Source organism: Mixophyes fleayi, chromosome 1 (genome assembly GCF_038048845.1).
Source record: "Mixophyes fleayi isolate aMixFle1 chromosome 1, aMixFle1.hap1, whole genome shotgun sequence".
NCBI classification, from domain to species: Eukaryota; Metazoa; Chordata; class Amphibia; order Anura; family Limnodynastidae; genus Mixophyes; species Mixophyes fleayi.
The window spans coordinates 279,452,642-279,524,730 of NC_134402.1; the positions used below are offsets into that span (position 1 = coordinate 279,452,642).

Sequence of the window (72,089 nt, forward strand, 5' to 3'; positions counted from 1 at the left end):
AACTTATAAGAACAGTTTTTTATTGTATTGTATTGTTTATTTAAGATGTTTATTTTAGTTAGAGTTGTAAAGAGAAATATAGTTTATTTGTTATAATTTGTTTCATAGTTTTATTTCAATAACCAATTAATTTTTTTTACACAGCTAGCATGCGATAGCTACATTGAAAGTGCTGTGATTCTATGAATGCTCATTACATAAATATCCCTGCAAAGCCAGAATGTGAAGAATGGGGAGGGGGTTTCAGTGCTGTCTGGTAAAGCGCTAGCCACACCCCACAGGAGGTTAAACACACCCACTCAGAAAATGACACTCCCACTTAGATGGGGGGCGCCGGTGCCCTGTCTCGCCCAGGGCACTAAAATGTCTAGTTACGGCACTGGCTCTGCCTATACGGCACTTTGCATATGGAGACAGACACAACTCATATGTCCCACAGGAACGAACAGAAAAAAATCTTACATACATTAACACTTGTTAATAATATAATTATTAATAAAAATAAATGTTTGGGTTTTTGTTTTTTTTACATGAAATACACATTTATCAGGATGCTATTAATGCCTACTGTACATAAATTTCTTAATGTGTTTGGGGAGGTATCATATGTCTGGGGGGGGTGTCGTGATGTGTCGGGGGTGGTGTTATGTGGCTGGGGGATGGAGTGATGTGGCTTGGAGATGGCATGTTGTTGCTGGGGGGGTGATGTGGCAGGGGAGGGCGTGATAAATGTAATGTTTTATTTTAATGTATGTATTATATACTGCATGATCTGTATTATGTACTATGTTCACTTATTGCTCAGTTATAAAGATTTCATGTACCTATACATTGAAAGCTTCAATAACAGGTAGGTGAGAGCAATACCATTTTAATACATAATATGTCATGTCTACACACCCTCAACACTATGTTGCTACACCCCTTCAGTGGCACCGTCGCTGTGCAGCAACATAGAACCCTTTTCCTGCTCATTTGTGGAGAGGGACCCACAAAATTGTTGTACCGATGCCCACAATTCCTCTTGGCCGCCCTGTCAGAGATAAAGGATAAACCTTAAACTCCCTCTAACAGAGTCTAGCCTTCATATCAACAGAGACATTAAAAAATGCAAGGTATACATCTGACCAGTAGTACTAACTACTATAAGCTCAGAGCACCTTTCAAAACAGAGACAATTTCACCCAAAACCTCCCTTGCAAGTGATCTTTTTCATTGAGGAGGATATTCTGTATCTGAAGACAGTAACCTGGAGTGGTTTTGCATCATTTGCTCTGGCAAAGGCACAGTGCATATAAGAGGTATACATTTCAGAAGCAGTGTCACGAGACTGTGCAAAGTGTCCAATGTTATATCATTTGAATAGGGCATATTGCATAAATGAAGTTAATAAATTATTGGCCAATACTGAGGCTGTTACAGAGTGCATAAGCTAGTTTGCTCAGTGTCTGTTGCGTAAAAACGCTGTGTGCAAGCACAGGGAATGGGCGCATGCACGTATGCAGAATTGCGCAATTCTGGCATTTATGCCCACCTGCATCTGGTGAGAAAGAATGGGTGAGGAAAGGGGAATTCTAATCCAGGCCAAGAACAGTAAGGGCATGTTTGCAGAATTGTGAGCCAATTCAGACCTGAACACAGATGCAGATATGCCTTTTACAGACATATTATTTGAACCAGACTGCCAGACTAGGGGATGGTGAAAATATATGCTGATGATGATTGCCAACACTAGCTAATTGATTCTGATTGGCTCATTACAGTTTCACCTCAGAAGACAATTCACACAAGACAACAAAGCTCTGGCCACCGAACAACGTTGCTGTGTGACTGAATCATATAGCATACAAATCACTTTTTACCTTTGCACTTTGGCTGGACTGAAATGGAATATGTAAACTTAACTTTGTGTATCCAACTCCCATTGTTCCATAGTGTCACGGGCACTAGGAGTCTTTGCCCAGGATATCACCAGATGTAGTCTTACCAGAGTAGTGTATGCACACAGTGGTCTTCTGGTAGCAGGGTGACTAGCGGAACAGGAGAATCAGCAGATGGTGAGAGGATGCTCGCGGAAAGTCTATGACTAGCAGTAACAGGTTATGAGTTAAACAATATGAACACGAGGATCTTGATGGACGTGAAGACGTGAGGAAAGTCAGTGGTCTGCGTACAGCAAGTTGTACCACTGCTATAGTGAGAGGAATGTCCAGGGATAGATAGGAGGTAGTGAAGTCAGTGGTCTGCATACAGCAAGTTGTACCACTGCTTGTAGTGATGGGACAGGTTCCAGGTGCAAGTAGGTAACGGGGAAGTCAGTGGTCTGCGTATAGCAAGTTGTACCACTGCTTATAGTGAGGAAACTTGTAACTGGTGCCAACAGGAAACAGGGAGTCAGTGGTCTGCGTTCAGCAAGTTGTACCACTGCATATATAGGTGAGGATAAGCACTAGGGTAGATGAATGGAGCATCAAAGGTAACACGGAGAGCTCAAGGAACTTGATTCCAATGGTATATATAATACAATAGCAAATGACTAGCGCTGCTTGGAGATACAAAGTCACTACTGAGATCCAGGACATATGAGACAAAGTCAATAGCATCTATAACTTCGTGAGATAGAGGACTCCGTAGATGAGCAGAACACAGTCCAAGCGGATATGCAATAAGCTGGTAAAGTCAATAAAAGATAAGCATACCGCGGTTCAGTTGAGCAGGCTGTCACGAGAGAAACACAGGGATAGCTGAGCGGCTGAACGCCGACACGAGTAGAGACCACAGGAGAGTGGTAGCGGTAATCCGTGTCTGTGAAGCACACAGACAGAGAACATCACACGAGAGGAGCAATGATGATTCTTGCGGAGGTCAGCAGGAATAGTAGACACGATGAAACACAGGAGAGTTGAAGCGGTCAGGCAACCGGCAATGCAGTAATCAGGAATCAGCTAGGACTGAAGACACGATGAACACAGGAGAGTTGAAGCGGTCTGGAAACCGGTAATGCAGTAGCGAGGAATCAACTGGGACTGAAGACACGATGAAACACAGGAGAGTTGAAGCGGTCTGGAAACCAGTAATGCCGTAGCGAGGAATCAGCTGGAACTGAAGACACGATGAAACACAGGAACACCTTCAGAGACTCACAGGGAATGAGACTCCAAGATCAGGCAACGAGGTATTGACCACAGGTGCTTTAAATAGGGAGTGTTGCCTGATCAGCCAATTAACTAAAAGCAACAGGTCTGAAGAGTTCATAGAGGCTGCGCATGCGCAGACCGTCAGGATGGCGAGCGGCCACGGTTCCTAACAACGGGAGAAGAGGCACTCACAGTCTGGTGACAGTACCCCCTCTTTTAAAGGTGGGCACAGAACACATGGAACCGGGTTTGCCCGGAAATTTGGAATAGAACTTTTTTAGAAGAGCTGGGGCATTGAGATCCTCAGCCCTAATCCATGAACGCTCTTCAGGGCCAAAGCCCTTCCAATGAACGAGGAAACGAAGAACACCTCCCGAAATTTTTGCATCCAATATATGTGTGATTTCAAAGTCCTCCTCTTGAAGAGCTTGAACTGGCCGAGGTGCTGAAGGAGGAGCAGAGAAACGGTTGATAATGAGAGGTTTGAGCAATGACACATGGAAGGCATTGGAAATACGAAGGTTCTTAGGAAGTAAAAGTTTGAAACAAACTGGGTTTATCACTTGAATGATCCTATATGGACCAATAAAACGAGGAGCGAACTTCATAGATGGGACCTTCAAACGAATATTTTTGGTTGATAACCATACACGATCTCCAATTTTAAGTGGTGGAATAGCCCGTCTCTTTTTATCTGCAAAGGACTTATATCTGGCAGATGTCTTCTTTAAACAGGTTTTGACCTGAGACCAAATATTTTTGAAGGTCTGACAAACAGTCTCTACAGCAGGAACTTGGGTGGGCGGGAGGGCAGGAAATTCCGGAAAAGACGGATGGTGACTGTAAACCACAAAAAACTGAGTTTTAGAAGATGACTCATGATACATGTTGCTATGGGCGAATTCAGCCCATGGAAGCAAATCGACCCAGTTATCTTGGTTGGCTGAAGAGAACATCCTTATGAAAGACTCAAGATCTTGATTGACCCTCTCGGTCTGTCCGTTTGATTGAGGGTGGTAGGAGGATGAGAGTGATAATCGAATACCCAAGGTCTTACAAAGGGCTCGCCAGAATCTGGAAACGAACTGCACCCCTCTATCTGAAACGATCTCTGAAGGACATCCATGAATACGGAAAATCCCTTTAATGAAATGATCAGCCAGGGTAGATGAAGAAGGTAAACCGGTCAAAGGAACAAAATGTGCCATCTTCGAAAATCTATCTACCACTACCCAAATTGTATTACACTTTTTACTAGGAGGAAGATCAGTAACAAAGTCCATACTAATATGGGTCCAAGGCTTGGAAGGAATGGGTAGTGGTTGAAGTAGACCCGCCGGTGTTCTGCGGGAGGTCTTGAACTGGGAACACAATTCGCAGGCAGCCACAAAATCTTTGACATCTTTCCTCATGGAAGGCCACCAGTAACTACGAGAAAGAATTTCGAAAGTCTTGCGTTCACCAGCATGTCCAGAAAAACGTGAAGAATGAAATCACGACAGGATTCTTTTCCTAAGGGATGGAGGCACGAGAGTTCTCCCAAATGGTAGCACCTTAGTGGATGAAGCGGCCAGAGAAACACATTTGGGATCTAATATTGAGTGGTTAGGACCATCTTCAACGTCTGAGGACGTCACGAATGCCCGAGATAGGGCGTCTGCTTTTTTATTTTTAGCAGCTGGTTTGAAGGTTATAATAAGTTCAAAACGAGAAAAGAAAAGAGACCATCTTGCTTGACGAGGATTCAAACATTGAGCAGACTGTAAATATGACAAATTTTTATGATCTGTAAAAATTGTCACAGGATGGCGAGCTCCCTCCAGCAAATATCTCCACTCCTCTAATGCTGCTTTTATAGCCAGCAACTCCTTGTCCCCAATGGTATAATTTTTCTCTGCAGGTAGAAGACCCCGAGAATAAAAGGCACAAGGATGGAATTTTTGTTGCTCCGATCTTTGGGATAGAATGGCTCCTAAGCCAACATTAGAGGCGTCTACCTCTAGGAAGAAGGGAAGCGTCACATCAGTCTGTCGAAGAACAGGAGCGGAGAAGGACTCTTTGAGAACGGGAAAGCTTGAAGGGCCTCGGAGGACCATTGTTTCGTATTAGCCCCTTTACGGGTTAGGGCCACAATAGGAGATACAATCGAGGAAAAATCTTGGATGAAGCGTCTGTAATAATTAGCAAAACCTAAAAAACGCTGAATTGCACGAAGAGTAGTTGGCTGAGGCCAACATAATACAGCATTCACCTTGTCTGGATCCATCTGAAGACCGACTCCGGAGACAATATATCCCAGAAATGGAATCTGGGGCAACTTAAATGAACATTTTTCTAACTTTCAGAATAACAAATTTTTTCGGAGTCTGGAAAGGACTTTTGCCATGTGTTGATGATGAGAAGGCAGGTCCTGGGAAAAGATTAATATGTCGTCCAGATAGACGACGACACAAACATATAACAAGTCCCGGAAGATCTCATTAACGAAACCCTGGAAAACAGCGGGGGCGTTACACAACCCGAAGGGCATAACTAAATACTCATAGTGCCCATCTCTGGTGTTGAAAGCTGTCTTCCATTCGTCACCGGACCTGATTCGAATTAAATTATAAGCACCACGGAGATCCAACTTGGTAAAGATCCGGGCTCCCTTGATGCGATCAAAAAGCTCAGTAATTAATGGAATGGGATACCGATTTTTGATGGTAATGGCGTTGAGCCCACGATAATCTATACAAGGACGTAATGACCCATCCTTCTTTTTCACGAAGAATCCTGCTCCAGCGGGAGAGAAAGAAGGTCGAATAAATCCTCGCTGGAGATTCTCTTCGATATACTCAGATGTAGCTTGAGTCTCCGGTAAAGAAAGTGGATACACAGGACCCCTAGGAGGAGTCTTGCCAGGTTGAAGATCAATCGGACAGTCCCAAGAACGGTGAGGAGGAAGACGTTCAGACTGAAGCTTATCAAATATATCGGCAAAGGAAGCATACTGAGGAGGAAGACTCGGTGGACACGGTGAAATAGAGGATTGCTGTATCTTGAGTGGAACAACTTGAGTAAGGCAATGATGATGACATTCAGGGCCCCAAGACGTAACTTGAGGAGTGTTCCAGTCAATCTGAGGAGAATGCAGTTGAAGCCATGGAAGGCCTAGAACAATAGGACTGGTAGTAACAGGAAGAATTAGAAATGAAATTTTCTCTTGGTGTAAGGCTCCAATTTGAAGAGTTACTGGAGACGTACTCTGAGTAATGAGACCATTAATAATACGTGATCCATCGATTGCAGTAACGGTAATAGGTACCTTTAAACAAACCACTGGTAGGGACCATTGATTCACGAGGGATTTAGAAATAAAGTTTCCTGCAGCTCCAGAATCAATAAGTGCTTGGGACACAAAGGATTTGGTAGCTAAGGAAATGGTAACATCAAAAGCACAAACTTTTAATTTCGTGGAACTTGGAGAGGACTCCAAAGACCCTAACTTCACCTCTCCAGAACTAGTTAGGGTCTGGCATTTCCTGACTTTTTAGGACATGAGTTGAGCATGTGAGTAGAATCAGCACAATAGATACAGAGTCTATTTTTTACTCTTCGGTCTCTTTCCTCTGAAGTTAAGTTGGAGCGACCTATCTCCATAGGTATTACTGGAGATGGAGCTTGACGAACTTGAGGTCCTGAGCGAAGAGGTGCCTTATGGGAAGTTGTTTTCTCTGAATCTCTCTCACGAAATCTCATGTCCACACGATGGCAAAGAGAAATCAAATCCTCCAAGGAAGAGGGTAATTCTTGTGAGGTCAGTGCATCTTTAATCTTATCAGAAAGCCCCTGCCAGAAGGCGGCAATCAAAGCCTCAGTGTTCCCCTGAAGTTCAGAGGCTAGTATCCGAAATTGGATGATGTACTGAGCTACAGTGCGAGATCCTTGGCGTAGACGGAGGATGCTAGATGCAGCAGATATAACACGACCAGGTTCATCAAATACACTTCGAAATGTGGAAATAAATTTGGCACTATCTTGTAGCAAAGGATCATTTCTTTCCCATAGAGGGGAAGCCCATGCAAGAGCTTGTCCGGAAAATAAGGAGATGAGATAGGCCACTCTGGAACGATGAGTAGGGAAATTGTGAGGTTGAAGCTCAAAATGGACAGAGCATTGATTCAAAAAACTCCTACATGTTTTGGGGTCTCCATCATATTTTGAAGGAGTAGGCAGGTGTATCGTGGAAGCAGTAGACACCTGGGATGGCACCGGGGAAACAGGTGATGACACAGGAGTATCAACAGTGGCTGCGGTATTTTGCACAGAAGTTCCTTGGGAGGCTAAAGTCTGATAACATTGCAGCAACTGTTGTTGGCGACCATCCTGTTGTTCAATACAGGTAACCAGATACTGCAGCATCTCTTTAGCTGAGGGTTCCGATCCTGGGTCTGTCATGGCCTGATCTTACTGTCACGGGCACTAGGAGTCTTTGCCCAGGATATCACCAGATGTTTTCTTACCAGAGTAGTGTATGCACACAGTGGTCTTCTGGTAGCAGGGTGACTAGCGGAACCGGAGAATCAGCAGATGGGGAGAGGATGCTCGAGGAAAGTCTATGACTAGCAGTAACAGGTTATGAGTTAAACAATATGAACACGAGGATCTTGATGGACGTGAAGACGTGAGGAAACTCAGTGGTCTGCGTACAGCAAGTTGTACCACTGCTATAGTGAGAGGAATGTCCAGAGATAGATAGGAGGTAGTGAAGTCAGTGGTCTGCGTACAGCAAGTTGTACCACTGCTTGTAGTGATGGGACAGGTTCCAGGTGCAAGTAGGTAATGGGGAAGTCAGTGGTCTGCGTATAGCAAGTTGTACCACTGCTTATAGTGAGGAAACTTGTAACTGGTGCCAACAGGAAACAGGGAGTCAGTGGTCTGCGTTCAGCAAGTTGTACCACTGCATATATAGGTGAGGATAGGCACTAGGGTAGATGAATAGAGCATCAAAGGTAACACGGAGAGCACAAGGAACTTGATTCCAATGGTATATATAATACAATAGCAAATGACTAGCGCTGCTTGGAGATACAAAGTCACTACTGAGATCCAGGACATATGAGACAAAGTCAATAGCATCTATAAATTCATGAGATAGAGGACTCCGTAGATGAGCAGAACACAGTCCAAGTGGATATGCAATAAGCTGGTAAAGTCAATAAAAGATAAGCATACCGCGGTTCAGTTGAGCAGGCTGTCACGAGAGAAACACAGGGATAGCTGAGCGGCTGAACGCCGACACGAGTAGAGACCACAGGAGAGTGGTAGCGGTAATCCGTGTCTGTGAAGCACACAGACAGAGAACATCACACGAGAGGAGCAATGATGATTCTTGCGGAGGTCAGCAGGAATAGTAGACACAATGAAACACGGGAGAGTTGAAGCGGTCAGGCAACCGGCAATGCAGTAATCAGGAATCAGCTAGGACTGAAGACACGATGAACACAGGAGAGTTGAAGCGGTCTGGAAACCGGTAATGCAGTAGCGAGGAATCAGCTGGGACTGAAGACACGATGAAACAGAGGAGAGTTGAAGCGGTCTGGAAACCAGTAATGCCGTAGCGAGGAATCAGCTGGGACTGAAGACACGATGAAACACAGGAGAGTTGAAGCGGTCTGGAAACCAGTAATGCCGTAGCGAGGAATCAGCTGGAACTGAAGACACGATGAAACACAGGAGAGTTGAAGCGGTCTGGAAACCGGTAATGCCGTAGCGAGGAATCAGCTGGAACTGAAGACACGATGAAACACAGGAACACCTTCAGAGACTCACAGGGAATGAGACTCCAAGATCAGGCAACGAGGTATTGACCACAGGTGCTTTAAATAGGGAGTGTTGCCTGATCAGCCAATTAACTAAAAGCAACAGGTCTGAAGAGTTCATAGAGGCTGCGCATGCGCAGACCGTCAGGATGGCGAGCGGCCACGGTTCCTAACAACGGGAGAAGAGGCACTCACAGTCCGGTGAGTGACACATAGATTGTAAGCTTGACAGCAGCACCTTCTTAACTCTCTGTCTGTCTGTATTACCCACTATTGTTTTATTACTGTGCTTGTCCCTAACTGTTAAGGGGCACGAAATTTGCTGGCGCTATATAAATAAATGTTGATGATGATATCAGATGCTGTGAAGGAGCTCCAACATTGCCGCTGCTGTGCCTGTGATGATGCAATCATGGTAGGTGGAGCCCCACATAATGGCCAATAGTGTTTCACTGCTGCCTGCACGTGTCGAACTCATGCACTGATTAAGATATGAACTGGCTGAAAGCACAGATTAGTGATTCATTACAGGCTGTATCCAATTGTGGGTGTGTGGTAAAGGTCCCTGCCAACCTTCTGAAGCAGTGTATTCTGGGTAAAGGTTTAAAGCTCTAACACAACCTGAAATAGCCCTCCTTGACCACACAAACATACACAACTGGTAGCTTGGGCACTGAACATCACACTGCAATAAAAGGTATTCACTCTATATTCCTGCAATTTCTGTCTGCATAACCTTACCTTATATGTATTCTGCCTGCAATTTATAATATACATTAATTGCATGTATAGGTAATGTTTCTATTCCTATTAACTTTCTTACAAAGGCTAACTCCTTATCTGCACTACAATGGACTCTTAAAGGCATGCTTCTCGCGCATGCTGGTCCCCTGCCCCCTCTTCCTTGCTCAGACATGTTGTTCTCTATTTACTTCTCTTATTTCTCATTTATCTTCCTATTTACTCATAGTTTCATCTCTCTCTCTCGCTCTCTCTCAATTAATCTTTCTTTATCTCCCACTCAAACACACTCTTTGCACACATGCATCCTATTTAAACACATACATGTGCTTTCTATCTATCTCTCTCTCTCATTTAATCTTTATCTCCCACTTAAACAGATTCTCTTCATAAATGCTTCATACTTCAATACACACACCTTTCTCTTTTTACATGCATTATTACAGAGCAAATGTTGATAATACACTCACTCATATACATTCTGTATTACAACATACAAACTCGTACATACATATATTTATATATATACATACACCCACACAAAGGAATCCCTGAATTTAAATAGGATATTATAAACTCTCTTCTGAAGTAATCTAGTAAAATCTATATTAACATCATGTCTATTGAAACTACAATGTATTATCTGTATTGTATGTAAGCATTTTATGTACTGTATATTTGATCTCAAAGTTATCTTTGTAAAGTAAAAGATTTGTACCTTGTGTCTGTTTGTAGGTGTAGATAACTGAGGGAAAGGACGAATGTACGATATGTTCATATAGATAATGCAGTATAGTGAAGTAAATAATAGATTGGTATTTTTTTTGCGATTAACGCATAATGGTTGGCTATCTGATGTGGAGGTCAAAAGATGTGTAATATTTAAGCGGTATAAAGCCTGGTCAAACAAAGGAATCGCGCAAGTCTCTCTTACGGATTTCTAGTTGGAATGCGTTGGGATGTGTAAGCATAACAACTGGGATTCATTGTTTACTGTTGGTGTTGTACAAGGTGAATGTTTAAAAGAGTTGTGTAAAATAATGCCTCTAAAGTACATCTGAGATGCTACGGGTGTGTGTTATTTGACGTGACTAAAATAGCGAAAAAGTCGCAAATTGCATTACAACTCAATAATCAATGAGATTAGTTATTAATAAAATAAAAGACATTGTATCAATATTATGGCTGAACACACACACAGGATCCTAGAACAGCTGCATTATATAAAGCCTAATAGCAAAAGCATTTTTCCCTATGAAAATAAGCGTTTACAAACTTCCAACTCTGCATCAGCCCCACTTTGCACATAACTTAGCATGTGTGCACTTGTGCCGTGTTTGATTATATATTATACCAGATAAAATGAAAGGTATAAGAAGGTAGCAGGCTGGTGATTTGCAAATGATTTTACTTATTCATAGGAGAAATAGGCAAATAACTTGATAAATGTATTTTACAAAAGTACAATTTCCATATTTCCTAAGGATCTCAAGTGTTAATAATAATTAAAGTGTGCAAATTCTAGATTCTCATTTGCATATTGCTTAGAATCACCACAGATCTGACTAAATCAGGAAAATCTGGTTTATCTTAGCCTATATATATCTGGATATTATCTCAATGACATAGTGTTTGGGAAAGTCTGTGTGATGGGTCAGGAGAGGGCAATGTGAGCAATGAAATTTCAGCAGCTGGAATTGGATAAACCAACATACAGAAAGTGACAGTACATGACAATGATTAATTCCTTTTAAGTAGCTTATAGTTTGATCTTTGCTACAGTGGCATTGATATCCTGGCACATTGGTGATACAACCTAGCACTATGGCTCACTTAGCATACAGGCTCTATGTGGCCCTTTTGTACTCCGCATGAGTTCCTGTAGCAGATAACCATATTTTATTTTGATCTATTGTAGTTTTCCTCCTAGCAAATGTGGAATGTATGGAAAGGGTGATAGCTTGTAAAAGCTATGCATGAACTGTGCTAGACACAAGTCTCAGTTTGTGATTTGTTACTGGGCACTATTAGTATTTTTAACATATTCCTATGTGCTAATACTGGTGGCCTTTTATTGATCACAACTACTACAACTGACATATATTGGTCACTATTACTACGGTCACATATTGCTGAGCACTATAGCTAGCCTTTTATATAACTATGATTACTATTACAGCTGAAATTATTGGGCATTACTACTGCTAGTGGCTTATCAATTGGCATTATGGTTATTGTGAGCATATTAATGGACAATATTGTTATTGATGGCATATTATTGTACTGTTGTATGATTTGAATGAACAACACAAGATCACGCAAATTTTATAAAGAGTATGAAGATGGAATTATATGGGAAATTCTGATGAAAGATAGATATGATCTTTTTATAGTGACATAAATGGATCCAAGCCTTGCTTGCAATCACATTCTATTTCAGTGTTTGCTATTCAAGACTCACTTTCACATAATCAATGCTGACAAGAGATTATCTAAAGACTCGTTTTGGAGACTGTATTCTTTTGCATCATACCTCTTCCAAGCCACGTTTCAAGTACCGCTGAGAGCTGGAAATAATTAGGGTAGCCCACAGTATATATACTAACAATGGTGGGTCAGATTTACAGCCATGACAAAAACTCAACTGCTTGGAGCTGAAATGCATTGGAGATTATTTCTTCCTATTCATTTTGGAGGGAACCATTACTGAAGTCCAAGAAAGGAGAAAATATCCTGGGGATTTCACGCTCCTGTTACATGTGACAATATAACGGACTTTCCGGTATGGGTATTTGATCCATAGCTATTTGAGGATGCTTTTTATATGTTAATCATGTGTGAGTGTGATGATAACAAGAATATTTTACATATAATACAAAGATGCACTAGATGTTTTTATTTGTTTTTCTTATACATATTGTGAGATTGGAAGATACAGCGAAGTTGACGATCACTCTGATTATACTGATGGGATCGTCTTACATCTTTTGTCTGTAAGCATATGTCCTTTGGACATTTATATCCACAAGAGTGCCACAGAGAGGAGATACTATACGAGTGATCATTCAATACACTTGGAAGAGGGGGGTTTTCTTCTCTATTTAGAGATCTATCCTCTATATTATTATATTTATATTGTGGGATTTGCATCAATTACTACACTATATATGTTTTTTGTTGTTTGAGTTATTTCAGTTCTTCTGATCCAGAAGAGTGTATGAGTCATTACACTGAATTGGCACAAAAGACTCTCTATTCTATGGATTTAATGTGAGCGATTGTTTATGTAATTGTTTTTGTATATATATTTGTTGGGATTTAGTAGTGTTCCAAATATAAACTACGATGTTATTGTACACTGTTATTAGAGTGCTACCTATATACTTGTATTTTTTTGACATTAGTATCCCAACACAGCCAAACTTCATTTACCATGTGCCAAGAGTCAGCGTGGGACCACATTTTGTCACAAGCAGAGATTACGGAAGCAAATCTGCAAAATAAAGCCAAGGTTGTCCCCAAGATCTACTGATTATCATCTCAGTTCAGTTGCTGGACCATGTGAGCTCAACTGTTATTTCTGTCAACTGTAATTGCTGTTGTCATCTCTGTTCCTCCTTTAGTGATCTCTTCTCTCTCTGGTGGCAGCAGCTGCCTCCGAACATGGGGAACAAGTATCCTGGCTCGGTTTCCAACAGCAAATATGATGTTAAAGATAATACATATAAGCACACATCTATTCTGAGCTAATGGATAACAAGAGTGCTTGTGTAGCATGAAATATAAAGATTTCTCCAGAACCAGAACAAAAAAACAGATTTGGTTAATATAAATAGTGAAGTGCTGTCAATGTTACCAACAGATGACTGTCTTAGTATTTGTACAATGACTACAAATTTCTTTTATGTGTCCACCATTCACGGTCTCTCCTCATTGCAACTGTATCTGCACAAAAATAACAGTCACCAATCGTTGAATTAAAATCGGTGGCCAATAATGCTTCTGCCTTACAGTAGCTACACACTTTCCCCTCCAGCAGCAACAATTGTTATTCCATTGACGTATGTATCAAATTTTCCTGACACTTCTTATATTGTAAGTTCATTTGGGCATCAGAAAAATAAACTAGAAAGACCACAGTGAGCAATGGACCAAAGACCTGGCATTCTACAATCTGGCAGTAGTACTAAGCCTAAGTAGTCTGGATAAAATTACTGTGATACTTAAGTGTTGAATCTCATTTGGAGTTGCTGTTCTCTGATATACTGTTATGAACCCCACACTCAGCAACTGATAACCCCTATACAGAACCTATGGCGCGGGATGTTTTTCACCATTAGCAGCCGCCTTTCCCGGAACCACACTGTTCACTGGTACTCGGATGCCCCCTGGACTTGATCCCAGTAGTGTATAGTTGTTTAACAGTTGTGAGTGAGGTAGAGTCAGGGAGACTCACAGCTATGGAGCAACACACAGACAAAACAAGACAAACAGAACACTAAAGAGAATGGTCAAATTGGCACGCCGGGTCAGAGGACGGGGAGAGGTACACTTAGTCAATAAACAAGCAGAGAGTTCAAGGGCAGGCAGAGATCCAACAGCAAGGTCCATTAAACAAAGCCAAGGTCAAACACAGTGAATCCAGCAGCAGAAGATATACCAATCTATATAGGATAAAGATACAGGAAATATCCATGGTAAACCTAACACCAGCAAAGCAATAATGGGAATAACAGCTGCTAGGAAGAAATTAGCTGAGCAGTTGATGCTCTTAGCTCACACGTTAGGTAATGAGCAGTGATGAATCTAGCAAGAGCTGGCAATGCAGAATCCTCGTTAGTAGCTCAGGAAGCAGGGCGAGTAAGGTTGCTCAGCAAAAGACAGACAACAACTCTGACACACAATATTAAACAAAATAGTGCAATGGATTTCTGAGACAATAGGACAGCAGAACCATAACTTATGCTTTCCCATGCTCTGGGATTTTGCCTGTAAGATACATTTCAGTTTGAAATCTTTGATTACCATTACCATATTTACACCTGAGATCTAACTGTGGAGAAATTATGGGAACGTTTGTTCCTAATTACATACGCCAACATTTTTTGGCGGGGCATATTTATCATCTGAAATCTGTCTTGGGCACTTGTGATAGCACCATTTCTGAAATTGCTGATTACATGCAATGATCATGTTTTTTGTTTAAAATTTACACAGCAGTGTGGTAGGAATGAATGAATATTGTAATTCTTGTTTTATGTGTAATAAGTTGTATTATTGTTTTATACGTCACAGTTTCTGTTTTAAACATTTTTCTAGGGTTTAATTATTTTTCCAGCAGTTGCAGCGCTGTCAGTTCCTTTGGTTTCCTTTGTATTGCATGATAGACTATATGGACAAAAGTATTTGGACGCTTGACCATTACACCAACAAGGACTGTAAGGACATTGTATTTAAATACATAAACTTTAATATGGAGTTGGATCCCCTTTTGCAGCGATAACAGCTTCCACTCTGCTTGGAAGGCTTTCCACAAGATGTTGGAGTGCTTCTGTGTGAATTTGTGCCCATGCATTGTGTAGAGCAGTGTTGGCTAACCTGTGACACTCCAGGTGTTTTGAAACTACAAGTCCCAGCATACCCTTCCAGCAATAAGCTGCTATATATTGACAAAGCATGCTGGGACTTGTAGTTTCACAACACCTGGAGTGTCACAGGTTAGCCAACACTGGTGTAGAGCATTTATGAGGTCAAACACTGATGTTGGACGGGAAGGCCTGGGTCGCAATCTCCGTTCCAGTTCAAAACCCAAAGGTGTTCGATGGGGTTGAGGCCAGGACTCTGTGTGGGCCAGTCAACTTCTTCCACACCAAACCATGTGTTTGTAGTCCTTGCTTTGTGCACTGGGACACAGTCATGTTGGAATAGAAACGGGTCTTCCCTAAATTGTTGCCACAAAGTTGGAAGCATAGCATTGTCCAAAATGACTTGGTATGCTGAAGCATCAAGATTGCCCTTCACTGGAGAAAAGGGGCCTAACCCAAATCCTGCAAAACAGCCCCATACCATTATACGTCCTACACCAAACTTCACAGCTGGCATAATGCAGTTAGGAAGTTAACGTTCTCACGGCATCCGCCAAACCCAGACTCGCCCATCTTACTGCCAAACAGAGAAGCGTGATTCGTCAGTCCACAGAACATGCTTCCACTGCTCCACAGTCCAGTGTTGGTGTGCTTTACAGCAGTACATCAGACGCTTGGCATTGGTCTTGGTGATGTGAGGCTTGCATGCAGCTACTCAGCCATGGAAACCCGTTCTATTAAGCTCCTGCAGCACAGTTTTTGTGCTTACATTAATGCCAGTGGAAGTTCAGAACTCTTCAGCTATGGAATCATCAGAACTTTGACAACTTTAACACATGCCTGAGCAGCCATTGACCCCGCTCTGTGATTTACGTGGTATTCCGCTTCGTTGCTGTTATTCCTAAACGCTTCAACTTTCTAATAATATTTAATGTATATAAATTTCACAAACCATCTTATTGCAAAGGTAGCATCCTATCACAGTACCATGCTTGAAGTCACTGAGCTCTTCAGAACGACCCATTTTGTATCACAAATGTTTGCAAATGGAGACTGCATAGCTAGGTGCTTGATTTTATACACCTCTGGCAATGAGTCTGATTGAAACACCTCAATTAAATAATTAACAGGTGTGGCCAAATACTTTTGTCCATATAGTATATTATGAATATGCTCTTTCTATTGTATTTCAGAAATTAGGATGTTTTCTGTATCATATCTCCACCATCAAAATGCTCTTTGCATTGTACAGAGCACTAGAGTATCTGCATTATACTAAGATCATTAGAATGCTTGCTGTAGAGTAAAAGGTCACTATAAAAGTTTCTCTGTTAAAGTAGTTAGATGGGACTGTGTTGTATTTGCTTATAGGTATTTGGTGTTCTGCTACAGGTTTACCCTGTGACAGACCAACTCCCTCACTCAGGCAAAGAAGAGAACATACAAACTCCACAAAGATAGTGCCCTGGTCAAAATTGGATTAATGACCCCAGCACTGTGGTACAGCAATGCTAACCACTGTGATGCTTATACTGTCCAGAAAACAAATTAATCTTCCATTAAAATCCTTGTAATTATAAACTCATTTGTGTACGCATTTTCAGCCTTTCACTTTCTGCAAGGCCTCATATCAGCGAGAGAGAACGTTACGCCATTTCTCAATATCTTCAATATACATTGTTTTTTGCTATTTAATTTATGTTGATGAAAAAAGCCTTCATGTAACTGTTATTATACTCTAATTAAATTTATTATTTTCAGTTTGCTAAAATTGGGTGTTGTGATGAAAAAAAAAGTAAAAATAAAGATACTTACATAGCAATGTGTGGCAAAAGAAGTAATAACTGTTGCCTATGCACTTTAATAAATAAAACTCCTTAGTGAGCAAATTACTTGTTATTGACAGGGTACTGCAAGTATATCTATTTACAAACTGCTTTTCTTACACCACCACCTAGTGGACATTTTAGAATATAAGAAATGATGCTTCAATACAGATTTTGCAAGGCAAGCAAAATCAGAATAAAACACATACTTTTTGATAATCCATGAACTATTTCACAATTATTGTGTGAAAATAATTTGAAGATGACCATAACATGGTTGTATGGAGTATAAAACTTATCAATCTATATAGATTTGTGCACCCTCTGGAACATTAGACAGAGCATATCATATTTTTATGCTTAACTTACAATTACACTTTTATATGTTTTGTTTGGAATAATATCCTGTCTTTCTGCCATTAACAGTTTTAAACATACCTGTATGTAATAGTTAATGTAAAATAATATCCTCTAGATAAGTAGAGTATGTATTTACAGTGTAGTGGCCCTGCACTCTGCTATGATTGCCTCCTTAAGCCTTCCTTAAGAGTAAAGTGGTGTACGTCATGGTGTGATGAAGTTCTAACAGATCTCTGATGTGTGACCTAACATCTGTAGCTATGCCTGGAACTTGCCATAAACCCACTTTTGGTTTCCTAGCATTTAAGACATACATTTAAAAACATCTATGCAGAAAAATCTGTTGCTGATCCTACAAGCTGCTCTTCCCCTACCTCTAAATATATAGTATCAGCTAATCTAAATCTAGACTTTCCCATCTTTTCTTCTAGAAAAGGGGTCAATTATTTATTGTCTTCTTGGTGTGTTACAGATATGTACAATAACAGCTGAGGATACTAATCTGGTTCAATAATGTAAACTTTCATAAGCAGGATCTGGATGCTATTGTTAGGAACCCCTCTAGCTGATACAGCACAACCCGGAATCTACTCTGCCAGTCAGGTGTTCACTGGAGCCCCTAGTGGTGGGGACAGACTGGGCCACAGACTGACAGAGGGTTGTGAAGTGCGCACCGGCTGGGGAGAACCCAGGAAAGCGGGGCGAAGTCCAGGCAAGGGTCGAGGGCCAGCAGCAGACAACGAATCCAATAGACAAGCCAAGGTCAAGGGTCACAAGCAAACAGGAAGGTCGGTAAACACACCAGAGGTCGGGGTCACAAGAAACACAGGCAGGGTCCAAATCCAGGCAAGGGGTCATACACGGGCAATCCAACAGAATATTCAAAGGGCAGGAGCAAGGAGCAGAGCAGGTCAGCAGACTGGAAACAGAAGCTATAACCGGCCGTGAGGCTCTGATCTCACTGCCTTAAATAGTACTAAGAGCCAATCAGGACAGAGGAGGATAGGGCTGACAAACAGCCTCAGGAGGCAGCTAATTAATTACTAGCTAGAACTAGCATAGGTAATAACATAACCAGGAAGCATGTATAAAAATATAAGTGAACCAGTTTAAATCATATGAGAGCTCCCCCTGGTGTTGGAGGCTGTCCCTACACCCTCCTACATCTATGCCACAAGGATAATAACAGAGCATAGAAACTAAAACACACGCCCGACTGCTAGTTCATGCCAGGATGCGGCGTACCGCCGCGGCTCGTGACAGCTATTTGTGTTTTCCTCGATAAAAGAGTATTCACCTTTAAGAAAACTGGATATTTCTATGTAACTAGAAAATAAAATAAAAAATATGGAGCACACAAATATAATTTGACCCCTGTAATTTAATTATCCAAAACCATTTTACATTTAAATAGCACTAATACTGGATAATGAATATCATGTCAGTTAATGTAAAACAGTTGCACTTGCAACAAATACTACCTGGTTCAATAAGGCAAAGAAAAAGGCTAATTACAAACATGCACGCAGCAGCTAGAACAATTCTGTCATAACAGATTTTGGAGCAAAATAATTAGCAAATTTCCTTAGCAGGTTTGTCAATACTACCTATTACCTATCATTAGCAGTGGCAGATCCAGGGGGGGGGGGGGGGGGGTGGGGAGATCGCCCCCCCCCCCCCCCCTAGCAGGTGCTTGCTGCCGGCGGCTGCACATTATGTGCAGGTCTGCTCGGCCTTGACTATGTGCTGCCCGGCTGCTCTGATTGTGTTTTAAACACAATCAGAGCAGCCAGGCAGCACATTGTCACTACCGAGCGGACCTGCACATACTGTGCAGCCGCCGGCAGCCTTAAAAGTCAGAAAGGGGGCGGGGCCTAAATCGCCCCCCCTAAATCGCCCGGGGTAGAAAATCTTTCTAGATCCGCCCCTGATCATTAGTGGGCTTTTCCCTATGACATTTTCAGTGGTTATGGTTTAGTTGGAAGCAATGTTAATTATATAGCTTGCTTGTTGAAACATTTTTGCTAAATTTGTAATCACCATATAGCTTACATTTATTTTAGTATCCAAGCAGTACCCATTTTTTATTGCTCATTTACAGACAAAAAGAAGGGAAACAATGTTTTTTCCCACTTACTAAGGCTACATTCTGGGAAGTGAAGGCTTCATGTTTTTTCTCGAATAGTTAAATGCTGAGATGTCTCAATACTGAAAACTACTTGACAGCAATTACTTTGCAAAAGATATATTTGTAGATATCTTAGCATTGAGTAATATGTGGTCATGTTCAAAGGTTGATTTGGTCAGGGTTTAGCAATATTCTTTGCTTTTCTTATAAGTCAATACATGATGGATCTTTATTATCTAAGCAGAATAATACCACAAGCAGACATCACATTAGTACATGTACAGGCATCATTGATGCCTTGCAAAACCCTGGTACTATTCTAGTCTCCAGTGCTACTATTAACTCACCATCATCATCATTTGTTTATACAGCACCACTAATTCCACCGCACTGTACAGAAAACTCACTCACCTCAGTCCCTGCCCCATTGGGGTTTGCAGTCTAAATTCCCACAGACAGACCCACAGACTAGGGTCAATTTGTTAGCAGCCAATTAACCTACCAGTATGTTTTTGGTGTGGGGGAGGAAACTGAAGCACCCGGAGGAAACCTACGCAAACACGGGGAGAACATGCAAACTCCTCACAGATAAGACCATGGACTGGAATTGAACTCATGACCCAAGTGCTGTAAGGCAGAAGTGCTAGCCATTTAGCCACTGTGCTGCCATTGGCAGGAAGGCTGCAGCAGAGGGAACAGAAATGACAGCTAGCAACAGAGAAGCAGCAGCAGGAAAACTAGGGTCTATGGCATTGAGGGTGCAGATGTTAAAGCGATGCTGTGGTGGGAGGAGAATGGATCCAAAGTAGAGGCTCTTGATGAGGTGTTTGGACTGCTGCAACAGCTGCTTAGGACATCCAACAAGGCCAGAAGCAGCTAGACACACTGGAGCACTTATGCCAGCAACTCCAGTGTGTGTAGTAAATATTAAAATAAATATAGCAAATAATACTATAGTAATACAGTGCATGTAGGAAAAGCTGTGTGTGCATCCCAAAATTTGCAGGTCTTATAATGCACATTTCTTCTCGGGCTGGGGTTACTGGCACAACTACTGTACACCAACATGAGCACAGGAGGGTAATGGTAAGAAACACACCGGAGTGCAATAAGTGAATGTCCAATAATCTTCCACCTCTACCTCGACTGTTGCATTACAAACATTAGGTGAAATATTATTGATATTAATTTAAACTTGTAATTAAGTGATTACAACATCAAAACATATTAGTTAGTAAACAGTAACATCATTAGTCCCAGATGTAATAATGCAATTTGGAGTACTATAATGTTTTTTCAAGAAAAGCTTTGATAGATTCAAAAATAAATACATCCACATAATTGACCAGTTTCATACAAAAAAAAAAAAATATATACATATCATATGTACATTAAAAAAAAAAAAAAAAAAGGTACGCTTTCCAATTAAACATCAGAGGAAAAAAAAAGTATCAAGTTATCAGGACCAGCAAAAGCTGGTTACACCACCCCTAACCAACCCCCAGATGCAAGACTCCTCCTCTTTTCTTGTCTTGTGCGTAGCTGTGAATGTGGAAATTGAGTGAAGTTAGTGGCAGCAAGTTATTATGTTGACTAAAGGTGATCATTTTCTCTTTAAGTATATATGCTATCTAATTTTCCAGAATTGTATTTACAGTAGTAGCTGTAGGAGTAGCTTTTTTTATTTGAAAAACAGGAGTAGGCTATAGACCTGGAATTTGTACAAAATCCTATAAACAATATGAAATATTTTATTATTTAAAAACATAACATTTTGCCAAGAAAATCAAACAAATACTTAATTTTCTCTATGTAAAATACTGTTTGAAACAGCGATTGTACATGCCTTAAAATCTGTATGTCATTAAATTTCTGATACAATTCACAGCAGTATTATGATAAGAATAAATCTAGCAGCAGGTTAACCAAAAACCATAACTTGTCTCACACCTTCAACAGAGTAAAGCCATCTAGGGGTGAATGTATCAAGCTGAGTTTTCTGGCGGGTTTGAAAAACCAATCAGATTCTAGCTATCATTTATTTAGTACATTCTACAAAATGATAGCTAGAATCTGATTGGTTGCTATAGGCAACATCTCCACTTTTCAAACTGCCGGAAAACTCTCAGCTTGATACATTTACCCGCTAGTCTGTAGAATTCAGGTGCTGGGTCTGAGAAAAATTCAGGTTTTCAGGCATTAGCCTCCCTATCCTGTACTACTTGAAAGAAAAGGGAGAATATATTTATAGCAAAATCAAGGCCGTACTTTGACTAATGATTAAGATGATGATTAAGATGAATTTTATATCAAAACTGATGGCTGTTTACATAAATAAAACACAGTGGACCTCAGTTCCTAGCCTCAGACTGCCCTGCAACAGGTTGTATTCTAAGTACTTCTGCAAATCCATCACCAAACCAGCAAGTGATGTGAATAGTGTCCAGGCTAAAATAAAAAAGACGATCCAGACAGCGGTTTCTTCTGTAAACTGATCGAGGGTCAGCAGACAGAACATTAGTTATTGCACATTTTGCTTCTTCAAAAGACTGGAAGTAGCAGAATGATGGTCCTCCTGAGGAAACAAAGTAATAACTGAAGTAATAGTTTGAGCTTCAAGTATTTCACTATTTTTCAAATATGGTACATATATTACATTGTGTGTATGCATATACTATACCCTTAGGCTGGTTACCCACTGGCTTTATATTTGCATCAAAACATTTGATTACAAACCACGTTAAAATCCATGTATGGACCTCGTTTAGGGTGGCAGAAGAAGCACGCAAGAAAACACATACGTGTAAATACTGAATTGGACTCATCGCATCCAGATCAAAAACTGTAGAAGTTGTGGCAAAAATACATCAGGCTTAAAAAGTGTGTATACTTACACCACATCACATAATAGCAGATCTTGACAGTGACCGTGGTAAATGCTAGTCGCATTACCCTATTTGTACACAATATAATGTAGATAAAATGTCATATACACAAGGGGAAATATTTTCTCAACAGGTATTAGTAAATACAAAAATCATATTTTACATATAAAATGTAATACAAGCACATCCATTATAGACATGTTTAAAAATCCAATGGTAATCTTTTTTTCTTGCAATGTTTATGTTAATTAAGTAATGTGAATAGACGGCCATGAACAAAATGTATGCTAATAATGTAAGTACTATCAGCTGGAGGGTTTAATATGCAATCAGCCAATCATAAGCAACTGGATTGTTATCATCATTATTATGTACCATTGCATTTGCCCTCCAGTACCTACAAGAGATGCGCCTCCTAAAAGACATACCTACAAATGTCTCCACGTCCAATTATATTGCAACGACATAAACAAACTCTTGTTGTACTCGGTGTATGCTTGCCTACCCCTGCCCACCCGTTCCGCCACTCTAGCAGTTGCATACATCTCTCAAAACAGTCGCTTACGAATTGTCTGAACGGCATAGATGAGAGAATACAAGCTAACTCCAGATCACTGCCCCGCCCAAAGTTGAAGAATTGTAAATTTGTATTTACTCCAAGTTATTCACAAAATCATATATCAAAAAAAATGTATCCTTTCGTTTACATATATTAAATCTGTATGCTACTCTATATACTTATCAAGGTGGACCAAAATTCTTACTGGATTCTTTCATTCATGTAGCTGGGATGTCCTGCAGCAATAATAGAAAACTGACAACGTGAAATGCGGCCTCCCAGACCTGAAAATATACCCTCTTCCTAGTAACTAGTGTCACAATGGGCACAGTTTAGTCATTATGTAGCAGGTTTGGATGGAGAGGCCTTTTTTTTTTTTACATCTCAACTCATCAACCAAAGGTTATCCTGCTTTTTGAGATTTGTTAACACACTATGATGCCTCTCTAACTTCATGTAAAGAATTTGGGAGCTCTAAAGTAGTTGTTATAGGTACTTCCTGAAATCAAAGGTCAATTTTAAGGATCCTGTACTAAAAGTATGTGCCACTGCTGTAGAATTTCCCAGATAGATTTTATTATTTTTGGCAGACCCTACATGTAGAGGGAATATGGACAATAATAATGTAAATAAGCTATACATTTTAGATTTGATTAACTTAGATAAGATGTCTCACTTCACAAAGCATAACATACACCCACATTTCATTCTATTCTGCAACTCAGCACGAAAAAGAACTTATTACAAAGTCTGTGAGTAATGAGGCCACAACCGTACTGCCCATATTCAACCATGAAAAGAATGCACTGGCTCTATATATTGTACAATACCCACAGGGCAAAATAAGCCTCATGATCTGGAACATTACCTTATCAGACAAGACATTCCCAAGCAGGGAGAACACATGTGGTTAAGTATAATTAAAAATAGCCCAAGAGGGCAACATGCCGAACAAGAAGGGCTCCCGCAACACCTATTTCTTCTTCGTGCTGGACATGATTCCAGTGCTGCGGCAGCGTGGGCACCAAGTATCCTGGGTGAAAGAGGCCATCCCGCTGTGCTCCGCGGACTGGGCGTTGTTGGCGGCTCATGAGAGGGAGTTATATGCTTAAAAAGCTAAAGCATGGAGGAGCCGCAAGCCGGATCCGCCAAGTCCCAAAGCTGATCTTGGACATTTTGGGCATGGAAAGAAAATGCCACAACGAGTCTCTGAAATATTGGAGCAGCAGAAAGAGTAGTCCAGAGACGTGGTGAGACGTCCAGAACAGGCACATAAGAGGATTGAAGGCATGGAAGAGAAATGTCATTTACATCATCGACGTGTTCAGCCACGGGGAGATGCCAAGTTTGTGCGACCAGCGGTTCGTTCCCTGTGAGGTTGGCTGCGTGCACTACTCTCTGCAAAGCGGCATCATGGACGACTTCCACAACTTCATCGATCCTGGAGAGCTGTCGTTCGGCTGCCGCTATCACTGCCAGGCAGATAGTGCCGCCACACACCAGATCCCGGTGTCTGGATTTGAGCTGGTGAACAAGGATTATCACAACCTGTTCCGTTCCCCCTGCGAATTTGTCTGTCCCACTCCTGCTTTGTGGACATCAGTGTATTGCAAGCCAAATGATATATACAGAGTAAAATGGTGTCTCCAGTGGCTGGCGGACAAAGCTGGAATTGAAAATGATTTTCAGTTGCTGGATATAGAGAGTTTAATCATCGCATTCTACAAAAACAAACTGGAGGAGGAGCCTTCCATATCCAGCGTCCATCGCCTCCTCGATCTCGTTCGCTGGGATTATGCCAACAACACCAGGTGCAAGTGGCACGAGGACAACGACATGTGGTGCTGTGCGCATGCCAGCTGCAGGAATATAACTTACTGTATCAGCAAAGCTCTGGCTTCTGTTTATGACATAGACCTTACGGCAGCTCACTTACCCAACCGCCAGCCCGAAGGCAACCAGATGTCCACCAACGTCCTTGATGCCAAAAGATATCAGAAAAATATGGATCATCAACGTCTGAGTGACCGTTTCACTTCTGCAGGTTCAGAACATGAGAGCAGTACTTCAAGGATGGGCGGACTGACTCCAAATCCTCCCGCCAAGGACCGTGGAAGAGGAATACCCTGAATCTACGACCTCCAGGAGAGATGTTATGTTATATGAAGCATACAATGAAAGCTCTATGTTCTGCCAGACTCCAGGAAGTCCATATCAAAACAATTAATAGGGCATATATATCACAATTGCAGAGGCGATTTATGGTAACATCAGGTATATGCCCGAAGTGTCAGAAAGCTCAGGCCTCTTTGATACACAACATGTGGTCATGTCCAAAGATTGCCAAGTTTTGGAATAAACTGGTAACATATATAAATTTTACCTTTAAGGTACAAGTATCTGCTCATTATGAGGTGCTACTGTTCGCAGTCTTTGATTCTTGGAAAGATCAGATAGAAGGTTTGTGGGTTATACCGCTACTCACAATCGTGGTCACTTTAGCAAAGAAAGCCATTCTAGGCAATTGGACATCCAAAAAGACTCCATCGATATTGGAGGTTACATCGGAGTTGATGGAAACATTATATTTCGATAGACGAGCCACCTTCCATGATTTATAAAAAGGAGTGGAGCGCTTCCATGCTAAATGGGGTGCATATATAGACACTTTGGAAGAATCAACTCAGCTCCATATCATGCAGCTTTTTGAGGATACTAGGTGGTCTTTATTGAGGAATCTATGAGGATGGTGGATGGAAGTTGGGTTGGATAAGATTTATCCAGAATAAGAATGATTGGCAAATAGCCAGTTAACTGGTATTAATGGGAAGTTGTAGAATGTATCATGAGAAACACCAGGTGACCACATTATTCAGTGGCTTGGTCAGTCTCAGTCTCCCTTTCTCCCCCACCCCTGTCTCCTTTCCATTCTATCTCTTTTCCTCTTTTTTTCCTTTTCTTCTCATTTATGTTACATGTATGATAGAAAAAGGAAAAAGGTGATTTGTACATTGAGAAAATATGTTGCAATTATTTGACATGCTGTAAACATGCTTATTTCTTTGTACAATAAAAAAGAATTTACAAAAACCGGAGCGCCTGGAGGAAAGCAACGCAAACACAGGGAGAACATACAGACTCCACACAGATAAGGCCATGGCCGGAAATCAAACTCATGACCCCATTGCTGTGAGGCAGAAGCGCTAACCATTAAGCCACCGTGCTGCCCAAATGAATGTAATGTAAGAGTTAAAGGTGCATTTTTTTTTTACTATTTTGAGAACATTACTTGTGAATACACATATGCAAAACATACAAAAATATAAGCAAAAAAGGTGTGAAATTGTGCAAAAGGATTTTCACGTAATCTAAAATGCTCATTTGGAAATGTTGTCAATTGTGTCTAATGGCACAACTGTCAGCTGATCAAGCTTTAGGGGGTATCATCATGCCCCTCTGGTCTCTAAACAGTTATTTGTAATAAATGTATTGCTAAAACATAGCAATGTGTACTGGAGTCTCCTTCCCTTCTTCAGGAATATTTAAGTGCCACAGCAATTAGTACTCCTCTCCCTTAATACATGTTCAGAGTGCTTTGACTAATGCTCACTTTTTAACAATATAAAGTAATTAGATTTAGTAATACATTACATAAAATTCCTTCATTTCAGCATCTTCTACATTGGAGTTTACAGACCAAAGTAGGACAGTGAAATAACAAAGACAGCCTGATCAGCCAGAAGACACCATTGGTCTCAACACTAGGTGAACAATTCATATAGCACAAATATCTCAAGATACTTAGACATATTTGGCACACTCCGTTTTTTGAAGATCTGCTTTTCTGCATATGATTTTTAGGTGCCTCCCTGCCAGGTAACCAAAAAAATAGCGGAACGAAATAGGTAACTGTCATTCTGATATTAGGAAGACAAGCATATTCCCATAAACAGGCAAATTCTCAGGGATAGATAACTTGGAGATACACTGCATTTGCTACAATAGTATTCGAGTTGTCTATAAATCACTTTCCTACATAGCACTATTGATACCTGCTTCATCATTGGAGTGCCCAAATTTGTAAACAGACAAATAGTAATTAAACAAGTCTGCTCTGGGGGTAAATGTATTAAGCTACGAGTTTCTGAATGGTTCGAAAAGTGGAGATGTTGTCTATAGCAACCAGATTCTAGTTATCATTTAGTACATTCTACAAAATGTTAGACTCTGATTGCTTGCGACAGACAACATCTCCCCACTTTTCAAACCCGCAGCTTGATAAATTTACCCCCTGGAATGCATTAACTCATACATCTTACCTGAGTCGTTCGGAGATTTAAATTGTCTCAACTCCATTTCAGAGTGAGGAGTAAATCTAACTTTTAAACTGGGCACAGGCGAGTCTTTCACCCAGCTTGGAACACAACTCTGCGGGCCGAGTGGGTCTTTGTTATCATTTAAGCTGGTCACATCTTGACAGATGAATTCCGACTTCTGTGTCAGTGTGTTTAAATCCTCTCTAGCCAACCTGGAAGAGCATAGATCTTTAACAAGAACAGACAATTCATCAGCAGTCTTCAAAGCCACATTCTGTTTTTTGCCACCTAGTATTTCCCGTTGAATGCCAGACATCTCACTTTTATTTGCAGATTTGTCTTCTGTGCTAGCTAACTTCTTAATGTGATGCTGGGGAAACAATTCTTGGTGCTGTTCAGACATATCTGTCGCTGATGTAGCAAAGACAGCACCTTCACTTTCTTGATACTGCCTCTCCCTTTCTTGCAGCTCTTCCCCAAAGGAAAGTGGAGGAAGTGGTGAATCATACTCAGCGATATAAGGTTTTATATCAATAACTGGAGTTCCGTGTATAATATCAATACCAGACAAATAGAGAGTGCCATCTGTAAAATATAATGTATATTTACTAATTAACAGCTTTATCTATCTTCCAAAAATATGTTAGTATATGGTTACTCAATGTTTGACAAACCGTAATATACATCAAATGCCTCGTAAGACTTAGCATAGGATTTTAGGTCAGGCCTCTCAAGAGGAGAGCTCCACATGCTTTATAAGATCACCTTCAATCACATTGTAAAACATTAAGACATTTTAAGTCTGTGAAGCAGACTGGAAATTAGATGACTACATCTAATTTCCAGTCAGACAGGCAGCGATTTGTAAGATCTCTTAAGTGGCAATGAAGACAACGTGGGCCCAATTCATCTTTGGACGCAAGTATATTTAAGTGCAGCATCTTGCATTAAATAGCTCTATGCATGCTCAGAAATGGACCTTATACCAATAAACGCATTTGCATGCAATTCATGCATGAAAGCAAATGACGCTTATGACTGCCTACATATTAAAGGGCGGAATGTGGGAGGGAAGAGGTGAATGAATGTCGGCAATGTGCACTATGGGCATGCCAACACAGATACAAATGATTGAAGTCCTGGGTTTATTTTAAGTACATGTCTTTTAGCTATATCAGTTGTGATGACTGACATTGCATAGTCTTAAAGTTTAAAAACTACAGGTAAGCAAACCACTAAGTAGCACAGAACATGTGTATGCAAGGAATATAAACAATAAAAATGCATTTTATGTACAGTACGCATTAAGAACATCCTTATTTATGTCTGTCTTCATATCACAAGTAACAATTAGCCAGAGCGTACTTATATCCAGATTCAAATGGAAACGTATATTGAGATCCACTTGTATTTGAATACGGTCAGAGCCACGGTCATGTTCTGTGCTCATTTTTTAAACGGAGGTTGCATCTGAAAATGAATCAGGCCCTCTATGTCCATGCTGCAAGAGAACCAAAAGTTTGCACATCAATTTAACATTACCTTCTACTCTCTCCAGTTTAGCCAGAGTTAGTCCAATTGCATTAGGACGATGAGGACTTCTTGTAGAAAACACACCAGTTTTTGCCCCATTCAGTCTTGGCGGTTGGACTTTTGCCTTGCAACTTAAATGACCATTTTTATGAAAAATGAACAAAATCCTATGAAAAAGTAAGCATGTTGTAGTGTTAAAACAGAATTAATGTAAAATTTAAAATACAATTACATTTTCAGAAAAAATACATAAATATACTTATAGGATATATTTGAATTCCACTTTACAAAACAAGCATTATAATGTAATCCAAGTGGTGGGTCCACCCATTGTCGTTTTAAAACCGCAGTTTTCACTATGACCATTAGAAGTGATGTGATTTGTTAGCCTACATGTTTTGGAAAGTGGTTTTTTACATTTGCAAGGAATTTAAGGTGCCGGAAATACTACTTGTCTTTTAGATTGTAAGTCGCTATTTTTCCATTATCGCTGTTGTAGTGATTGTGATATTTTTCGCCAGTGTGTAGCGTGTTGAGTTTATAAGTGCCAATAAAACGACTACCACCGAAAAAATCTACCGGTGTCAAAAACTTCAGAAGAGACCATTTTGCCTTAAAAGAGCAGGCATAATAAAGAGGCTTTCGCTCTGCCATTTGGGAGTTAGGCAAGAAGTTGATGCAATTAGGCTTTTTAAAGCTGAAAATAACATTTACATACTGTTCAAAAACTTATAGGACTTTCTATGCTGAGCAAAGATTACAGTTGTCATAACTCACCATACATGGGAGAATTGTTGCAGACCCATTATTGAATGCTCAGGATTATTGAAAACACTTTTACTTATTCTCAAGCAGCCACGAGACAAACTGCAAACAGAAGGTTGTCTGGGTGTACCATTTTTTGCTGTGAAACAGGATTCAATGTATCCAATTGGTTGGGTTAGCACACGACCTATTCAAGATAAACACATAATATAATAAATAGAAAAATTCTAACGTTTCTTTAGTAGAGGATACCTTTTTAACATGGCCTCCTGATTTTAGAAAAGCGCTTGGCTACATACAGTTAATCTACCACTTTGCTAACCAAGAGTAATTTACCATCTTGGGCCCTCATTCCTAGTGATTAGAATATAAATCTTCAAGACGTACAGATATATGAATGGTTGGTGAGGACTACAAGAGTAGAAATTAGGAGAATCAGATCTGTGAGAACATGCAGAAAATAGAGGTGTATCAGGTTTAAAAAAAAAACACATTTAAAATTTCGCATTATTTCTAATAAGTACATCAATTTATTTATATTGAATTTGATAAAGTTAAATTATATTGAATTGTCATTTTTTATAATAGTGACGACAATTCTAAGTGTATGTTTTATTCTGTCTGTTTTAAGAGAAATTTAGTAGATTCAGTATTATATGGCGTATTTAATGTCTCAAAAAAAATGGGTGGATCTTCCAGATACTGTCGTAGGATCGACAATACAAAAACCATAATAATAAGAGAAGGATGGCTGGGTATCTCAGGCTAGTCTAATGTATCATAAATGCCAAGTACAAAGTTATATAAAGATTGGATAGATAGATCTTACTAGATTGTAACCAAGTCCCTGAACATATCATGTATAAAATGACATGTGCGCCACTCTGATGTCCTAGTTATACCGCTTTCATACTGCCGCCCAGGCAATATCCCGGGTATATGAACCCAAAATATTTCCGGAGAACAGATGTTTCCCCGGAGTCAAAATCCCAGGTAGACCGCATTCATACTAAACACGAGTCTGCCCGGGGGTCTCCATGGCAACATCACAAGAGGAGGGTCATCTGGGCTTGCCCTGGCAAAAACCCAGGTTTTTCTTGCAGTATGAATGGGGTATTAGAGAGCAGAGTTTATATGATTTATGCATCCCTATATATATAATATCACTAGAGTGATACAAGGTAGGTATTTGTTTCTTTTATTTTTCCACCTCCACTTTATGGTTGCAGCATCTCGCACATGATTTTGTGTTGATAAATATAATCAAAAATAAGTAAAACATGGTTTTCCAGCCACGTTTTTGCATTATCATTTATAATCATACATGTATATAAATACACACACAAACAAATAAAATACTAATTAGACATGCAGCAGCTGGCACCACAACATAGTTTCAAAAGGTGACAAGACTAGAGAAACAGTATATAAATTCGAAAGACTGGACTTAGATGCGAGGGGGACAACGATTGGTGCCTCCAAATCTATCATTTCATAGTAAAATATAGCGAGTGCATGTGTTAGAACAGCAACATTTTCAACATGTGATTAACGAAACAATCAGCAGCCCAGTATATACCGCATGTTTAAAAAAGACAGCAACATTACACGCAGCATATAAAATTGCCCACATTAACGATGGCTACCGCAGTCCATCTCCCAAGATGCACAGGCCAAGCTCTGATTGGTTACCTGTCTCTAGAGAACACGTCATATTTTCCGTACGCCTCTTTTCGCTTTTCTCGCACACTTTAACATCCATTTTTTAGTGGCTGACCTGTGGTTATCAGTTCACAGAGGTAACTTGAAGTTACAGAGCTTCCACTACAATACGGGCCTATGATTATGTCTATAATTCCAGATGCGTGCTTAGTATCGTACAGACGTATACAACATACATGGGCACACGCCCATATCGACGTCATGCGCCGTCTTTCCCGCCCTATCATCCTCGTGAGCCGACGTGATCTGTGCCGTTTACTCATATGGCTGTGGCGCGCGCTTAATGTAGTGGTTTTTGTGAGAAAAATAATTAAATTGCAGATTTGTTAAACGTAAAACACTTGTGTGTTCTGACAGTTTGATATTTCTTCTATATACTGCTTAAAATTGTTCACAATTGAAATACATATATAGATATATATATATATATATATATATATATATATATATATATATTTTCATTCCTCCCAAGATTTCATTCCACAACAGCTGTCTATCACTGTAAAACACTAGACTGCTCATTAGAAATTTCCCTTACCCAAACATTCCCACATGCCAGAGTAACATGAGCCAAGTGGAAATTTAGAAGTGGTATGAAAAATATAAGTGAATGGAATCTGAGGGGAGGATTCAAAGAGCCGCGATGTTCCGAGGAACATCGTGGTTGTGCATTTTTACCGTTAATACGGTAAAACATCTGCTCATTTTTCCTCACGCCACTATCGGACACAAGGAAAAATCAGCGAAGAGTTCTGAAAAAATCTTGCAGCTAATTGGATTTCCTCTGAGAGTTTTACAATCAAAGTATTAGGAGAATGGTGTACCAAGTATGGTATACCAAAGAGAATAGGTAAGGTAAAAGCGCAGAAGGAAGGTGTTGGTGGCGGGATAGTGAGTTTGTAATGGAATGTACTTGTGTAGTTAACTACAATGTAATAATGGTGGTTGAAGTGTACTAATGGGCAAACAGTAAGTGCAAAAACAGTATGGATCAGCAACAAGGATAGTGATAATCATTATAAGTATTACATATTTTACCTAATGACCTACAGTTTGTGCAGAATTGGTTACCATCAACAGATGTTGTTTAAAGAGCAACAATTTGTTCAGAAATGGTTACAATCAGCAAAAATGAATAGTAGTAATCATTATGCTACCAATATTTCAGTCAGTGCCCTTTTCCTGGAGTTGCCCTCCTTAGTCTTTGTGACAGTTTAGTATGTTTCTAATAATTCAATTATTTTACCTAATAGACCAGAGTTGGAACTACAAAAGAAAAAGGCACTCCAGTCCTGTAGTTCATTAACTTAACATATAAAAATCAACTAAATATATTGTCTAATTTATTGGCAAAAAGCCTTTATTCCAGAGATTTATGTTGGGGAAATGTTAAAAATAATAGAAAAAAATGTGAGCAAGAAAAGAAAATATTGTGGGTGATAAAAACATCAGACCCTTCTATAGAAGCCAAATTACTGTTAACTGGAGGAATTGATATTTTACATATTAGTACAGAGTAGGACAAAATGGCCAGAAATGTCCTATTAAATATCATATGACATGCACTAATGAATTTGTGATAAACTTTTTGATGTCTCCGTGTTCACTCACATATGTTGGCAAAATAACCAGGTCCTCTCATGACAGAATAGTCAATCATAGGTACCAGCATTTCTCCGCCTCACTTCTTTACAGCCAGGGCCAGCGGTAACTGGGGTAGGCAAGGCGGAGGAGCACCATGCCTGAGAGGTGCTCCACTCTGCCTGCCTGCCTTACCCACTTGTCCTCTCTGCTCCATTCTAACTGACTTTCGGGACGTGATGACGTTGCTGCCCCACTGTCAGCGAGAATGGAGCAGAGAGAAGCCAGAACACAGAAGAAAGGAAGAAGAGGAAGGGAAGACAGAAGAAAAAAGGTAAAAGAAAGGTAAGTATAGAAAGGAGGGGGACAGTGTGATGAATGAGGGCACAATATGAAAGAGGGGGCACATTGCGATGAAGGATTGGGCACAGTGTGATGGAGGAGGGTGCAGTGTGATGAAGGTGGCTACAGTGTGATGATGGTGAGGCAAAAGTGTTAATTTACTAGTGAAAGGGAATAATAGGAGCAGGAACACGGATAGATAGGATCAAGGAGTAAAGTAGAAGCGAGACAAGCAGGATATGAGTCACAGGGAGAGCAGGGCGGGAGATAGGGGGATACCTGCATGTCAGACGCCTCCATGCTAAGCAGGGACGGACGTCTGACTCCCCTTCAGCGTCCCGTTGCTAGGCAACGGAGACGCACCTTCCGGCGGCGGTGTGCGCATGCGCGCCCGTCTCCATGACAACGGGACGCGCTGCTATGATTTCCTGTTGCGGCCAGACAGCTGGCCGCCGAATCACTGCCCACCAATGAGGGTTTAGCTCTTGCTATTTATATCCTGCTCTGACATCACTAGGATGTCACCAGAGCAACTAGTTTCCTAGCCTCCAGCGTTTCAGCCATCCTTTGTGTATTCCTCCATTGATTCCTGTTGACCCGGCTTCCTGACTTTGCCTTTGGATCCTCCCTGTGTCCTGCATTTATACTTTGGTTCTGACCTCGGCCTGCTGACTATCCTCTGCTTCCTGATTTTGTACCTTACCTGTCCGCTTGGTTCTGACTCGGACTGTACCTCCACAGATTTGCCCTTACCTCGCAAGTAGCTACCTGGGAGGGCCGCGACCTGCACGTCGTTCGCCGCGAAGTCCAAACTCCCTTGCGGGGGTCCCTGGTGAATACCGGCGGCGTGTTAGACTCCGCGCCTCCTGGCATAGCTGAGCCAATACTTGCAGGTACTAAAGTCACCTCTGTGACACTGCAATGAAGATAGGAGTGCATAGGAAAAGAGAGAGGAAACAGATAAAGGAAAGATAAAGAGTAACGGAAGATGTAAGGGAGATATTTTGGATAGTTTTATTATAATGTGGAAATAGGGGAAATGTAAGTACACAAAGGAGACAGAAGGGAGAGGTGGAGGGACACAGAGGAAAGGTAATTTGATATAGGAGGGGTGGGGGACACAGGGCAAATAGCCTTGCATTATTTAATATGAATTATATTATACTTGTGTATATATAGTGTTAAAATGCATCTAAAATTAATTTCACTCTATTAAAATTCCTGAACCTTCGGGGTACATAGGCGGCCCCTGGCCATTCATTTCAAAGTGAAATTTCCATCCCAGCACTTCTAAATTTCCACTTCAACCATCACTTTAAATACAGGCTGCAGTGACAAACCTGTGGTATGACATTTCCCTTCTAGCCAAACATCCTTAGGCCACTTTGAGATGCAGGCTGATTGTGTTCTCTAAACCGAGGAGGAGATTGAGCTGAACATTTTTTAAAGCTCTTTCATCTTTTGCAATCCTGGATACATATATATATATATATATATATATATATATATATATATATATATATATTGTTTTTGGGTTTTTTCTATACTCAGTCGATTTACATGATTTTCAGTTTCTTTTCATAATGTTATAAGGTGGGACCGTCTCCTGCTCCTGCTGAACTAATTTAAGAGGAGGAGTATCTTCTGTCAAGGTTTTGTATATGCAATACATTTAAGAAAGGCAATAAGTGAATAAACAAGTATAAGAAAGCAAACAAAAAATAAGGAAAACATAAAATATTTTGTTCCTAATGCATACAACCATTCAAACACCAAGGGTGGAATTCAGTTGTAAAAAAAATCAGCGCAAGGCATCTCCGAAATGGGCGCAAGACACGTTGCGCAGATTTCTTTTCACAGAAATAACGCCATAGAGGTGCATCCAACATGTGTGGCTGCGATGTTCTGAGGAACATCACGGCCAATTGAATCTGCTCCCAAGAATCACTTTGATGTAACTCCTCATCTTATTTTATGGCATGACTAAACAATTTTTGTGAATTATCTGGAATATAAATACAGCATGCTATAATTAGAGCACACACACCCACACATTAAACACCAGGATGAAATGTAGTCTGACTTGGTTTCCCACCCCACTTCTCCCAAGTACGCCTCCCATTTTGCCCTTTGGCCTGTAGCTGTTGGGATTCGTTCCTGTCCATGATCTACTAGAAACAGCTTAGTGGTGGGTGGCCATTATTGTGAATTACAGTACATAGTGAAAACACCAACCAATGCTATTACACTGGAGTGTGTGTGTGTGTGTGTGAGACATATTCTCTATATAGTACTGCGGAATATTGGTGTCGCTATATAAATAAATGATGCTGAAGATGCAGGCCTTTTACACTTTACAGAATTATGGCTAGATGCTTGATTTGGTCCCTTTTTACTGAAGCTACAAGAATGACTTCCTCTGGTATATCTTTGTAGTGCTGGTGGACATGATGGCCTGCATATGTGCACTAATGTCAGGGATTGATAAAGCTCTGCTCACAGTGACATCACTGAGACCAAGGGAGTGAGGGAAAAGTAACAGGTGGGAGGAATGACTGGAAACTGGCAGTTGAAGTGTGACAATTGGTCCCTGTCAGCAGTGAAACCTGTGAGTCCGTCAGGGAAGAACCCTGTCATGTTGTCAGCAGAAAAAGCACTGAGTATCTGAAGAAAATGATCCCAGGAGGAAACAGCCGGGAGGGACAGAAGTGTATCAGCTCTGACAGGAGGGAGAGCCCATTCAGACTTGTCAACCCTGTCCTGTGAGAGAAACAGTTGACCCTGCTTGTTTGCCTGTTGCCCTGACCTCTGCCTGATTACTGGATTCTACTTGAACTCTTGTTGCCTTGACCTCTGCCTGGTCACTGGACTCAGCTAGTCTGTCTACTGTCTTGTGCTTCTGGCAATCTGGAATCCTGACCCCTGCCTCCTTAGTCTGGATCCTCGTGCCTCTGGCAATTCGGTAACTCAATATATTGTTCCTGCATTTAAACTGTATTTGTCATTGCTTGGAACCTGTTGCTTCTGTGGACTATTCCTGCTATTCATAACACCTGGTTATATTTGTGTATTGGAGTATAACTGTTTATTCTGCTAACTGAAATCTGCATATTCCACAAGCTCAATTCTCCTTCACATATTTTGCCTAAATAAAGACACTTGTTTTTACTACTGCTTTTGCAGTGTTCTGAATTCACTAGAAATCATAACGCCCAATTTTTAACATAATCAAAATACAAAACGTCATAGCTGCTGTTGGACAACCAAATGGGTAAACTGCCAGCAAAACAGCCAAAATAAAAGAGGTGGTTGTTAGAGGCAAGCTCAAACACCATGCTGCTTGAGCTATCTTGCTATTCAGAACAGAATATGAATTATTTCGGCAATCATTATTTATTGATTAAGTGCAGGAGTGTATTACAAGTGGCAAAGTGAATCAGCACCAGATTAAGGCCTGGCAAAGGGAGACCTGCATAAACGCTCCAACGGAGCGCAACAATCAGCTGTGAGTCACTCTGCATTACAACCTACATTACCCTGCCAATACTCATGAACTGAGATAAAGCTGTTTCCAAGGGGTATTTAAATGCACAAACACTGTACATTGCACAGAGCTTCATAGAGAGAAACTGTCTGCAATAGTATGCAAACTGGTCTGCCAAAACATTAGCAACCTAGTGCCATTTAGCTGACATGAATGTACCCTCAAAACACAACAGGGCAAACACAGTGGAGCAGAAATCCACCACCAAGGGTAGAGCTTTGGCAATTAAAACATTGACAGATTTTCCATTTGGCAATTTGAATGCACAAATAAGGATAACTAATTTGGACTAAATAAATGCACTGAAGGTAATTATTTTCAATTATTTAAAAGTTGAAAATTTACTGCATCCCCAGAAACCATATTTTATTTCTCATTTCTGAGATAACCCATCACTATACAATTTAAAATCTAAATTGCGTAATGGAGTATCTTTCAAATCAGTGTGTACTTTCTTACAAGGGGAAAGGGGAAATGAGAAAGATTTGGGTTTCTTAGAGGCAAATAATGCAGAAGATTAAGCATTTAGTAGTAGTATCCTTTATTTATTTTAGAATAACCCCTGATCTGTTTTCACATTGTTTTCTAACACAGGTGTAAGGGAAGTGGTAACAATCTGACCCATTGCTTTCCAAGCTGCTATAAATGACAACTTAAGTATGGCTGTACATCAGATATGATCTCCTATCCGAGTCACTTAACCACTATGGTTCAATCTGGAACCAAAGGTAAAATATTACATTCACCAAAGGAAACATTTGCTGACACCACCTCTTTCTTTGTATTATTGCTTTCTATTCCTATCTAACATAAACAAATTCCACTTAGGTCAAAAAGTAATATTGATTCCCCCCAAAAAATTACCTAAGGTACATTATGATTATTCAGGACAAGATAGGACCAGCTACAGTAATATCTGGCAGCAGAATGGAAGCAGAAGCACTCCTCTGAAAACTCCAATTAAGATTTCAAAAGGTCTCTTACCTCTTACTGGATTTTTAGCCACAGACTGTCACATGTTCCATTTACCTTACACTTCAGGTGTCTGCATCTTATTTCTAACATAAATAAATTATGAATGAATCAAGACTGGGCTCCAAGATATGTCTTAAATGATCAAAGTCTTCTTTATTTTAACACAGCAAGTGTTAAAAAGATATCTTGTAACTTACAGTGTATACACTGCATAGTCAAAGGGGTCTCCAAGTATATCAGATATCATATAGTTTATATAAGTGTAATACCCCCAAATTAGTTGTGCTGCTGTCATGAATTGTGATCATACCACACTGTAGTAAAAGAAGAATTACATTTCCTAAGCTTTTGGGGCTGCTCATAATTGTAAGAAAAGGGGGGCAGAGTTCAGTTGTGAGTGAAGCGAGCTCGCAAAACAAAGCAGTTTTGACCGTTGGAGAGCCAATGATAAGACAAAAATTTCTTGAAAGTTTAACCATATGTTGCTATTTATATATTTCAGGGAACAGGTTACAGAAGTATAACCACAAATTTAAACAGATTTTAAACCTACAAGAACTATCGCCTTATTTCTTGTCACTTAAGCATTTTTCTTAACCATTTATGTCTCAGAAACACGGTCTTAGGTGTCTACACTTCATCACCCCTGATCTGCTGAGGTCCTCCCAGCAGTGTGACAGTGCAAACATGTGTTTCACCACAGAAGAGGCCATCATGGCCTACAAATACCTGTAAAATTGGGTACATTTGTGCAAAAGTAGGAGCATGATGCTACGAAAAAAAATTTGCTTTGCGCTTTTGCAGTTCTATAAATAATCCTTCAAGCATTAGAACACATGAAAAACACATAGATATTAACAAAATCACCATGAACCTCAATGAACTGTTTAAAAGTATACAACTTTTAAGCATTTTAAGTAGGGATGAGCGCGCTCGGATTTCTGAAATCCGAGCCCACCCGAACGTTGCGGATCCGAGTCGGATCCGAGACAGATCCGGGTATTGGCGCCAAATTCAAAAGTGAAACTGAGGCTCTGACTCATAATCCCGTTGTCGGATCTCGCGATACTCGGATCCTATAAATTCCCCGCTAGTCGCCGCCATCTTCACTCGGGCATTGATCAGGGTAGAGGGAGGGTGTGTTAGGTGGTCCTCTGTGCTGTTTAGTTCTGTGCTGTTTAGTTCTGTGCTGTTTAGTTCTGTGCTGTTTAGTTCTGTGCTGTTTAGTTCTGTGCTGTTTAGTTCTGTGCTGTTTAGTGCTGTGCTGTGCTGTGCTGTGCTGTGCTGTGCTGTGCTGTGCTGTGTTCTGCAGTATCAGTCCAGTGGTGCTGTGTGCTGTGCTCTGTCCTTCTGAGGTCAGTGGTGCTGCTGGGTCCTGTGCTGTGTCCTGTTCAGTCCAGTGGTGCTGTGTCCTGTGCTCTGTGCTTCTAAGGGCATAGTTATTTCCCCAATATTCCCCTGTGTTTAAAAAAATAAAAAAAAGTTTTTTTAAAAAATACCAAAAACTACTTTAATATTTTTTAATTACCACAAAATTTTCACAACCAATCCTGCAGTATAAGCCCATTGGTACTGCAATATTACCAAGTTCACACATTCAGCAGTAAAAGTCCAGTGGTACTGCAATATTACAAAGTTTACACATTCTGCAGTATCAGTCCAGTGGTGCTGTGTCCTGTGCTCTGTCCTGCTGAGTTCCGTAGTGCTGCTGGGTCCTGTGCCGTGTCCTGTTCAGTCCAGTGGTGCTGTGTCCTGTGCTCTGTGCTTCTAAGGGCATAGTTATTTCCCCATTATTCCCAAGTTTTTAAAAAATAAAAAAAAAGTAAAAAATAATAAAAAATTTAAAAAAAAATAAATATATAATAATTATAACCAAATTTGCAAAACCAATCCAGCATTATAAGTCCATTGGTACTGCAATATTACCAAGTTCACACATTCTGCAGTATCAGTCCAGTGGTGCTGTGTCCTGTGCTCTGTCCTGCTGAGTTCCGTAGTGCTGCTGGGTCCTGTGCCGTGTCCTGTTCAGTCCAGTGGTGCTGTGTCCTGTGCTCTGTGCTTCTAAGGGCATAGTTATTTCCCCACTATTCCCAAGTTTTTTAAAAATAAAAAAAAAGTAAAAAAAAATAAAAAAAAAAAAATATAATAATTATAACCAAATTTGCAAAACCAATCCAGCAGTATAAGTCCATTGGTACTGCAATATTACCAAGTTCACACGTTCTGCAGTATCTTGTGCTACATATAATGGAGACCAAAAATTTGGAGGATAAAGTAGGGAAAGATCAAGACCCACTTCCTCCTAATGCTGAAGCTGCTGCCACTAGTCATGACATAGACGATGAAATGCCATCAACGTCGTCTTCCAAGCCCGATGCCCAATCTCGTAGTACCGGGCATGTAAAATCCAAAAAGCCCAAGTTAAGAAAAAGTAGCAAAAAGAGAAACTTAAAATCATCTGAGGAGAAACGTAAAGTTGCCAATATGCCATTTACGACACGGAGTGGCAAGGAACGGCTTAGGCCCTGGCCCGTGTTCATGACTAGTGGTTCAGCTTCACCCACGGATCTTAGCCCTCCTCCTCCTCCCCCCCCCTACAAAAAATTGAAGAGAGTTATGCTGTCAGCAACAAAACAGCAAACAACTCTGCCTTCTAAAGAGAAATTATCACAAATCCCCAAGGCGAGTCCAAGGGTGTTGGTGGTTGTCAAGCCTGACCTTCCCATCACTGTACGGGAAGAGGTGGCTCGGGAGGAGGCTATTGATGATGTAGCTGGCGCTGTGGAGGAACTTGATGATGAGGATGGTGATGTGGTTATTGTAAATGAGGCACCAGGGGGGGAAACAGCTGATGTCCATGGGATGAAAAAGCCCATCGTCATGCCTGGTCAGAAGACCAAAAAATGCACCTCTTCGGTCTGGAGTTATTTTTATCCAAATCCAGACAACCAATGTATGGCAATATGTAGCTTATGTAAAGCTCAAATAAGCAGGGGTAAGGATCTTGCCCACCTAGGAACATCCTCCCTTATACGTCACCTGAATAACCTTCATAGTTCAGTGGTTAGTTCAGGAACTGGGGCTAGGACCCTCATCGGTACAGGGACACCTAAATCCCGTGGTCCAGTTGGATACACACCAGCAACACCCTCCTCGTCAACTTCCTCCACAATCTCCATCAGATTCAGTCCTGCAGCCCAAGTCACCAGCCAGACTGAGTCCTCCTCAATACGGGATTCATCCGAGGAATCCTGCAGCGGTACGCCTACTACTGCCACTGCTGCTGTTGCTGCTGTTAGTCGGTCATCTTCCCAGAGGGGAAGTCGTAAGACCGCTAAGTCTTTCACCAAACAATTGACCGTCCAACAGTCGTTTGCCATGACCACCAAATACGATAGTAGTCACCCTATTGCAAAGCGTATAACTGCGGCTGTAACTGCAATGTTGGTGTTAGACGTGCGCCCGGTGTCCGCAATCAGTGGAGTGGGATTTAGAGGGTTGATGGAGGTATTGTGTCCCCGGTACCAAATCCCCTCGAGATTCCACTTCACTAGGCAGGCGATACCAAAAATGTACAGAGAAGTACGATCAAGTGTCCTCAGTGCTCTTAAAAATGCGGTTGTACCCACTGTCCACTTAACCACGGACATGTGGACAAGTGGTTCTGGGCAAACGAAGGACTATATGACTGTGACAGCCCACTGGGTAGATGCATCCCCTTCCGCAGCAACAGCAACAGCTGCATCAGTAGCAGCATCTACAAAATGGCTGCTCATGCAAAGGCAGGCAACATTGTGCATTACAGGCTTTAATAAGAGGCACAACGCTGACAACATATTAGAGAAAATGAGGGAAATTATCTCCCAGTGGCTTACCCCACTTAGACTCTCATGGGGATTTGTGGTGTCAGACAATGCCAGTAACATTGTGCGGGCATTAAATATGGGCAATTTCCAGCACGTCCCATGTTTTGCCCACACCATTAATTTGGTGGTGCAGCATTACCTCAAGAGTGACAGGGGTGTGCAGGAGATGCTTGCGGTGGCCCGCAAAATTGCTGGACACTTTCGGCATTCAGCCAGTGCCTACCGCAGACTAGAGGCACATCAAAAAAGCTTGAACCTGCCCTGCCATCACCTCAAACAAGAGGTTGTGACGCGCTGGAACTCCACCCTCTATATGCTGCAGAGGATGGAGGAGCAGCAAAAGGCCATTCAGGCCTACACAGCCACCTACGACATAGGCAAAGGAGTGGGGATGCGCCTGAGTCAAGCGCAGTGGAGACTGATTTCCGTGTTGTGCAAGGTTCTGCAGCCATTTGAACTTGCCACACGAGAAGTCAGTTCCGACACTGCCAGCTTGAGTCAGGTCATTCCCCTGATCAGGCTGTTGCAGAAGCAGCTGGAGAAAGTGAGGGAGGAGCTGGTAAGCCATTGCGATTACAGCAAGCATGTAGCTCTTGTGGATGTAGCCCTTCGTACGCTTTGCCAGGATCCGAGGGTGGTCACTCTTTTAAAGTCAGAGGAATACATTCTGGCCACCGTGCTCGATCCTCGGTTTAAAGCGTATGTTGTGTCTCTGTTTCCGGCGGACACAAATCTACAGCGGTGCAAAGACCTGCTGGTCAGGAGATTGTCCTCTGAAGAGGACCGTGACATGCCAACAGCTCCACCCTCATTTTCTTCCACATCTATGGCTGCGAGGAAAAAGCTCAGTTTTCCCAAAAGAGGCACTGGCGGGGATGCTGATAACATCTGGTCCGGACTGAAGGACCTGCCAACCATTGCAGACATGTCTACTCTCGCTGCATTGGATGCTGTGACAATAGAAAAAATTGTGGATGATTACTTTGCTGACACCATCCAAGTAGACATGTCAGACAGTCCATATTGTTACTGGCAGGAAAAAAAGGCAATTTGGAAGCCCCTGTACAAACTGGCTCTATTTTACCTGAGTTGTCCCCCCTCCAGTGTGTACTCGGAAAGAGTTTTTAGTGCAGCGGGGAACCTGGTCAGTGAGCGGCGAAGGAGGTTGCTTCCTCACAACGTTGAAAAAATGATGTTTATAAAAATGAATAATCAATTCCTCAATGAAGTACAGCACTGCCCTCCAGATACTACAGAGGGACCTGTGGTTGTGGAGTCCAGCGGGGACGAATTGATAATGTGTGATGAGGAGGAAGTACACACTGTAGGGGGAGAGGAATCAGAGGTTGAGGATGAGGACGACATCTTGCCTCAGTAGAGCCTGTTTAGTCTGTACAGGGAGAGATGAATAGCTTTTTTGGTGTGGGGGCCCAAACAAACCAATCATTTCAGTCAAAGTTGTTTGGTAGGCCCTGTCGCTGAAATGATTGGTTTGTTAAAGTGTGCATGTCCTATTTCAACAACAGACCTCTCAACTGCAGCTCATCCCTCCTCTGCGGGGATAATGTCTCCTGTGCTCTGACACGTCACTCTGTGTACTCTCAGCCTCAGGATCTGACACTACAGCTACCATGCCTCTTGTAGCAGCCCTCACTCCAGGGCCTCTTCCATGTGCAGTGTCCCCCTCTCTCTTGGGTTCACTATAGTGGCATGGAGTTCTCCCCCTCATCCAGGGCACACATTCCTTGCCCTGGCTCAGTCACCACGCTCAGACTTCCAGGCAATGCTGGGGGAGCCTGGGAGCTTCCACCCCAGGTCCCCAGCTACAACTCTCCTCTCCTGTGTCTTCTCTCTCTTTCTGACACTTTAAAGATCGTGCCTTTAAATGAAAAAGTCAGTCTTCATTGCACGACTATGTGCAAGTGCAACAGGGACATTTTTTTGGGTTTACAAAGTCAAACAATAACACTACGACCCTGTCTGTCTGGGGTCTGTCAATGACGAATTGTCTGGAGCATGTTTTGAGGAGGTATTGTGGCCCCGGTATCAAATTGGGTACCGGGGCCACCCCACTATGCAGTCCAGATACTTGTTTGGTGGAATTCCGACACGTGGAGGGTTTTTTAATTATATTGTGGCCTCGGTACCAAATTGTGTACCGGGGCCACCACACTACGCAGTCAAGATACTTGTTTGGTGGAATTCAGACCAGTTGAGGGTTTTATTATTATATTGTGTGGACCACTCTATCTATACCACACTACAACTCTATACCACTCTATTTCCTACTTTAATTCTATTTAATTCTATTTCCTACTTTAATTCTATTACTAATTAATTACCATAAAGAGGAACAAAAAAAACCAATTTTACCAAAAGTATAATATGACTTAGACTTACAAACACTACACTTGAAAGATCGTGCCTTTAAATGAAAAAGTCAGTCTTCATTGCACGACTATGTGCAAGTGCAACAGGGACATTTTTTTGGGTTTACAAAGTCAAACAATAACACTACGACCCTGTCTGTCTGGGGTCTGTCAATGACGAATTGTCTGGAGCATGTTTTGAGGAGGTATTGTGGCCCCGGTATCAAATTGGGTACCGGGGCCACCCCACTATGCAGTCCAGATACTTGTTTGGTGGAATTCCGACACGTGGAGGGTTTTTTAATTATATTGTGGCCTCGGTACCAAATTGTGTACCGGGGCCACCACACTACGCAGTCAAGATACTTGTTTGGTGGAATTCAGACCAGTTGAGGGTTTTATTATTATATTGTGTGGACCACTCTATCTATACCACACTACAACTCTATACCACTCTATTTCCTACTTTAATTCTATTTAATTCTATTTCCTACTTTAATTCTATTACTAATTAATTAACATAAAGAGGAACAAAAAAAACCAATTTTACCAAAAGTATAATATGACTTAGACTTACAAACACTACACTTGAAAGATCGTGCCTTTAAATGAAAAAGTAAGTCTTCATTGCACGACTATGTGCAACAGGGACAGTTTTTTTCTTTACAAAGTCAACTAATAACACTTGGACCCTGTCTGTCTTTAACATACTTGATGGGATCTCAATGACGAATTGTCTGTAGCATGTTTGGAGGAGGTATTGTGGCCCCGGTATCAAGTTGGGTACCGGGGCCACCCCACTACGCAGTCCAGATACTTGTTTGGTGGAATTCTGACACGTGGAGGGTGTATTTATTTTATTGTGGCCCCGGTATCAAATTGGGTACCGGGGCCACCCCACTACGCAGTCCAGATACTTGTTTGGTGGAATTCTGACACGTGGAGGGTGTATTTATTTTATTGTGGCCCCGGTATCAAATTGGGTACCGGGGCCACCCCACTACGCAGTCCAGATACTTGTTTGGTGGAATTCTGACACGTGGAGGGTGTATTTATTTTATTGTGGCCCCGGTATCAAATTGGGTACCGGGGCCACCCCACTACGCAGTCCAGATACTTGTTTGGTGGAATTCTGACACGTGGAGGGTTTTTTAATTATATTGTGGCCTCGGTACCAAATTGTGTACCGGGGCCACCACACTACGCAGTCAAGATAGATAGATGCGTATCATAGATAAAGTACATTCAGTGGTGTGGGGCAAATTGAAAAATATTCAAAATGCACTGACATTATCAAAAACAAGAGGTTGTCACACGCTAAAACTCCAACATGTATATGATGGAGAGGATGGAGGAGCAGCCGTATGTGTAGTGTAATGCAGACCTGTTGAAGGTTTTTTATATATTTTATTGTGGTGCCCAGTGCCCACTCCTCTAGGCAGTCCAGGTACATTTATTGGTGCGATTCATAAAAGTTCAGGGTTTTTAATATATTTTGTGGTGACCCACTCCTCTACGCAGTCCAGGTACATTTATTGGTGCGATTCATAAAAGTTCAGGGTTTTTAATATATTGTGGTGACCCACTCCTCTACGCAGTCCAGGTACATTTATTGGTGCGATTCATAAAAGTTCAGGGTTTTTAATATATTGTGGTGACCCACTCCTCTACGCAGTCCAGGTACATTTATTGGTGCGAATCAAACAAGTTGATGGTTTTCTTATTATATATATTGTGGTGACCCACTCCTCTACGCAGTCCAGGTACATTTATTGGTGCGATTCATAAAAGTTCAGGGTTTTTAATATATTGTGGTGACCCACTCCTCTACGCAGTCCAGGTACAATTATTGGTGCGAATCATAAAAGTTCAGGGTTTTTAATATATTGTGGTGACCCACTCCTCTACGCAGTCCAGGTACAATTATTGGTGCGAATCATAAAAGTTCAGGGTTTTTAATATATTGTGGTGACCCACTCCTCTACGCAGTCCAGGTACATTTATTGGTGCGAATCATAAAAGTTCAGGGTTTTTAATATATCTTGTGGTGACCCACTCCTCTACGCAGTCCAGGTACATTTATTGGTGCGATTCATAAAAGTTCAGGGTTTTTAATATATTGTGGTGACCCACTCCTCTACGCAGTCCAGGTACATTTATTGGTGCGAATCAAACAAGTTGATGGTTTTCTTATTATATATATTGTGGTGACCCACTCCTCTACGCAGTCCAGGTACATTTATTGGTGCGATTCATAAAAGTTCAGGGTTTTTAATATATTGTGGTGACCCACTCCTCTACGCAGTCCAGGTACATTTATTGGTGCGAATCAAACAAGTTGGTGGTTTTCTTATTATATATATTGTGGTGACCCACTCCTCTACGCAGTCCAGGTACATTTATTGGTGCAATTCATAAAAGTTCAGGGTTTTTAATATATTGTGGTGACCCACTCCTCTACGCAGTCCAGGTACAATTATTGGTGCGAATCATAAAAGTTCAGGGTTTTTAAGATATTGTGGTGACCCACTCCTCTACGCAGTCCAGAAAGATACCTTTTTGCAACGTTTTGGACTAATAACTATATTGTGAGGTGTTCAGAATACACTGTAAATTAGTGGAAATGCTTGTTATTGAATGTTATTGAGGTTAATAATAGCCTAGGAGTGAAAATAAGCCCAAAAACTTGATTTTTAAACTTTTTATATTTTTTTCAAAAAAAATCCGAATCCAATACCTTAAATCCGAACCGAGACCTTTCGTCAAGTGTTTTGCGAGACAAATCCGAACCTCAAAAATAACGAAAATCCGGATCCAAAACACAAAACACGAGACCTCAAAAGTCGCCGGTGCACATCCCTAATTTTAAGTAGTTCCATAGTCAGAATGTTCAAAATTGTTCATGTGTGCAAATATTGTGAAAGTGTTTTCAGTACCCATTACTGAAGACTCATTGGTGTCCACTTAAAATTGTAACAATACTAGAATCAGCTAGCTTCTAACAAAAACAATTACCCCAAAATCTATCACGTGCAGCTTAGAACAATTTGATTGTAGAAGGAGAATTAGAGTTTTCAGGATTACAGTCTGCAGGAAAGACATGGGACATTTGGATGCACATAAAGGATTGGTGGGGATTTGAATTGGAAAGGTTTTATGAGAGATATGTGACTGCAGGCACTTGCTGCTGTCCTGTTCTCTATCTGTTAGGGTACCCAAGGTTCTATTCATGGCTTATTGTTTTTCTCCCTTTACACCTCTTCTTTTGGTAACTCATTAGCTCCTTGGTCCTCCAGTATCACCTCTATGGCGATGACACTGTGCTTGTCATCTTTTAACATCCCATTGTTATATCCCCTCCCATTTCTTTCAAAGTTAAGAATGTTACCCTCACCCCTGTTACCCATGCATGTTGCCCCTCATCCAGTTGCTCACGACTTATTTATGTTCTAAGTTGTTCTATTTATTGTGATATTGTTTGTTCGCTTACTCCAATATTTATGTAACACCCCCCTAGTGGTGTTCTAGTAAAACCCTGCACTTCAGTGAATACAGGAGGGGTCACCTAGAGGGTAAGCTAGAAGTTTATAAAAAGTTACATAAACTGGTTACCATGGTGATAACCCAGCCCAGCCTGTGAGACTGAGTGAAAGGAAGGAGGGGCTGTCATTAAGGGGGGATAGAGAAGAGAGAGACAGGAGGAGAGAGAGGAGACACAGGAGAGAAGAGATGTAGCTGGGGACTGGGTGTGGGAGCTTCCTCCCAGGCTCCCCCAGCATTCCCTGGAAGTCTGAGCATGGTGACTGCACCAGGGCAAGGAATGTGTGCCCTGGATGAGGGGGAGAACTCCATGTCACTATAGAGAACCCAAGATAGAGGGGGACACTTTGCATGGAAGAGACCCTGGAGGAGGGTAGCTACACAGGCATGGTAGCTGTATTGTCAGATCCTGAGGCTGAGAGTACACAGAGTGAAGTGTCAGAGCACAGGAGACATTATCCCCGCAGAGGAGGGATGAGCTGCAGTTGAGAGGTACACAGCGTGTGTCAGAGCTGCATGGAAAAGAAGCTGCCTGCCTGTTAGCATCCATGTGAGTGCCCCTGCCGAGGAGGGTGATCTGCAGTGAGTATGGAGTGTAAGAGACCTATGATTTATGTTATTTAACATCTGGATAACATTAAGAACTGTGCTGGAGATGTATATATTTTTCTTTATGGCTGCAACCATTATGATTATCGTGCTGGAGGAAGAGGAGTGTAAATAAGAGTTCAGTTTATCATAGAGATGGTCTGGCGCCCAAATTATTGTGACTATTACACTGCACCAAAGTGATATCCCCTGTGTCACACTAACTACAAAGAAAACACCTGCATGTGCAAAGACCCCCTGATCATTTACACCCATGCCCATCAGCTAGCCAGGGCTTGAGAAGGAGGTGCATTGTGTACCCTTTGCACCACACAATACACACAGTGACAGGGGGTTACATTTATTTGTATTATTGTCTGCTTGTGTATTGCTGACAGTATGGCCCTGCAGAATCTGTGGCACCTCATAAATAAATGGGGATAACTGAATTTGCATGTAGCTAGGGAGGTATGGTGACGAATATTTGAAGGCAGTTAGTGGAGATTTACTCTGTGTCCAGAGAAGAGCATTTTGTTCTATTTGCCATCGTCACTTCCGCCCAGCACCCGACCGTTGCCAAGGCAACGGCCGGACGCCTCACAGTGTAGCGCCGCGTCCCAGCAACGGGGGACAGCCGGCCGCGTGCGCAGGGTTATCTAATAGCCTGGAGGCTATTTGGCTTTTATTAAATTAATTAACAGGGCCCTGTGGGTAATTACAGAGCTAGGCTCTGATTGGTCTAACCATGTATTTAAGGCAATGAGGTCTGCTGCCTCATTGCCGGTTATAGCTTCTGTTGCCAGTCTGCTGACCTGCTCTGTGCCTTCTTCCTGCTTGTTGAATATTCTGCTGTTTACCCGTGTATGACCCTTTGCCTGGATTTTGACCTTGCCTGTGTATCTCGTGACCCTGACCTCTGGCGTTTATCCCGACCTTCCTGTCTGCTCGTGACCCTTGACCTCGGCCTGTTTATTGGTATTGCTATCTGCTGTCGGCCCTTGACCTTTGCTTTGACTTCACTTTGTATACCTGATTTCTCTCCAGCTGGTACACACTTCACGACCCTCTGTCAGTCTTCAGCCCAGTCTTTCCCCACCACAAGGGGCTCCAGTGAACACCTGACTGGCAGAGTAGATTCCGGGTTGTGTTGTACCGACTGGAGGCGTTCCTAACATTATAACCGGCCCACACACGTTCCGGAGACGAGGGTGTAATGGATGGAAGCGGAACTGCACCGTCTCCGGCGCAAGCCCTAGCGGGTCATGTCGAGTCCCTATACCAAATGATCCAGGGATTGTCTGAGCGTTTGTCCGTTCAGGAAGAAGCTGCAAAACCTTCACAATCCATTCCAGATTCCACCTGTGAACCTAAAATGAATCTGCCAGACTGGTTCTCCGGAAATAGATCCCTGTTCCGGAATTTCAGGGAGAGTTGCAAGCTCTTTTCGGTTGAGACCCCGCTCCTCCGATTCAGAGCAGCAAAGAGTCGGAATTATCATTTGCCTCCTACAGGGTGACCCCCAGTCCTGGGCCTTTTCTTTGCCGCAGACCAGTCCTGCCATGCAGTCAGTAGACGCTTTCTTCGAGGCATTAGGTCTACTATATGATGACCCGGATCGAATGGCCTTCGCTGAGGCTCATCTACGGGCCTTGAAACAAGGTCGGCGGTCGGCAGAGGAGTACTGCGCCGAATTCCGTAGATGGTCACCTGACAGTGGATGGAATGACCCTGCCTTACGCAGTCAGTTTTGCCTAGGCCTGTCGGAACAGATCAAAGATTCAAAGATTCTTTGGTGCAATACCCGTCTCCTACCTCATTGGAGAATCTTATGCACCTCGCCATTAAAATCGACAGGTGAATTAAGGAGCGAAAGTCTGAGAAGAAGGCATCTTCTCTTCCATCTGCCTTGATTCCTGTTCCCACGGATGGTGAGGAGCCTATGCAGTTGGGAGCGTATCGTCTCTCCCCTGAGGAAAGAGACAGGAGACGATCACAAGGCCTATGTCTCTATTGTGGCACTAAAGGCCACTTCTCCCGTTCCTGCCCTAATAAGCCGGGAAAAGAGCATGCCTAGGGAATGAGGGGAAAGTTTACCTAGGTCTGCAAATTGTTTCCCCAAAAAATGCTGTATTGATCCCTGCACAGCTCAAGTTCAGTGCTGGTTCTGTGGACCTGTCGGCCTTCATTGACAGTGGAGCTGCAGGCAACTTCCTCGACATCGGGTTTGCCCGCTCGGCTGGAATTCCGATGGTAAAATTCAAACCTGCCATTACTGTATGTGGGGTTTAGATGGGAGTCCATTGCCTGGCGGCAAGATTACCTGGGAGACCCTGCTACTACAGTTGAACATTGGAGCTCTCCATTCAGAATCCATAATCTTCTTCCTTATCGAATGTCCGTCGGTTCCTTTGATCCAGGGCCACCCTTGGCTTTCCCGTCATAACCCTGTCATGGATTGGGTAAAAGGAGAAATTGTCCAGTGGAGCTCTTATTGTACATAGACTTACTTGACCCTGCCTCTGCGTGTGATTAAGTCTATTCCAGAGCAGCTTCCCTCACAATATCATGAGTTCTGGGATGTGTTCTCCAAAAAGGCTGCTGATACTTTACCACCGCACCGTGACTTCGACTGTGCCATCGAGCTCATTCCTGGCTCCAAGTTACCCAAGGGACGCTTGTACTCCCTCTCTGGTCCAGAGACCAAATACATGCAGGAATACATTGATGAAAACCTGGAGAAAGGCTTCATCAGGCCATCTAAATCTCCAGTAGGAGCGGGATGCTTCTTTGTATCCAAAAAGGATGGAGGACTAAGATCTTGTATTGACTACCAAGGATTGAATCTCATTACAGTCAAGAACACTTATCCCCTTCCTCTCATCTCCGTATTATTTTCATCAATTAAGAGGTGCTACAGTCTTCACCAAAATCGATCTTCGTGGAGCGTATAACCTCATCCGTATCAAAGAAGGAGATGAATGGAAGACGGCATTCAATACGCACTCTGGCCACTACGAGTATCTGGTCATGCCGTTTGGTCTTAGCAATGCACCTGCAATATTCCAGGACCTGATTAATGACGTCCTTCGGGAGTTCCTTGATTGTTTTGTGGTCGTCTATTTAGATGATAGCCTCATCTATTCTAAATCTTTATCCGTACATCAGGATCACGTCAAACAGGTTCTATGGAAATTGCGAGAAAACCACCTTTACGCCAAACTAGAAAAGTGTGAGTTCGAGGTGCAGAAGGTATCCTTTTTGGGTTACGTAATCTCTTCTGAGGGATTCTCCATGGATCCAACTAAGGTTCAGGCTATCTTGGATTGGGTGCAACCAAACAATCTTAAGGCGGTGCAGAGATTCCTGGGCTTCACCAACTACTACAGAAGGTTCATTCGTGGCTTTGCTGACATTGTGGCTCCCATTGTCGCCCTGACTCGCAAAGGAATGGATCCAACTAATTGGTCGCCCCAAGCAGTAGCCTTATTCGAAAGCTTGAAAAAAGCCTTTGTGTCCGCTCAGGTCCTTAGACACCCGGATCCAGCTAAGGCATTTGTGCTTGAGGTCGACGCATCTGACGTCGGTGCTGGTGCTATCCTATCACAGAAGGATCTTCATACTCATCGTCTACACCCATGTGCCTATTTTTCCCGTAAGTTCTCTTCAGCAGAAACCAACTACGATGTCGGTAATAGGGAACTATTGGCAATCAAATGGGCCTTCGAGGAGTGGCGGCATTGGCTGGAGGGTGCATCACATCAGATCTCCGTTATTACAGACCACAAGAACTTACAATATATTCAATCGGCCAAACGCCTAAATCCCAGACAGGCCTGTTGATTCTTTACCCGTTTTAATTTCGTGATCACCTACCGACCAGGTTCCAAAAATGTCTGGGCAGATGCTCTGTCTAGAAGTTTCTTGGCACACCACGTTCCAGTTACAAACCCAGAACCTATTATTCCACCTTCCATAATCCATGCTGGGTTAACCCAAGACCTGAGTATCACACTTCAGAGATTCCAGAGATTAGCCCCTGATATTACTCCGGAGCGTTGTCTATTTGTTCCAGTCCATTTAAGGAAGGCGGTTCTTGCAGAGGCACATAATAGTAGGACTGCTGGACACCCTGGAATTCAGAAGACGCTAGAAATCCTTTCCCGAACGGTCTGGTGGCCATCATTGTCTGCTGACGTCAAGAGTCATGTCCTCTCATGTCAGGTTTGTGCCAGGAATAAAATCCCCAGGATTCGTCCAGTAGGTCAGTTGATTCCATAGGCCATTCCTGCAAAACCTTGGACACACTTGTCCATGGACTTTATAGTCGATCTGCCACCCTCTGCAGGACACAATACCATTTGGGTCGTGGTAGACCGGTTCAGCAAAATGTCACACTTCATGCCGTTAACCAGACTTCCTACTGCTCGAGATTTGGCCGTCTTATTCATCCAACATATTTTCCGTCTTCATGGACTCCCTACTGACATCGTCTCCGATCGTGGATCCCAGTTCATAGCACAATTCTGGAAATCCTTCTGTACCCTTCTCGGAATCAAGATCAGTTTGTCATCCGCATACCACCCTCAGTCAAATGGGCAAACTGAAAGGGTTAACCAGTCCTTAGAACAATTTTTACGATGCTACACGTCGGAATTCCATGATAATTGGTACTCCTTGTTACCCTGGGCAGAATTTGCCTATAATAATTCATGTCACTCATCTACCAAAACCTCTCCGTTTTACTGCAATTTTGGTTTTCACCCCAGATCTAATTCCTTGTACTCACTCAAGTCCGCTGGTATTCCGGAGATTTGCTCCACTGCCAGGGATCTCAGAGTTATCTGGAAAAAAGTGCAGTCATCATTGAGACAAGCCTCATTTGTTGCAAAAAAAATTAGGACCGCCACCATACCACCTGCTCCCTCAAGGTGGGCCAGAAAGTATGGCTTTCTACAAAAAATATTAGGCTCAGACAGCCTTGCAAGAAGTTGGGCCCTAAGTTCATCGGTCCGTTTTCTATCATCAAGCAGGTTAATTCTGTTGCATTTAGGTTAAAAATTCCTGGGTCGTTGAGAAACCCCAACACATTTCATTGTTCTCTATTGAAGCCTGTACTATATCCTAATCAAACCCAGCCTTCAAGGTTGCCTGTGAGAAATACGAACAAACCACAAAAATACGTTATCCAGAAGATCCTTGATTCTAAAAAAGTGCAGGGTCAGGTGCACTTCCTAGTGCAGTGGAGGAATCACGGATTAGAGGAGCGGTCCTGGGTCCCGCGAAAACGACTCCATGCTTCAAGACATTTGAAGGAATTCTTCAAGAAATTTCCGAAGAAACCTGGGTGTCGGGGTTTCTTAACCCCTCCTCAAGGTGGGGGTACTGTCACGAGCCGCGGCGGTACTCACAGCTAATCAGGAGCCTGGCTTTGTGTATATATGTGGATTTGGGTGTGCATGTATATGGCAGTATGTATGTGTATGGCAGTATGTATGTGTATGGCAGTATGTATGCTTATGGAATTATGTATGTGTGACATTTTGTATGTATGTATGGCATTATGTATGTATATGGAATTGTATGTGTATGTATATGGCCTTGTGTGTGTATATGATGTGCCTGGGGGGGTGATGTGATGGGTGATGTGGCAGTGGGTGGCATGATGCGTTATGTAGCTGAGGGGTGGCGTGATGGGTGATGTAGCTGAGGGCCGGCGTGATGTTTCTGGGTGGTGGCGTGATGGATGATGTAACTGAGGGGTGGCGTGATGTGTCTGAGGATGACGTGGTGAGTCTGAGGGGCGGCATGATGGGTGATGTGGCAGGGGGTGGCATGATGCGTTATGTAGCTGATGGGTGGTGTGATGTAGCTGAGGGGTGATGTGTCTGGGATGATGTGGTGTGTCTGGGGTGCGACATGATGGGTGAAGTGGCAGGGTGTGGTGTGATGTGGCTGTGGAAGGTGTGATAAATGTAATATTTTATTATAAAGTATGTATTATACTGCATGATCTATGTTATCTACGGTGTTCACTTATTGCTTGCTTTTCCATGTTTACATTTTCCAACAGCTCCTTACATTCCAGGATCCATGCAAGAATCCAGTACCAGGTCATGAAAGCTGCAATAACAGGTAGGTGAGAGTAACAGCATTTTAATACATAATGTGAGAATTCAATTAGCCGCAAAGTGTCTCTGGAACGTCCGCGAGACATTTTGCGGCTGAGTTTTGACAGAAATCTTCTCCCATTTTTCCTTTCACCTCTATGGGGTGCAAGGGAAAATGAGCGGAGATTTGTACCGTAACTGCCGGCAATGTGCGCTGCGCGATGTCTGCGTGTCACATCCACGGCAATTGAATTTACACCAATATGTCATGTCTAAAGAAGTGTAGCCATGCCCATTTTGACCACGCCCCCAATATTATGTGGTCACGCCCCTTTGGAGGCACCGCCGTGTAGTGGCGGTATACAGCACCCTTGCTCCTCGCCTGTGCTGGGGGGGGCGGCCCTGGCTTCCAGCTCTTCTCTCAAACCTCCGTTGCCAGTAGTTCTTAAACTGCTGTGGTGTCCAGAGGAGCATGGTTCAGAGTGCCACACTGCTGATCCAGAGTGTGTCTTTGCAAAGTGCTAGTGACATCATGGGAGTTTTTGGCATTCTGCAGAGTTCCTACACGCATGGGCGAGCAGTGGTGGAAGCTACTGTGAAGACCAAATCCCTTCTCCACCAGAAATCACAGAAGGTAGGAACTTGTGGGGGTGCGACTTGGGGCACTCTAGACAAAGGGAGAATAGAGGGAACTTATGTGTGACAAGGGGAGAGTGGGGAGGTCATATGTCACAAATAAATGTGACAAAAAAATTGACATTTAATGCATTACATACTATTGAAATTAATGGTATGCCCTTCCCAATCTTCCCTTGTCATATATGCTCCCCTCACCATGTTTTCCTTGTCACATTGAGTGGGTGGGATGACAAGCACTACTCTTATACATAGGCCCATTAAATTCATAAAACGTCCCTGGGTTATGCTAAATGTGTGTATAGTTTTGTGTATACACAGATCGGATGTGATTGCAACTGACATGTTACAGGTGTTATATTTGACATCCAGGCATCCACCCTGTGAGTCAAAAATATATGATCCTCAATGCGTAAACTGTATATTTTTCTGTGTACTTTGTTGTCTCCATCAGAAAATTCAACACAACTCAGAAGATTATTATTATTATTATTTTTATTATTATTAATACCATTTATATATATATATATATATATATATATATATATATATATATATAATATATAAAGGCTTAGTGGCGTCTGTGTGTGTGTGGAAAAAAAAACCCAAGTTGCAGCGCCACCTGCTGGGCAGAGTTATACACTGACCTACTAAATTCTTAGTGTGTGTGGGGGAAAAAATTCAAAAAGGGCTGAAATTTGGTAGGGCTCAAACTCATTTTCGTGAGGTAATTTTACCTCATGAACACACATGTGTAGAGGCGTGCGTGTGTGTGTGTGGAAAAACTATTTTCTCAGAAAGGGCTCATCCAATTGACCTGAAATTTGGTTTACTGACATTATTTGACAAAAAAATTAGAATAGTCAAGTCAGTTAACTTCCATCATTCCCCCCCCCCCCCCCCCGTGGGAGGGGTAGTAAAGGCTAAATTTACGAGTTGAGGGGTCAAACTCATTTTCGTGAGGTAATGTTACCTCATGAACACACATTAAAAAGGGCGCTTGCGTCGGGAAGTAACGCTCTTCCCCTGAGGAGGCCTGGGCTAGGCCCAAATGCATGACAAGAACCTTTTTAAGACCTTAAGTATCTTGATTTGACTAGAATGCATGAGTATCATGCACGGGTTAACTTGTATATATATATATATATTATATAAGCATGCATGACTGACGCACAAACAGTAGTAATCTTAAAGGTAATCTTTTAACTATCAATACAATTGATGTTGCTTGCTATTTATGGATCACTAATTTTTAAATCAATTGTCTAAAGTCTTTATTTTTAATACAGTAGATTGTAATGTCAAGACATTATTGTAATTGAGAGAAGTATCATAAAAGCCAAAAAGATAAGTGATGATTTATTGCTACATGTAAGAACATGTTTTTGTAAACAAATTTATGTTCAATTAGCTGCAAGTTATTTGCCAAAAGATCTGTTACAATGACTATAGAGTTCCACTTGGAATCTCTTAGTTATTAAGTCAATAGACTTATCAATGAATACATATTTACTTTGTCTTAGGCACACAACAATAGTTCAATTGCTTGACAAGAAAATATACAAGATATATTAATATATAGCCATAATTTGTAAGACATATCTAAAATACATTGCTTTATTAATTATACACTTATGATGATGAAAATTTTTTGTCAAATAATTGCTAATAAATGATAATCCTGTCCTGGCATATTTTCTAGGACCAAGGACCCCTCCTCTCAACAAGTAGAACTGTAAAAATGCAATGTCTGTAGCCCATGTCATTTGTGGGGTACACCCTTTAAAAGCACCTCATCAACATATTGTGCTCAGGAGGCAGAAGAGTTTTGCATTTCAGTGCTGCTGACAACTGTTGTCAAGAGCACTGACTGGATGTCTGTGGAAGAAGAAGGAACTGGTGGTAAGGCATTGAGTGGTGACTAGCTCGCAAGGAGTCCTACACACCACACCCTGTCATGCTCTAATTTTTAGAAAATATGAGTTTTTGTTTAAGAATATAAAGAAACTTGCAAATACATCCTTATAGGTTTAAGTTTCACCTTACATTTTAGTTAATTTGTTAATGAAATTTAGTTTCGCATGAAAGTGAAAAACACACATATTTTATTTGTGGTCACACATTATTGCATCACATTTTTAGTTCCGTCAGATTATAATCCTGCAGACCTGATGATTTTGACAGCTTTAGTGAGTTTCAAATCTCACAATTTTCTTCCCTTAAAGTATAGCCTGATTAACCATAAGCCGCTACTGCGAACAGCAGTGCCTACAGCTATTCAGAGATCAGGTGCTTTTCAGTCAGTTTACTGTATGATAGAACAATGAGATAACATACAGGTTTAAGCTAAAGCTGGGTACACACCTATGCAATCTTTCTTCAAATGCAATTTCTATAAATATTGAAGGTCCCGATGAGCAAGCAGATTTATGTGTACACACCTACACAATTTATATTCAGATCTGTGATCTTCATCTCTCATAATCATCTGCTGAAAAGATTGTGACTATGTACATTTTGCAGATATCTGCCTACACTGCTGGTCGTAAGTGCGCACACACTTTCACATTTTCCCGACAGCGTTCCTAGTTGGAAGTTTAGAAAACCAAATCAACAGATGCAATGTGTTTTGGTACAATAAAACATGATCGTGGGAGTGTATACGCTCTTGCAATATTTGACCAAATGGTTGTGAAATGTATAATCTGCACAATAATTGCATAGTTGTGTACCCACCTTAAGATAGTCAACTCTTGATCTTTTGCTGTTCTTATTTACTTGAAAATTATGACTTGTAACTTTTAAATCTAATTAAAGGAATTACAGCCACACTACATCTCCTCCTGAAAATGCCTTTTGTAGGCTTTTTGATTTGTAAAACATCAAATGATAAGCTCCTGTTTTTAACCCTTCCTTTTCCCTGTAGCTTATCTTCCATATTTTCACATATCTCACTCTTGAAAATTTTAGGGTATCTTTGTATGCTTGGAGGCAAAAGTTTGGCTTTTGTGCAATAAGATGAACTAAGTTGTATCTCAAGAATTGTATTCACTCTTTTTAGATCTTGTCGCCAGTTGGCTTCCTGAAATTTCTCCTGGTTTATTTTATTTGTAGCCTTCATATTTTCCTTGTGGTCAGATTCTGACTTTTCCTGGATGCTTGGAATTGTGCCTAGTTTGGAAGTATATTGCAGTGCTGGGCAATAAGTGGTGCCTCTAATAACACCTCTTCCTGTGCCATTGTAAAATTTCACTCTTTTTTCCCAAATGAAAGCTGGTAATGTTTTATAAGGCAACAAATATTGTGTCATATTGACTTTTGCTCTAGAAAGTCCTTTGTAATGGTTGTTATCTGTATTTTTCCTGGCATACACAATATGTTGCTGTCGTGAAGTCTTCAGGGCTTCAGCATTTTCTGTTTCCAAACAGTACTTCTTTAAAATGTCTTGTAACATTGTTGTGATGGTAATATTTCCTGATGAGACTGCATACCAGAGTGCTGTGTGATTCCATTTATCAGTGTGAGTTAAATCACAATCCAGTGCATCAAGAAAAAGTTTGACAAGATTTTCTCTTCTGTACATGATTGCATATATCAGGGCATTTCGACCGTCCTTGTCACACAAGCTTAATTTTGCACCGTGTTTCAACAGAAGTCTAGCAGATCCCAAAGCCCAGTTCTCTCCATCATGAAGACAACAATTTATTAATGCAGTTCTGTCTTCCTTGTCTCTAATGTTAACGTCAGTGCCAGACTCCACAAGGTTTCTTAACAGTTTAAAGTCTCCTTTTATTAATGCCACGTTTACATCCAATATTGGTAGCATCTTTGGCAAAGTAAAACTTGAGTCGGATAATGTATGTTGTTAAATAAAATGTGCTGTTAGCTAGGTCAGTTGTTCATTCTGCTATTCAGCAGAAAGTGATATATTGTACAACTGTTACTAATCTGCTATTATATCACCAGGAGAGCAACAAGTGTTCTTTTGTAATTGATACTGTTGGGAGGGGTTTTGTTGACAGGTAATCATTGATATGTGAGAAACAGTCAGTACAGTAAATTCATTTGATCTATGTTAGATTGCTGTACAATTCAAAGCTAATTAGCATGTTACAGGAGCACTCACCCATGAAAAATAGAATGACATAGAGATAGAAATGTTTGATTAGATTATTATTATCTTTTATTTATAAAGCGTCAACATATAACAAAGCTTGTTAAGTTGAGGGGATCATGAAACAAATGACATATAATGACATGAAACAGAAGGTAAACATCGCCCTGCCCAAACGCGCTTACAATCTAAGGCACAGGGTACACTTGATGCAAAAAATTGCAGTATAACAATTGTATCTTGTTAATACATATTCATGAATATAGGCACTGTGCTAATTCCTGGCTCCAAGCAGTTGGTAACCACAGGCACTGAACTAGCCATTTTGTGATTACCGGTAATCTGCTAGTAACAGACTCTGGGCAATTGGTGATCACAGTCATGGTGACAGCCCCTGGCTCTGGGCAGTTGGTGATCACAGGCACTGTGCCAGCCTCTGGCTCTGAGCATTTGGTGATCACAGTCACTGTGCCAGCCCCTGGCTCTGGGCAGTTGGTGAACACAGGCACTGTGCTATCTGCTTGTTATGTTTTGTGAGGATACCACCCTTAGCTGGGATGGAAGTTACCCTCTGTGGGATTCAACTCACTCGGGTAGACCAAGATATATCCAAAATAAGACTTTATTACGACAGCACAACACCACAAGACGTTCACAAGTTACAGGGTAAATGGTAGCACGTATCCTCCAGCAGCCTCCTGCAGTCAGCACTCCAAAGTCATAATCTCTGTCCCTTTCAGGGTCTTATCCTCCCGCAATATTACCACTACCGTTTAGCAAAACAGTTATGGTGTCTCCTAGCCTGGGTTACTAGCTCACACCAACCCTGTCCTGGTAGGGTTCCCTCCAGCGGCACCACAGTTCCTGGCCCAGAGTCCTTTTCACTCATGTCTTCTACACCAGGATCCTCCAAACTAGCATCCCCCCTGGCATTCTCCTCCCCTATCTTATTTTCTCTGTACCCAGGAAATAGGGTCAAATGTCTCCAACCTCCCCTTTACAGAAGGGGCCTCCCAGTCAACAATTTAGCTGCTAGACATACTGTCCCTGTTACCTTGATTAGACAATAGAATGGCTTGACTCAATTAGCTGTTTTGGCTGGATACACTACACATGGGGTTACAATAGTACATCAAGGAATGACACTGCACGCTTACATGGAACAATAAGACTTTTGACACATGATATCAGCAGGGTTACACAATATAAGTCTGTGATACCTTTTGATACAATTACATTTATATTGACACATATTGATACATTTCCCCATGCTATTTCAACCAATATATTACTGTGGAGGCACATTGCATATGAGTAGAAGTTCTAACCTCATTACCTCTCAGGTTATCTGTTGACCTAGCTAATTAACATGGGCTGCCAGCTAGTTAACTCAGACATTGTTCTGATAACAAACCTCATCTCAGCTGCACCCCATACAATACACATTTGAGACAAATGGTAATTACATTAGCTACCACAAGCAAAATGACTGCTGTTGTTCTGATATTTTCACACAGTATGGCAATATTGTTTCTATTTATACTACATACAATATCACAGGTAATAGTATGGGCAAAATGTGTCTAATAACATGAAATAATAATACACATAATACACCAATGCTCTGGTGTATATACTTAGACTGGGCCAAGGATTAAAAAGTACAATAAACCGTGAGAAACGGGTGATGATTACATAGTTCTCAGTCCAGTAGTACCCCGTTTCCTCACATTCCTCCCCTACTTTTTAAACTTGAGCCCCAGTCTCTTCTGCAGACACTACTGCAGGTTTTATGTGGTTTCCCACGAGATGAACCAATTTCCTGCTGGGCTGTGCGCAGCCTCCAGCGTTCACTTGCTGCACCTTGTTATATTCTTGTAGCCGCCAGCACCTATCAATTCCCAGAACCTCTGCGGGAAGTCTCGGTCTCCTGCTCCAGTAGCTACTCTGAGCCCTGCTGTCTAAGAGCCTTACCGACTGCCTTTCCCTGGTTGTCTGGGGTCCTGTCTGGCTACGCCTCCCCCTTTCCCAGTTCCCTTCTGCACTGGGATTACTCATTTCCCAAGTCTGCACCCGCTTATGCACAGGGTTCTTGCAGGAATCCTGCTGCACACTATCTCCTGCAGGGACTACTGAGAGTAACATCACGCAGTCATCAATGTCCTGCTTTTTATGCTGCCTTTTCCCCTCCTGTGTCCGAATGTCACTGTTGCAGCCATGCCCTAACATATTCTTGCAGTCTGCACAGTTGGCTATGTAGCGGTCTACATCCCTCGCTAAACCTAACCACATGAACTGCTGTCTGAGCCTGGCTCGTGTTCTCCTTTTTCCTCTGTGATCGGTACCCCCTTCCCCATGGGCCTGAGCTATAAACCGATCCCGATATTCGGGTGGGACTACCAACCTGTACTTATGATTTGGGCTGGACACCGTATACAGTAACCCATCCAACCAAGCACAATCCTCTACCACCCCAGTCTTATACGACATATCTGCTAGTGCCCGCATCCCTTCTAGATCTGGATCTAGTAGCTGGGCTTCTTGCAGTCTAGATTTATCCTCCTCCCCCAGGACTAACCCCCCCTCAGGATGGTCTTGGCTACTCACCCTCAGAGGCCCGGAGATGGTAAAGAAAGGTTGCTGATACCCGTTAGTTACTGGCGTGTAGAAGTGGTTGTTCTTCCTCTGCCTGGGGCTCACCTTTCTATGGGCTTTTTCAACAAAATAATTCCTGAGGTCTTGCCCCAAATCATTGCCCAAAATCACCTCATTGGACATTCCTGCCATAACTCCAACTTCTACCAGGTTGTTACAATGGCCCCAATGCAACTGGACTTGGGCTGTTGGAATCTCTGCCCATCGTCCATCCTCCATCCTAATTTTAAAGTACTTGTTGGGGATAATTCTTCTGGAATCCACCAACTCGGGGCGTACCAGGGTGATGGCTGCCCCACAGTCTCTAAATCCTTGGGCTTTTCTGCCATCCACCCATACAGGTTTCAAGTGCCTGTAAAGGCGTCCTCCTGTTGTTTGCCTCATGTCAGCCACAGCATTGCAAGTGGCCTTTACCCCCCTCGCCTCTGGCGCATCAGGGTGGTAGTGTTTGTTTTTCCGGGGGTGGCTCCTGCCAACAACCCCCGTGGGAGGGAATTGGTCTAATTGACCTCCTTTCCTGGGACACTGCTGTTGAAGATGTCCCCAGTATTCACATCGAAGGCACCACTTCCCGACTTGTCCCAAGTGTGGTATTGCTTGTCCTTGACTGCTGGGTCGCCTTTGGCCTTCACTCTGCCCCTTTTCTGCTTTATCCCAGGACTGTGGGTTACACTTTGCCACCCAATCCTGAAGGCTGGGAAATATCTCAGTCAGCCCTGCTTTTACCAGCTCAAGTCCTTTTCTCCGGATCCACTGACTGAGGACGTGCTGCAGCTCTTGACGAAGCTGACCATAGTCATAGCTTCCACTGTGCACTGCTGACTGGCCTGGGGTGGGGGATGTTTGTATTGTAGCTGCAATCTCCTGAATCCTTACTGGCTGCTCCTGGTCCTCATACAACTCCTTGGCTTTCAGGATTTCTGCAACATAAGTCCCAACTTGGGTGCCTTCCACTGCTGGGACCTCTGCTATTTTCATCCTGCCCGCATTATCGAGTAGGCACAGGTCCCATTTGCATAGTTTTTCCACTAGTTGTGGCCTGAAGTCATCCTGGGTAGTAGCAATTTCCCTTGTCTGGCATAATCCCCGGAGTTCATCCAGTTTTAGGGAGTTATACTTGATCATGTCTCACGTTTCTTGCAACTCCTCTGATAGGCTTCCTTTGGGTGCTGTGTAGCCCGTGCTGTGCTGTACCTACAAGGCCCTTGGACTGCAACCGCTTGCGTCCCTTGCAGCCTTCCCGGTTCTTGCAACACCGGGCCGAGTGATCCCACTGCTTGCCACCAAATGTGAGGATACCACCCTTAGCTGGGATGGAAGTTACCCTCTGTGGGATTCAACTCACTCGGGTAGACCAAGATATATCCAAAATAAGACTTTATTACGACAGCACAACACCACAAGACGTTCACAAGTTACAGGGTAAATGGTAGCACGTATCCTCCAGCAGCCTCCTGCAGTCAGCACTCCAAAGTCATAATCTCTGTCCCTTTCAGGGTCTTATCCTCCCGCAATATTACCACTACCGTTTAGCAAAACAGTTATGGTGTCTCCTAGCCTGGGTTACTAGCTCACACCAACCCTGTCCTGGTAGGGTTCCCTCCAGCGGCACCACAGTTCCTGGCCCAGAGTCCTTTTCACTCATGTCTTCTACACCAGGATCCTCCAAACTAGCATCCCCCCTGGCATTCTCCTCCCCTATCTTATTTTCTCTGTACCCAGGAAATAGGGTCAAATGTCTCCAACCTCCCCTTTACAGAAGGGGCCTCCCAGTCAACAATTTAGCTGCTAGACATACTGTCCCTGTTACCTTGATTAGACAATAGAATGGCTTGACTCAATTAGCTGTTTTGGCTGGATACACTACACATGGGGTTACAATAGTACATCAAGGAATGACACTGCACGCTTACATGGAACAATAAGACTTTTGACACATGATATCAGCAGGGTTACACAATATAAGTCTGTGATACCTTTTGATACAATTACATTTATATTGACACATATTGATACATTTCCCCATGCTATTTCAACCAATATATTACTGTGGAGGCACATTGCATATGAGTAGAAGTTCTAACCTCATTACCTCTCAGGTTATCTGTTGACCTAGCTAATTAACATGGGCTGCCAGCTAGTTAACTCAGACATTGTTCTGATAACAAACCTCATCTCAGCTGCACCCCATACAATACACATTTGAGACAAATGGTAATTACATTAGCTACCACAAGCAAAATGACTGCTGTTGTTCTGATATTTTCACACAGTATGGCAATATTGTTTCTATTTATACTACATACAATATCACAGGTAATAGTATGGGTAAAATGTGTCTAATAACATGAAATAATAATACACATAATACACCAATGCTCTGGTGTATATACTTAGACTGGGCCAAGGATTAAAAAGTACAATAAACCGTGAGAAACGGGTGATGATTACATAGTTCTCAGTCCAGTAGTACCCCGTTTCCTCACATGTTTTATGAAATGTTTATTTGATGAAACCACATACAACAGGCCTGATTCATTAAGGAAACTAAAGCAAAAATATTTGTAACTTTGAACCTTGGTAAAACCATGTTGCAATGCAAGGGGTGCAAATGCGTTTATTATTTTGCACATAAGGAAAATACTGGCTGTTTTTTTCATGTAGGATGCAAATACTTGATAGCTTTATATTTACAGTAGGGATGCTTTTGGTGGGGCTCGGTTTTGAAAAACCGAGCCCCTGGTTTTCAAAAAACCGAGCGGTCCTTATGGAATCCAAAATTCTTGCAAGTTTTGGATTCCATAAGTACCGACCTCCACGGAGATCCGGCACCATGTCACAGACAGACACAGAAGGGGTAGCAGCGTTCTTGTCAGTCTCCAGTGCCGTTGCTCAGTGTCATTGCTCACACAGAAACAGGAGGGGTGTCAATGTTCTTATCAGTCTCCAGTGACATTGTTCCGTGCCATTGCTCGTACAGAAACAGAATGGGTGGCAGTGTTCTTATCAGTCTACAGTGTCATTGCTAATACAGAAACTGGGGTAGTAGACAGTGTTCTTATCAGTCTCCAGTGACATTGCTCTGTGCCATTACTCACATAGAAACAGGAGGGTGGCAACGTTCTTATCAGTCTCCAGTGACATTGCTAACACAGAAACAGGGTGTAGCAGACAGTGTTCTTGTCACTCTCTAGTCTCCAGTGACATTGCTCTGTGCTATTGCTCATACAGAAATAGGAGGGATGGCAGTGTTCTTGTCACTTTCTAGTGCCATTGCTCACACAGAAATAGAAAGGGTAGCAGTATTCTTGTCAGTCTCCAGTGCCATGGCTCAGAGCCATCGATATGGCAACTAGCTGCTGGTACCAGTAACGATGATACTAGTCCTTCTAAGTCATCTACTAAAGCCTATGCTAAAGGGCATAGTGGGTTTAAGTCAGGGAAACTTAAACTTAAAAAATAAGCTTTTACATTGGTAAAGAAAAAAACACCTATCTAATAAAAGGAAAGTTTACTGTGGAAAAACATAAAATTGCCAACATGCCATTCTACCCAAAATATTAGCAAGCATACCAGCATCAGCTAGCTTCCTTCTCTCAGCTAGATCCCAGCACCTAAAATCTACACTGTCATCATCCTCATCCTCATCATCACCCTCATCAGTGTGTGCATCATCCTCACACAATACTAAATCATCCCCACTGGAATCCACCATTACAGAAGTCTGTGTACTTTGATGTAATTGCCGGTAATGGCTGTTATGCACGTTTTGTCGCTATCCAATAACGATTGTCGAATCTCAATTTGTGTTTCCAACGCACAAATATTTATTCTCATAAAGTATCAGAATAATTCAAGTGAAATAATAATAAGTACAGCCGTTACTTATCGCAGGCGCTCTGGATCCAGTGAACAGTCATTCAGGTCTGAAGTCTGTGGTCAAGATGACTGAACACTAGATAAAAAGCTCCTGCTTATATGCAAACAGAAATACAGTAAAACAATGCAGATGGTGTGGCTTGCTTCTATTGGTCCAGGCTTCAGGAAGGTCCAGGGGGTTGCAGATCATAGGCTAGTTCAAACCAAAATATGGGGTGGGGGTCAGCTCTCCAGGGGATGTGCTCTGTTCTTCCCGCCAAGACTCCAGTTTCAACTAGACCATCAGCATTTTATAGTCAGCATCATATTAAAGGTTTATTCCCTAACATCAATAACTAGAGTATGCAATCTCTTCGCCGAATGAACCGTACAGCTGCTGATGAATAAGGGATTAAAATGATATCAGACATGACACATTTCCTTTAACCTGAACCATAGGTTTTACTAATATGCATATAACTTATAATATTAAACATGAATACTACTATATTTCGACATAAATAACTATGTGTTGCAACTATAATTAATGTGTACTATTTACAAATGTGTATGTTTGCGAATTTATACAAAGTATAAAAACTGTTATTGCCACGTGTTGCGGCTGAAGATGCCCTTCCACGCCGTAGCGTGCTCTACGCATATTTTCAGACAAAGACAACCAAGTTTGCTCGATATTAATTGAAATGACTTTATCCAATTTGCTGACTTCGACAGCTCCACCCTTTGATAGTGTAATAAACTATCACAAAATCATCGTTTCAAGTTCAGGATTATACAACACTTCTTCACAGACCATGATCTCGGTATCTTTTACCACCCTTTCAGTCTCGTTTTCAGTATTTCCCCTAGAAGACTGTTTTCCACACTTCAACACAGTAGAAACATATTTGACACACAAACCAATTGCTAAGATGACACCAAGTATAAGGAGAAGGAGCTTACCTACACTAGCAACCATTTCTTGTACCCACTCCCCTAGACCAGAGAACCATTTTACAGGGTTCAATCACGAGAACCAACCTGCCACCTTTTCCCCGACCTCATATAACGAAGAATTATGGTTCCTTTGAAATTCCCATTTCAGTTGCAGAATTTCATCCATCTTCCGGTCTATAACCTCTTTGGGGTCATCTGTATTATTGGTGATGTATGTGCAACATTTGACACCAAACTGGGTGGCCAAAGTCACACAGTATCCACCAGTAATAGAGGTGAGATAATTCAGTACCAACCTATATTGCACCAACTACTTATTGTACGCTTGTAGCTCCCTTCCAGTATACCTGAAAGTGTCATCATACATCTCAGTGATATTGTCTATCAATTTAGCTAGGTCTTGAATATATTTAAAGTTCCCCGAGTGGTCCTGGTGAGATCTAGAGCAACCATAACTTGAAAACCAGCAGTTTCACTAATCAATTTTGTAGCTATGGGTTCCTCACCAGGAATCATATTTCTCTTGCCACGGTGTTCATACTGTGTGTGTATGTATGGTGGGGATGTTGTCTTGTGAATACCAACCATTTCTTCATGAGTAATAGTCATGATTTCAGGAACCAGTTTACCTAAGAAACACAAGCCCTTGGAGTCACCCAGGAATAAGCTTTTCTCCCACAAACAAAGTACACATCATCAGGGAGAACATAAGTAACAGTATGCCCATTAATTATATCACATAAGGTTTTGACAAAACTACCCATGCCTAGTGCCTCCATTTGTTCAAGACACATGTCAGCATGGATGACATTCTTACAATTACCTATAGAGACCTTTCCAATGGATACTTTCTTATGTTTAGTTACACGCCCTAATTTGTGGTGTCCATCAACATTCCTTCCTATTGATGACCTTGCAAGTCTCTCTCTAAAATGAGTGTGGCGAGCCATGGTCTGATCTGATAGGTCAGCTTCCCAATTCTCCAGACACTTTGCATGAGAGATATTTAGGCACAGTAAAGATCTAAGGAGTATTGTCGAAGCTTCAGACTAGGGGACCTAGTGTTAATGTACTTCCCTTCTATGGGCCTCCCTCCCCTTAACTCAAGTACCTCATAGATGTTTAGTGGAAACGGCACTAGTCCTATGTTATGCTGTCCCTGAGTCACATGAGAGCACGCCCAGCACTCAGTTTGGTTTAGAACCTTACCCACTAAGGAGTGATAATTCTCCAGAGGATGCCCGCCCACGTCCAGATTACTAGTGGACTTACATCGCTGGATGCACTTCTCTTCAACTAGGGAGTCACAGAACTTACAGATACAATACTCATCAGACAATAGCCCCTCACACTGTCTCCGAGTTCCGACCAAGCTTGATAATGGGCTGTTCTGGGTATTCTAGTAACTTTTCCTAGATATCCATCTCATCGGTATCACTACCAGAACCTTCCTCTGTCCTCCATTCTCCTTCACAAAAATAGGGTGTCCTATAAAAAGTCAAAATAAGAGAAATCCTGGAACAAAAAAAAACCAAAAATCGCCACTCCATTGCTGGAAAGATAGTTTTGAGGCAACGTCTCTGGCTCAGGTGTCTTGACTGCAGGCTTTAGATCTCCCGGAACAGGTTTACGAGTGAAAGATCGGTGTCGTCAGTCTTAGCTTTGTCTCGCACTTTCTCCGGGTTACTGACTTTCCTGCAGTGGGTAGTATGGACCCAAGTGTCTCTCTCTGCAACCTTCAGCGATGTGGTACTGGTCAGCAGCACTTGGTACGGGCCTTCCCAATGGTCTGTTAAACAACCTGATCGTAAGAAATTGTGGATCATAACATAGTCCCCAGGTTCAACATCATGACAGTTCGTTTCTGGCATACCAGGTGACAGCATTTTTAGTTTTTGTTGTTGTTGCTTTAGCTGTCTGCTCATTTTTAGAAGATATTGTACAGTCACTTCATTATTACACTTTAAGTCTTCTTGCGGACTTACGATCAAATGAGGTTGTCGGCCGAACAGTATCTCAAAGGGGGACAGATTGAGAGGAGGTCTAGGAGTGGTTCGGATGCTACGGAGGACTAGTGGCAAAGCTTCAGGCCACACCAACCCAGTTTCAGCCATTATCTTACCAAGCTTGTTCTTAATAGTACCATTTACTCTTTCCACCTTACCACTGGCTTGTGGTCGGTAAGGGGTGTGAAGTCTGCTACTGATTCCCATGAGCTTACACATGTTTTGGAAGATATCACCAGTAAAGTGGGTACCCCTATCACTTTCGATGATTCTAGGGATACCGAACCTACACACAAACTCTTGTACAATTTTCTTTGCAGTGAACACAGTAGTATTAGTGGCTGCTGGATATGCTTCTACCCAACCGGAAAACACATCAATACATACTAACACATACTTTAGATTCCTGCAAGGTGGTAATTGGATATAGTCAATTTGTATTACCTGAAAAGGCCCTTCTGTAGGAGGGATGTGGAATGGCTCAGTTGGAATAGTTTTCCTGACATTTTTCCTCAAACAAGTAAGACATGACATTGCCTTCTTACCAGCCTGAGAGGAAAATCCAGGAGCACACCAGTATGCTCTCACCAGTTTGCACATACCTACTTTACCCAGGTGAGTCAGACTGTGTGCTGCTTCAGCCAGGCTTGGGTAGTATGTTCTGGGAGATACAGGCTTACCTTGTCCATCTCTCCAGAGTCCTGAGGACTCTTGACCACATCCCTTCGCCTTCCAGACCGCCTTTTCCTGCAGGGAACACAAATCTTGCATTACAATTAATTTCTGCATGTCTAATGTCCAAAAAACCATCATAGTCTCGGTCGATACAGTCATAGGTTGCCCTGCTGCCCATTTAGCAGCTTTGTCTGCCCTGTTGTTGCCCAATGACACCGTGGGGTAAATGTATCATACCCCGGTTTTGTCAACTCCCGCGAGTTCGGAGTCTTTGCAGCTTAAATTTAAAGCGGCGCTGCCTTGTAAAGGGAAACTTCCCTTTACAAGGCAGCGCCGCTTTAAATTTAAGCTGCAAAGACGCTGAACTCGCTGGAGTTGACAAAACCGGGGTGTGATACATTTACCCCCGGGTCTTCTTCAGAGGTATGGCTTTACATTTTATGACGGCTACTGTCCTGGGTAACTGTATCGCTGTCAAAAGTCCTTTTATGTGTTGTGAGGTTGCCACTGGTGTGCCTGCTGCTGTCGTAAAGTTTCTAAGATGCCAAAAGGGCCCCAAAATTGTGCACTACCCCGAAGGCGTACCTAGAGTCAGTATATATATTAGCTGATTTACCCTTTGCCAACTCACACACTCTCCTTAATGCTACTAGTTCAGCCACCTGGGCTGAGTGAGGTGGGCCAAGGGGTCTAGCTTCTACAACATCCTGATCATCTACAACAGCATAACCAGTACATAGTTCTCCCGTCTCTGTCTGTCTATGACAACTCCGGTCTGTATAAAACGTAAAATCTACATTTTCTAAGGGTGTGTCACGTATGTCAATCCTTGCAGTAAAGGTCTGGTTCAGGTATACCATACAATCATGCGTATCAGTACTCTTGCCAAACTCATCACCACCCAGGGTCTCCTCACCTCCCACCCTTTGTGTCTCTCGAGACACATATGGAAGGTATTTAGCTGGATTTAAGGTGCTACATCGTTTGATGGTGATGTTTGAGGGTACCATTAGAGCTAGTTCCCATTTTGTGAATCTAACTGAAGAGACATGTCTGGTTTGAGCTGAATTTAACAGAGCTGATACAGCATGGGGTGTATAGACATTTGAATCATGTCCTAATACTACGTCCTCGCTCTTACTTACCAGAAGAGCTGTTGCTGCTACACTTCTGAGACATGTTGGGAGTGATCTTGCCACAGTGTCCAATTGTGCACTGTAGAAAGCTACCGGTCTGCTAGCGTCACCATGTTTCTGTGTGAGGACACTTGCTGCACAACCATCAGCTTCCGTACAGTATAGCTCAAAAGGCTTTTCATAATCAGGTATTCCCAATGCAGGTTCTCTAGTCAGACTATCTTTAAGATTAAAGAATGCTTGCTCTGACTCTTCTGTGTGTACAACACGTTCTGGTTTTGAGGAAGAGACTAGTTCCTGCAATGGCAATGCCAGAATAGAAAAACCTGGGATCCAGGATCTACAGTATCCACACATCCCCAGGAAAGTACGAATCTGCTTCTGGCCCTGCGGCAGAGTCATGTGTTGTATGGCCTCAATCCTGTCAGTTGTCAGGTGTTTTAGCCCCTTAGTGAGGCAGTGTCCTAGGTATTTGACCTTAGTCTGACATGGCTGTAACTTGTCCTTTGCCACCCTGTGCCCTGTTTGCGAGAGATGGAGCAACAACAATTTAGTATCATGTAAACATGACATAAAAGAATCAGAGCACAACAATAAATCGTCCACATATTGAATTAGAACCGACCCATTGCTAGGTTGGAAGGATTATAAACAGTCATGTAAGGCTTAGGAGAAAATACTGGTGCTGTCAATGAACCCCTGGGGAAGTCTGGTCCACGTATATTGCACCCCCCTGTAGGAAAATGCAAATAAATATGGGCAGGGTGAAGAGGGACTGAGAAGAAAGCAGAACATAGATCAATGACAGTAAAATGACTGGCAGACGGTCAAATCTGCATGAGGATGACAGCTGGATTGGGCACTACGGGGAATTGGCTCTCAACAACTTTATTAATTCCCCTTAAATCCTGGACTAATCTATAGCCCCTCCCCCTACTCTTCTTCACAGGGAAAATGGGACTATTTGCTGTGCTGGGTGTGCGAATTAAAATCCCTTGTTGCAACAGCCTCTCAATAACAGGATATACCCCTTGTTCCACCTCCGGTTTTAATGGATACTGTGGGATTTTTGGAGCTATCCTACCACTTTTTAGATTTACCATCACAGGAGCTACATTTGCCATCAATCCAGTGTCCTGTCCATCTCTGGTCCATAGGGAACCCGGTATTTCCAGCAACATCCCCTTGACTTGAGATGGACTTTGTTCTATAATGGTAGAGTGCAACATTAACCTTTGAGGGGTATCCAATATATCCTGTACCTCATGCATGACCTTCTCTGGTATATCTAGGAATACACCATCTGGGGTACAGTATATGACACATCCCATTTTACATAACAAGTCTCTTCCCAGCAAGTTAGTAGGAGCTGCTGCAGCCAAGAGAAACAAATGCTTGGTATGCAGAGGCCCAATAGTAACTTCTGTGGGTTTAGTTAAAGGATAATGTAACACTCTTCCCATTACTCCCATAGCTGGAATAGTTTTACTGGTCACCTGTAGATTGAAAGGAGAGGTTATCACAGATCTGGTCGCCCCTGTATCTACAAGAAAAGTCTGTTTCTTACCAGTTATGTCAACTATCATTGTTGGTTCTTCTCTCAGACTCTCAGTTAACCTCACTGGCTGTAGACTACCGGTATGACCTGACCCCTAGCGCTGACTATCGCTTTCCCGTGCAGCATTTGCTGCTATAACATGCGCAGGCAGGTGTGAGTCTTCTAGTCTATGTGAATTCCTCCTTGGAGGATATCTACGTGACCCACCCCTATGTGTATTG

The 72,089-nt window shown here is 42.1% G+C and overlaps 1 protein-coding gene and 1 pseudogene across 2 annotated transcripts; one reads left to right on the forward strand and one right to left on the reverse strand.

Moving 5' to 3' along the window:
• Positions 1–21,317: 21,317 nt before the first annotated feature.
• TRMO (tRNA methyltransferase O) lies at positions 21,318–31,588 on the reverse strand. 2 transcript variants are annotated; one of them, XM_075210927.1, is made up of 5 exons: positions 31,332–31,588; positions 29,652–29,826; positions 28,884–29,041; positions 27,345–27,926; positions 21,318–22,156 (listed from the first exon to the last, which is right to left on the reverse strand). In XM_075210927.1, exons 1-5 carry the CDS (start codon positions 31,399–31,401, stop codon positions 21,933–21,935), a joined length of 1,209 nt encoding a protein of 402 aa, XP_075067028.1. In that variant the 5' UTR covers positions 31,402–31,588; the 3' UTR covers positions 21,318–21,932. The 2 variants fall into 2 exon arrangements, with proteins under 2 accessions (XP_075067028.1, XP_075067029.1); XM_075210928.1 differs by lacking the exon at positions 31,332–31,588 and adding an exon at positions 31,219–31,282.
• On the forward strand, positions 23,955–25,369 carry LOC142154232 (protein maelstrom homolog pseudogene; annotated as a pseudogene).
• Positions 31,589–72,089: the final 40,501 nt, after the last annotated feature.

Coding starts and splice junctions, on each gene's coding strand:
- TRMO (XM_075210927.1), bottom strand. CDS start 31,401: ATGGATGTTAAAGTGTGCGAGAAAAGCGAAAAGAGGCGTACGGAAAAT. Junction 29,827..31,331: donor GACGTGTTCTCTAGAGACAG/GTAACCAATCAG, acceptor TATCTTGAATAG/GTCGTGTGCTAACCCAACCA. Junction 29,042..29,651: donor CAACAATTCTCCCATGTATG/GTGAGTTATGAC, acceptor ACTTTTTCATAG/GATTTTGTTCATTTTTCATA.